The 53,259-nt window shown below is 34.9% G+C and overlaps 8 protein-coding genes and 1 non-coding gene across 9 annotated transcripts in view; 4 read left to right on the forward strand and 5 right to left on the reverse strand.

Annotated features, from left to right (window-relative positions):
- Positions 1 to 6,578: 6,578 nt before the first annotated feature.
- On the reverse strand, positions 6,579 to 8,056 carry LOC125204172 (uncharacterized). Its single transcript, XM_048102745.2, has 3 exons — positions 7,897 to 8,056; positions 6,967 to 7,123; positions 6,579 to 6,767 (listed from the first exon to the last, which is right to left on the reverse strand). Exons 1-3 carry the CDS (start codon positions 7,897 to 7,899, stop codon positions 6,721 to 6,723), a joined length of 207 nt encoding a protein of 68 aa, XP_047958702.1. The 5' UTR covers positions 7,900 to 8,056; the 3' UTR covers positions 6,579 to 6,720.
- Positions 8,057 to 14,678: 6,622 nt separating this feature from the next.
- Positions 14,679 to 20,432, forward strand: HK3 (histidine kinase 3). Its single transcript, XM_048103309.2, has 12 exons — positions 14,679 to 15,150; positions 15,234 to 16,163; positions 16,409 to 16,690; positions 16,841 to 17,010; positions 17,103 to 17,315; positions 17,488 to 17,674; positions 17,769 to 17,820; positions 17,913 to 18,142; positions 18,237 to 18,335; positions 18,415 to 19,496; positions 19,578 to 19,925; positions 20,015 to 20,432. Exons 2-11 carry the CDS (start codon positions 15,678 to 15,680, stop codon positions 19,840 to 19,842), a joined length of 3,066 nt encoding a protein of 1,021 aa, XP_047959266.1. The 5' UTR covers positions 14,679 to 15,150; positions 15,234 to 15,677; the 3' UTR covers positions 19,843 to 19,925; positions 20,015 to 20,432.
- A 142-nt stretch (positions 20,433 to 20,574) lies between these two features.
- Positions 20,575 to 20,656, forward strand: TRNAS-UGA (transfer RNA serine (anticodon UGA)). The gene has a single exon. It is a non-coding gene; the product is annotated as a tRNA-Ser (tRNA).
- A 2,498-nt stretch (positions 20,657 to 23,154) lies between these two features.
- LOC125208097 (nuclear transport factor 2B) lies at positions 23,155 to 24,458 on the forward strand. The gene is made up of 2 exons (XM_048107654.2): positions 23,155 to 23,594; positions 24,192 to 24,458. Exons 1-2 carry the CDS (start codon positions 23,289 to 23,291, stop codon positions 24,264 to 24,266), a joined length of 381 nt encoding a protein of 126 aa, XP_047963611.1. The 5' UTR covers positions 23,155 to 23,288; the 3' UTR covers positions 24,267 to 24,458.
- LOC125208095 (Calmodulin-binding transcription activator protein with CG-1 and Ankyrin domain) lies at positions 24,451 to 31,793 on the reverse strand. Its single transcript, XM_048107652.2, has 15 exons — positions 31,446 to 31,793; positions 30,538 to 30,663; positions 30,332 to 30,447; positions 29,642 to 29,730; positions 29,300 to 29,345; positions 28,482 to 28,899; positions 28,241 to 28,369; positions 27,931 to 28,145; positions 26,882 to 27,525; positions 26,185 to 26,755; positions 25,780 to 26,070; positions 25,636 to 25,703; positions 25,328 to 25,347; positions 24,987 to 25,192; positions 24,451 to 24,927 (listed from the first exon to the last, which is right to left on the reverse strand). The coding sequence occupies exons 1-15, from the start codon at positions 31,453 to 31,455 to the stop codon at positions 24,541 to 24,543; spliced, it is 3,336 nt and encodes a 1,111-aa protein (XP_047963609.2). The 5' UTR covers positions 31,456 to 31,793; the 3' UTR covers positions 24,451 to 24,540.
- A 5,251-nt stretch (positions 31,794 to 37,044) lies between these two features.
- LOC125204504 (uncharacterized) lies at positions 37,045 to 37,624 on the forward strand. Its single transcript, XM_048103180.2, has one exon. The coding sequence runs from the start codon at positions 37,214 to 37,216 to the stop codon at positions 37,421 to 37,423; it is 210 nt and encodes a 69-aa protein (XP_047959137.1). The 5' UTR covers positions 37,045 to 37,213; the 3' UTR covers positions 37,424 to 37,624.
- Positions 37,625 to 38,515: 891 nt separating this feature from the next.
- On the reverse strand, positions 38,516 to 39,912 carry LOC125203605 (uncharacterized). Its single transcript, XM_048101993.2, has 2 exons — positions 39,382 to 39,912; positions 38,516 to 38,871 (listed from the first exon to the last, which is right to left on the reverse strand). Exons 1-2 carry the CDS (start codon positions 39,764 to 39,766, stop codon positions 38,855 to 38,857), a joined length of 402 nt encoding a protein of 133 aa, XP_047957950.1. The 5' UTR covers positions 39,767 to 39,912; the 3' UTR covers positions 38,516 to 38,854.
- Positions 39,913 to 43,415: 3,503 nt separating this feature from the next.
- LOC148923763 (agamous-like MADS-box protein AP1) lies at positions 43,416 to 49,870 on the reverse strand. Its single transcript, XM_089061891.1, has 7 exons — positions 49,519 to 49,870; positions 44,874 to 44,943; positions 44,479 to 44,531; positions 44,280 to 44,379; positions 43,986 to 44,027; positions 43,773 to 43,814; positions 43,416 to 43,682 (listed from the first exon to the last, which is right to left on the reverse strand). The coding sequence occupies exons 1-7, from the start codon at positions 49,701 to 49,703 to the stop codon at positions 43,599 to 43,601; spliced, it is 576 nt and encodes a 191-aa protein (XP_088918017.1). The 5' UTR covers positions 49,704 to 49,870; the 3' UTR covers positions 43,416 to 43,598.
- A 2,949-nt stretch (positions 49,871 to 52,819) lies between these two features.
- LOC148923764 (MADS-box protein FLOWERING LOCUS C-like) overlaps positions 52,820 to 53,259 on the reverse strand; it is a 6,261-nt gene continuing 5,821 nt past the window's right edge. Inside the window, exons 6-7 of the mRNA XM_089061889.1 lie at positions 53,178 to 53,219; positions 52,820 to 53,074 (exon numbers count right to left, since the gene is read on the reverse strand). Coding sequence (XP_088918015.1) covers positions 53,000 to 53,074; positions 53,178 to 53,219 — 117 coding nt within the window. The 3' untranslated portion in view covers positions 52,820 to 52,999. The remainder of the gene's footprint in view (positions 53,075 to 53,177; positions 53,220 to 53,259) is intronic.

A 53,259-nucleotide genomic window follows, 5' to 3' on the forward strand; every position in this document is an offset into this window, starting at 1 on the left:
TCCAAAAGTCAATAGCACTACAAAAGTGGACGGAGGGAGTAAAAAAACCAGAAAAATATGGGCCATAAAACATAATTGGAATATTTTTAATAATTGACATATATAGTTATTTTCAATTCCTAATAAGAATAATGATATATTAGAAATTCTTGTAATATTTATACATGACAAATATCAAAATTAAATCATGAAAGATAATCACAAAATAGTAGCATTATTTTAACCGAATCAACATGGTAAACAAAATATACCTTTTCCATCCCATTAAAGATAACAACTTTCTTTAATGATATTAGGATTTTAGGTGGTATTGTTGAGTGTAGTAAAATGTTAAGTAATTGTAATAAGAAGGGAGAAGAGAGAAATTGAATTTCAAAAATAAAAAATAATCATTTTAAATGAGACAAATGAAAAAAGGGTGGTTATATTGAATAATACTACACCATAACTGAAATTTTGCTTTAATTAGTACATATTTACCCTTATGCATAAGTTTCATACTCATAACCGAAAGATATTCAATCAAACTATTCACGTATAGATTAATACTAGTCCATTTATTCTAACTATGTTGAATTGAAAATTTTGAACATGGGAATTAAAAAGTTGTATTGAAAAGTATGATAGAAGAATAAAGTATGAAAGATAAAAAGAGAGTAAACTAGACGATGAAATTAAGTAAGATTGATTAAATATTTTATTTTTTAACAAAAAAGTGGCTAAATTTAATTGAGATTTTTCAAAAAAGAAATACGATTCAACTTAGTTGACAAGTGGTGAGTACTCCATGATACATGAGCATTATCCATGTTCTCTATTCACATTTATATTTACTATATATATTTTGTTTGGTTTCAATACAATGAAAATTACATTTGACATTTTTTAAAATTTTACAATTCACATAAAAATTAATGCATAATATATTATTTTATTTGAAGTTTTAAATAAAAAGAGCAAATCAAGCATTATTAATTAATTTTATAGAATTGATGGTGTTAATAATAAATTTTTAAGTAGTACTATAATAAAAATAAATATAAATATACAATAGTAACAATAACATAAACAAGAATGATGCATAACTAACACAAAATGTATATCTTTGGTCTCTATATTACTTGCTGCGTGGAGCTTTTGAATTTCGCTCATTTGTTTTAAGATTTTCGAGATACGAATAAAATGGGCTATATATATATAGGATCTTGTTAGGTTGAGATTTATCAACCTAATTGAGAATTGAGATGCAATCTCAGCCACTCATTCAAAATATTTGTGAAATGTCAACAACACGTAGTTTATGTCAACAGAGGGGCATAATTGTAATATTTTTAAAAAAAAATTAATTTTTTTTATTTTTTTTTAATTTTTTTAATTTTTTTTCGTTTTTTTATTATTTTTTATTTTTTAAATTTTTTTTTTCAACTACATATACAATTCATGTCAACTACACATCAAATGTCAACAACTTTATTCAATAAATACTATTTGACATGAATTGTACATGTAGTTGACATTATATTGTGTAGTTAACATGAATTGTACATGTAGTTGACATGGATTGTACACATAGTTGACATTATATGTGTGTAGTTGACATGAATGGTATATGTAGTTGAAAAATAAAATTTAAAAAATTAAAAAATAATAAAAAATAATAAAATAAAATTTAAAAAAATTAATAAAATTAATAAAAAATTTAAATTAAAAATAAAAAAAATGTTTATTGAATAAAATTTACCATGATATTACCATTCTGCCTTTTCATAATTAATTAATCAAAAGATATTTTCCATGTGGAAAAATCTTGACCACTCATTTAATAAAAATGAGTGGCTGATATTGCATCTCATTTCTCAATTAGCATAAAAATCTCAATTGATCACAATCATATATATATATATATAGGTTTGTGTTAAAATGACAACCACCCTTAAAATGACAACGTGACAACGCTTATACAACAATATTATAAACGCTACACAGCAATATCCAACACGTTAGACAGCAATCTATAGATTGCTGTCTAACATGTTGGATATTGCTGTTCAAGAAAAATTGTTGTTTAAAGACTACAACATTGCTGCCCGTCTTTTTTGGGATTTTTTTTTTGCCACGTGTCAGCTTATTATTCGTCCACGTGTACAAATGATTGGCTAGAAATAGTGGTATGGTGTTATTTTAAGGGGTGGTGGCACCCTAACATGCCCCTATATATATGTCACGTGGCCAAAAAAAAAAAAAAAAAAAAAAAAACCCAAAAAAGACGGGCAGCAATATGCTGGCCTTTAAACAGCAATTTTTCTTGAACAGCAATATCCAACACGTTAGACAGCAATCTATAAATTGCTGTCTAACGTGTTGGATATTGCTGTGTAACGTTTATAATATTGTTGTATAAGCGTTGTCACGTTGTCATTTTAAGAGGGGTTGTCATTTTAACACAAACCTATATATATATATATATATATTCATAAATGATACAGTTGTAACAAAGAATGAATGTCTATTTTATACAGTAAAAGAATTTGAACATCTCAAATTTATCTGATACTCTAATTTGCCCACATAGGGGAAAACAAAAGGAATGAAGCTAATTAAAGTACTCCTACTACTTTTTGTTTTTGCATCTACTATAACAAGTACGGATAGACGTTTTTTTCCTTCAAACTACTCCATATAGTATGTTGGACAAATATATACTACTCCCTCCGTCCCAGAGAAGTTGGCAGTTTTTTTCAAACAACAGAGCAGTTTTTTTCTACCTAAAAATGTAAAAAAAATAAAATAAAAATCAATTGGTGAAATTTATTATTTTAATAATTATTACTGTTATTCTTAATAAAAACTAGTAGGAGTATAATTTAATACATAGAAGTTACTATTTAAAAAGGCAAATTGCTAAATAAATTACGAAAGATAGTCAAATTTGATTCGTCCCACTCTTTTTAAAATCTGAAAAATAAATCACGAAAGATACAATTTTGGAACTATCTCATGCTTCCCCTTTTCGGCAAATTACATGCTTATGTGGCAGCCGGTTTCAAATAAGTGGACAAAACGTTGTTTTGAACTTAACTAGACGATGTCATTTTGCCCAATGTCATTTTATCCACGTGTTTCTAAAAGGTTGTCACATCATTGCATAATTTGCCAAAAAAAGAATGATTTAGATAAATTATAATTGCAAAAATTTCATTTTTATCAATTAATTTTTCAAGTTTTGAAAGTGTAGAATGAACCGGGATTTGTTATTTTTCAATTTGCACTTCAATGAAACTGGCTCAAGGGTCCTATAATCCTATTGAAGAAAAGGCAAATAATAATTGAGGGACCATGTTCATGCTAAATTACCAAAGCTCACTTCGATCTTATAGCTTAAATTATTTAATTTAAAAACATAAACCATGCTTCACTAGTATATTCCGTGTTACAGATCTACATGCAGTCATAATTTATACATATTAAATACAAATATATAAGTGTAGCTAGCTAGATCGTGACATGCATATTTATTTCGTTTAGATCCTATAGCTGCCCTCTATACACATAGTATTATATATTTGTGTGTGCTAGTGATGTAAATAAACAAAATCAAAATTTTTGGATGCATGATTTAAATGAGTTCATCCATAATACTTGGTGGATCTACTAAATAGTGCCATGTCTACACATTAATCGCCTATTACTTATAATTAAGACACTGGACTGCTCTATTTTAAAGTTTCTCTCTATTGTTAAGGAAGATTCGAATAACCCAAATTACTCAGCTATTGCCTATTATACTCATATAAATACTCCTTCCGTCCCGCTTTAGGAGTTCCGACTGAATCGGGCACATATTCTAAGAAAGTGCTTGAATGTGTAATAAATAAATATTGTAGTGGATGTTGGTACGCACTTTTATTTGAGTGTGTAATAAATAAATGTTGTAGTGGATGTTGATACGCATTTTTATTTGAGTGTGTAATAAATAAATGTTGTAGTGGATGTTGGTACCCACTTTTATTTGAGTGTGTAATAAATTAATGTTGTAGTGGATGTTGGGACTCACTTTAAACACTTTTTTACTTATTTTGTAGGCATTTTTTTTTATCCCAACCGGGACTCCGAAAGCGGAACGCTCGAAATTGATCAACCGAAACTCCGAAAGCGGGACGGAGAGAGTATATATTTAATTCCGAATAAAGTGATATAGTATTATATTTAGTTGTGTTTTGAGAGAATATATATGCGTATATATTAAGCACAAAATCACCCATTCCTAAAACAACGCAATATATAGTTTAATTTGAACTTTTGAGTGGAATGGTATAATTGTTTTGACCGTAAAGCGAATCTGAAGAGCACATCTTAATAAGTAATTAAGGGACTAAATAATTAAGTGGACCACTTGATAGTTTAACTACATAATTAATTGAGCAACTGCTGTCATTGTTTTTATTTCTGACACTCAACTATAAACTGTTGAAGTAATAAAGTATCTATATTAATCAGTACTATACATTATATCTGGTTGCATTAATTTTGGTGTATTTTGATGCTTAGCTCAACAAGTTGCGAGATCTGATCATTCTCTTTATTTTAACGCCTGCTTTACTGGTCTCTGGTTGTACTTTACCACAACTTATGTTTATATGATCATATTAGTAGTATTTATTTAATCAATATGGATATATCAGATTATTAATTTATCTATTTTAAGATGGCACCAAGGATGTCAATCTACATGGATATATGATATATCACATTATTTATTTATCTATTTTCACCATAGTAGTACTACTACTACTTAAGATGAGAGATGAAAGTGTAATTTTATTTTTTTTTATAAAGTAAAGGCTCAAACAACATTTAAAAAGGGTGAGCAAATCAAACAAATAAAAAAGTAAGACAAAAAAGCTATGAAAGCCAAACCACTTAGATTAACAAGAACGGATAAAAGGAGCCAACAAAAGCAACACTTAAGACTCAACCGCTTAGAGCTCACACAGAAAATAAAAGGGAGGAGTACAAAGAGAGATCACCTTAGCAACAACCATTTCTAAATAACTCAAATCTCGTTATCTAACCCGAATAAATCGGTAAATTTAAGAGGTTAGAATTAAAATTTGAAATCTAAAAAACTTTTATAGCACTTAGCCTGCAAGTGCAACCTAACTAATCTAAAACTTGTTGGGTCACCTTAAATGCACATTGTCTATCCTTTTTGTCTTATTTGACAACTAATTTAAAAATAAAAATAAAAATTCCTCTAATATATATGTGCAGAATTTTAAATTCACCACAAGAAAATATTCTAAATTCTAAAATATCTTTTAAAAATCATCGAAAGGTGTTTATATTTCATTTTAGTTTTAAGAATTTTAAATCAGATTTTAAAATATCAACATTCACAATAACCTTTTTTTATACTATGTTAAACTAATTAGCAACTCAAGATTTATCAAACGCCATTTTTATCCTATGTCATATTTTTAAATACTTTTATACTAGTAGTACTTAAAGTGCATTCTTGTAATATATTTAATATATTTAATTCTTTTAAATGTTTGACGTGTATATATGTAAGAAACTTAGTGGAGTAAAAAAAGTGCACAAGGGAGTAATATTTTGGTTTTAGCACGATAAACCGGTGGACTAGTTTGAAACTCAAATGTTTAGTGTTACAGTCAACAATTTCTAACATGAAAAGAATAACTCAATTAGCCCGCATTCGATTAGCCAACAATTGGAATAAGGCTCACCCGATTCCCTTATGGAGAATGATATGTGGATTGGGTCGGCACCAAGAAAAAACTCTCATATTCTTTTTTTCTTTTGTTCATAAACGGATGCAGGCAACTGATATTGAACATAGAATTTTTATTTTTCTTACTACAATATGATTTTTCTCTGCCTTCTTCGACTCAGATGCAAATTGTCTTCTCAAACTACGAAGCAGATTTTGTTCCAGAATCTGACGACATTTACTTTCATTTGAAGATAAGAGCTGTTTAACTTTTACAACATAGGATTAACGAGGATGGTGCATAATGCAATTTGTACTGTATGATATTTAAACAATAATTGCAGAATTAACCAAAAAAAATGGTGTGATCTGATGCTTGGCCCAAAATAGAGAGTGAATTTGATTGATGCACACAGACAGCCCACAGGCAAATTAACCTCATTAGTGTATCAGCTAATCATTTAGTCTCTTCTATTTTTTTTTTCACTTCAAACCTTAGCATAACCAATTAATTCCAATCTTTTTCTCCATATATATAACGTGATTTTGCAGCTTCTGCGTTTATATGAAGTAAAATGGTCAATTCTTATTTTACGTGAGTGTTCATGCTTGGGTTCTTCAATTATTGCTTAAAGAGGCTCATAACTAAATCTTCAATAAGGGACATGACATTTGATATATGTGTAATCAGGAAAAAGTTGGCTGCTTTGGAAGTTAGATCGCGCAAGTAAAAACTCGAAGAATCTGGTTCTCTGTTCTAGCTTACAGAAAACCTAACATGTGTGCCATATCAAACAAACAGGTAAAGATATAGGAGTATATCACACTGCCAAAAAGAGTAAAAAAAGATTAGAAAAAAAAACTTTATTCGAATGTTTTAGAAGAGGCTTGGGGAGTCTTAAAACTACATAACTGCAAGGTTATGTTGCTTCACAACTAAACTAGTACATAACCACAAAATCACCTCTGCCTTCCCTCGACCATCAGGTTTAAGCAACACCTCCGCTCGTCGCCGTCCTGATTATCTGGAAGAGTGCTGCCCATAACAAAAGATAATGTCATTCACTATCAAGATATAACAAACTACTTCAGTTCAAAATAGGCATGCACTTTAGCCAAGAATCTTTTTAAATAAGCACAGAGTAACATACACCATAAATCTAATGTCACATGTGGGAGAATAAGATACTCTGTTACGAACATAAAGAAAATTCATAATTTGATTAAACACTTACATGATCCTATGACAACGAAAACGAAAAACCCAAGCAAGATAGGGCCAACAGGGTAGTCGCTGCCCTTCTTTGCAGTGGTCTCAGGGACAGAACCTCGCTTTGTTATGTTCTTCTCAAACCTCTCCACTTTCCTGTCAGCAAGCCTCCGTGAAGTTGTCTGTATCAATAAAATTACAATAAATTCTCCAAAAAGTGATGAATACCACAATGTGAGTTATTTACTTCAATTTTCTATACTGCAATCCAACTCTTCAAGCAATATACTTTCCCAGAAACTGATGAATACTCAGACAGATTAGCGAATGCGAATAAAAAGCCTTTATAACCACATTAATTAATTATCTTAGCCACTCTTGTTCTTTTAGCTGTGCTCAATTTTTATTTACTACTTATTTTTCAATCACAATTGACAAACTCTCGTTCATTGGTAACACAAAACATGAAGATGATAATCTGCTTAATTTGAGTAAAGTGCATGAATCTTGGTTCTACATAACTAGCACACAAATTTGGGGGTAATACCAAAAAACTCGAGGGTAATATAATGCTTTGTTTTCATACATTAAACCTAATTATCAAACTTGCTCAAAATCCTATTTAGCAAGAAGACATTGCGAGTAATCAAGGACAGGATTAATGAGAGGATACACATGATTATTCTGCTATTCCACCACATTGAATTTCACATATAATTCTCGTTTCAGATTTCAAATAATTAAGTATACCAATATTAATTGGCAGAAACCGCCTCAAATTTAACGAATAATTAACTAGCTACAGTCTACATAATCGATAAAGAACACTACACGATCAACACCGATAGGCGATAGTTCGATGAAAAGATGACCGAAGCATCTAGAATTCACAACAACAAGCACGGCTATAAAAAGCGGAAATCATAGCAAAATTAACAAATAAAAGAAATTGTACCATTGTTAAAGTGAGATCGGCTATCCGTTAAAGCTTCAAACAAAAAACTCAGCAAATAATCAGCAACCGATCTCTTTATTTATCGACGTTTTCCCTTTTCCTCTTGGGAAAATTTAAAGCAATTGGCAGAATTACGATATAAATCCTGCCGCTTTCTACAGTAATTATAGATGCCAAGTAAAACCGAGTGCGTTTCGGTTTCGTGATGGCCGCGTCAATCACTGGCTTCTGATTGGGTCAAACGCGTATGTGATATACGTGGCCTAATATCATTGGTTGATCATACGTAGGCACGTAAATGTTTCAGTCACCGGTCATCAAAATATCGTAGTTGGGCTTTGATATTTAGGCCCATTTTGGTATGTTCATATAAATATGGCCTTATTAACGGATATATATTACAGCCCATTCAGATTTACTTCATGCTATAATTCATGATTGTATCAGACATTTTATAAAATATAATTATGAAAAATAGAGTTTTTTTTGGGTTAATATTAATTTGCTTTTAATACTATAATTTGGCTATCAGCTTTTTGTTTACAAACATAGCATTTTTTATAAAATAAAGCTCTAGATATTGTATATTTTGAAAATCAAAGTCTCTCCCAGTCTAGATATAAGTAAATTAATAAATATATCGTCATGCAATATTATATCATCATTATAGTAAATATCCCTTTCTAATACTCCCCCCGGTCCATCATAAGCGATTCACATTTCTTTTCAGGATATCCACCTAAAATAGGTCATTTTTCTATGTACCAAAAATAACACATTTCTTTTCTATTACTTTATATTTTCTACATATATATATGGATGCCAATTCAACCCGAAACCCATGGGCCGGCCCGAACAACCCAGTAATATGAGCCGTGAGCGGGTTAGGGTTGTAATTTTATTACCCGAATACAAATCGGGCAAAACGGGTTGGCCCGAATGGGTTGACGGGTTAAACGGGTTGGCCCGATGGGTTGTGAGTTTTAATTATAAAATATTAAGTTTTAGGGTTTTTTTTTTTTTTATTTTTGAATCTTCAATCTTCATTCTACACAATCATCAGTCTTATCTAATCTTCATTCTACACTTTTCCACTCGATCCCATAATATCAGCTTTTAAGTTCCATCTCAACTCATTATTGCACTGTCCTATCATCTGGCACTAGTGTCTTACCACCACCAAAGTCAATCAAGACAAAATTAAGAACTAACCCATCAAAATCTTAATATATTTATCATTTTAATAAGCTTTAATTCATGTTGTAGTTGATCGAGATGAAAGGCTTCTTTTCAAGTATTATTGAAGAAAACTATGAAAATTTGAAGATTTTATATGATTCTAAACTAAAAAAAAAGTATCTAAAATTTAAAATCATTTTATAGAAGAAAAATTTGACACAAGAGATTATTTTCGAAAGCTTTTAGGTCCGAATAGCCCGATGGGTTAGCCCAAAACCCGACGGGTTAGGGTTAGGGTTGAAAATTTATGACCCGAAAAATTCATAACTCGAATGGCCCGCACCCAAATAGCCCGGCGACCCGAATGGGCTGGTCCGAACCCGAACGGGCCCAATTGACATCCCTGTATATATATTCTATTTCATACTTTACATTCTCTAACTCCACTTAACTCTTTAAATATTATTTTCATAAAATTCGTGCTAAAAAGACACGTCTCACTTATAGGGGGAGTGCGTGATCAGGGAATAGTGCTAATTATAAATTCATATCAATTAATGATATATTAGCCACACAAAAGTTATATAAAGTTATATGAATCGAAATATAATCTGGATTCTCTATTTCCACATTAATGATTTTAAAGCTAAAATATTATTGATGAATACTAATACTCACTCCGCTTCATCATAATTGTGGCATTCTTTTTCCAAAAAAAGAATTAAGAAAAAGATGTTTATTGTGTTAATACGAGAGAAAAGAAAGTAAAAAAAATTACAAAAAATAAAATGTGTAACCATATACTATATAGGAGTAGAATTATAATCAATTATAGTACTAGTACTTAACCATTTTTCTAAATGCTTACCTGAGAGCTATATACATACCTAATTCATCTTTTTCGATTTTTAAATGTAAATAACAGTTTGACATTGCATACATGTAAAACAGTAAAAGGGCGTTTCTTTATTTTCACATTATGAATGGTTTTACAGATTTTTAACAGTAATGGTGATTAACTGGCCACGTTAATTCTGAACTAATTAGATCATTGATTGCGTGACGATGAGAATAATTTGTACAATTGTAAAGTGTAAACTAAGATATTTCATTGGTCAAATAGATGTAGGTTAATTTAATACTACGAATTATTAAATACTTGATTGTCCTTTCAAACTACAATTACATCATTTGTGAGCCGCGACAAAATTAGGCCTGCTGAACTAATTTGGACTTTCTATCATTTTCCCTTTTAAATTAAAAAGATGTTAAGTACTCCCTCTATTTATCGATTAAGAGTCAAACTTTTCTATTTCGGTCCGTCCCTAATTAAGAGTCGCACTTCATTTTTATCATAAAATAGTAACTAGGTCTCACATTCCACTAATTCAATTCAATCACATTTTATTATAAAAAAATGGGTCTCACATTAAACTAACTTTTTCAACTAATTTTTTTTTACATTTCTTAAAACTTGTGTCCGATCAAAGTATGATTCTTAATCGGGGACGGGGGAGTACTATTTAATTACGTTCCAAAATCATTCTCATTGTGTATCTTATTAAATTTGGTAAATAACTTTCCTTACATATTTTCTAACATCCATAATAAAATTGCAAGATTGTCACATGGTTTACTCATATATTTTTGTATTCAAAATATATTGTACTCCAGTGAATAAAGTGGTAGGTCACGTGATAGAAAATGTAAATAAGTTGATATATAATTAAGTATTAAAAGTAATTATTTTTTGTAAAATTGTTAAAATTAAAATGAACTTAATGAAATAAGGGTGACGACAGAAAAACGTAATCTCACATAAATTCATCCACTAATATAAAAATATCTATTGCGGCTATTGGTTAAGTACTTAAGTATTAAAGTCATCTGAAATCAAATTAAATATACTAATAAAAAATAAAAATAGTCAGCATCGACCAAATATTGCAAACTAAATGTCATATGCAGGCTGCATTCGTAGTGCATCGCAACCAATATTCGACAATAAAATTAAATTAAATAATGAAGATAAAATAAAATAAGGTTTGGCAAGTTCCCACCTTCAATCACGTGGATGAATCGCTTTCATACAACTTTAAGTAAACCCTACCGATTACAATATACTAATCAAATTAATTATGCAAAGTGATTAAGTTAATCATTTGTTTATGATCCAACGCACACATTTTCTTGTTTATTAGTAAGAGATTTTCCCACATATTACTTCATCTAACGGCCCAAATGTAGGCTCTGACTGTTAAAACATGTTGCCGGCTATATTTCCAACATTATTAAAATTAATTATGCTAGTTTAAGTAAAAATGTGGTAATTAAGAGCTGTAGATATTTGTAGTAAAATATTGGTGTTGATCATGTCTTTTACGATGGGATTTGGAAGAGTTAGGTGGAATGTCATAATCTTTGTTTAATTTTCTAAAACATTATCCTGCAAAGTATTAATAGAAGATGACATAGGAATGTTTCATGTGATTTGTTTGAGTTTATTATGTGGGGGAGGTGTAATACTTAATGGAAAAGACATTTATGGCCTAATAGCTTTTTAGTTGTTTAAAGAAAACAATTTACTACCGTACATCTTCTCTCCTTTTGTAACTATTGAAATCGAATTGATGGATAAATTATGACTAGCAAATAAGGGCGCAAGTTCTCACGATATAAATGAAAATAAAAAAATTATCTAGGATTATGACTTGTGACTCTGTGAACAATATCTTTATCACGACATAAAATAATTATGTAGCGGTTTTTGATTCGCAATATCTATATATCGGAATTAAATATGTACTATTATATTTGGTTTATAAGATTTGAATATCTTAATTTAATTCTAGATGAATAATCATGTGATATCAGTTATACTCATCCATTCCAATTAAAATAATTTCACAACTTAATTCTGAATGGAACATTCCATAATAGTTGATCATGATGATCGAATAATACCATATTTAATAGTAAATGGAATAATGCATGAATTGTTAATCACGGACTTTATGTTTCCTGATATAATTACTTTAGATAGGTTAACACGTAGTAGATCAAATATAATTCGTTGGATGAACTATCTATTGCCAAGTATTCTTGAATCAATAATAATACTATTGATCTGTTGTAGTAATGGGTGTTAGCTGAATTGTCTTGGAGTTCTTATTTTCATTGAGACCTAATAGACACAATATAGTGATCTGAGTATTAGCTGAATTATTTTGGAGTTCTTATTCCCATAGAGACCTAATAGACGTAATAAAATAGAAAAGTACATCAATTTAAAATTTTTAATTTTTTTTTTCTCGAGCTTCTTATCATCATGCGGAAGCTCAATCTCAGACACATGGAAAGTATCCATAATAACCGGCTTCGTCGAGTCATTCTTTGACATAATCTAAATTACCAGATTGTACGGATCCCACACTATTGTGTATACATATTGCACGGATGCTGCTTGAGATCTTCTGATATTTTTGACAAATAAAAAATTGGAAGTATGAAAAGAGAGAGTAAAAGGTGTGAAAAATGAGAATTAAGTAAATGTGGGTATTTATAGAAATAAAATTTATTAAAATAATTAAAAAACAAAAATAAAATAAAATGAGATTAGTGACTGTGTTATTTTCAATCTATAATTTTTTTTATCGTAGTATTTTAGATATGTTAGTAGCTTTTGTAGATTTAATGTTATTGTTAATATTCTTATAAATTATTCTATATTCAATTTTTGTTGCAAGTGTAGCTGACCTGCCGATCATGATAATGATCATCTCACACTTCAAAATTAGATGTCTCAGTTTGATAGTGAACCCAAAAAATCTGAGCCTTACAATTATAAAAAGAAGAACTACTACCACTTGTTAATATAATAAATGTTTATAAGTACATTTATCCAAAAAGTATTTACTGATTACAACTCTAGAAGTGTAAATATGCATATCTCAAATTGTGGTCGCTATGTACGGGCAACGGCTCCACAGACCGAGCCGCGGCCTCCGCAGCAACTCATGGCGTCTCGCCCGCATAAGCACCCGATGCCAGAATGTGAATACGGATAAATTCGACATTGTATTAATTATTAAATGTGAGCTAACTTGAAATTATTAAAGTGCGCGTCAATAAATGCAGAACTCTCGTGTTCTAAAAAATAATTGCATAAAATATTTATTGGTGGGGAGATTTATGAATTATCTGTAAAAAAGACGAAGACGCAGAAAAAACAAAAAAGGGTAGACGAATATGTGGATAAGCGATAAGAACAAGAAATATAGGAGGAACCACCCCATTATGCCACGTGGCGCTAAAAAACTGAACACGCACCACCCAAAAAATTAAAAGCCCATAATGGGCTATTATATAGGGCGGTCAACGTCATCGGTCTGGCCGAATTACTGGTGGGCTGACGTGGGCCGTCGCTTTCAAAGCCCAGAACACAACACCAACACTATTTTATTTTTTATTTTTTATCAAATTGAAAAAAGAAGAAGGTGGGTGTAGACTGTATGATGGCCTAATCACTTCATGACCCCCCCAAAAACCCCTCTTATCCTTTCACCCCCGTTCATTAGCCATATTACGATTTTGCCACTCACTTTTTTGTTGCCCGTTTTGCCCTTCTACGGTCCCTTTTGGGAATATTAATTCTTTTATTCCGTTTCTCTTAGTTCAAATAATAGGGTGATGAGGAAGACAAGGCCTATCCAATCATAGACTAGGTTTGTTGGTTACAACCTTGCTGTGCACCATAAAAGTCAATTTGTCAGTGCCAAAAAGCCAAAACCCTTCAATTTTTTTTTGCATTGAACAAAAATTTAACATTCCAATAGTGAAAGGTACTTACTTACTAGTTTAATTAAAGAGGGTGTGCTGTGTTTGTTTGCAAGTATTTGAAATTCGATTTCTATTCAGCATTTATGTTCAAACACAGTATGCATTTTTAGCATGATCTACATATAAGGTAAGCAAGCAATAGGGATTTGTCTGTTGTATAAAAGAATCCAAGTGTAATTCTCAATTATGAGAGCTATATTCCATCTAGAAGAAGAGCTAGTGGTGCAAAGCCCTCTTAGCTAAACAGCACTTTAATTAGATTCAATAACAAGGGGGAGCAAAAGCAAAACATAATAACACCTTGAGGGCTCATCATGGGCCTCAGCTTCAATCAATTCTTGAAAAAATTTCCCCCTTCCAACATGGCTGTCACTTCCATTTGAGAGGGGAAAGGGTATTTAATTCGTTGATTAATTGTCAAGAACGAATTTTTATTTGATAGTTACCTCAGCAGCATCATCATAGTTGAGCTGGTGTCAGTTCCAATTATTTAATCGAGTGAGGGTTCTTGAAACACACAATGTCAAAAAGGGGGGAAGAGGTTATGATTTGGGATATTTTTGAATGATTGAAAGGGTAGTTAGGACTTTCAATGTGAGGATGCATCCAAAAAAGAACAATAGAGTTAACTTGTTGGCGTGTAAGACTTGGCCAGTGGATGTGAACATCAAAGGAGTTGGCAAAAGCAGTCATTTTTTATTTTTCTTTATCATGGTGAGTGGGAGTATGCCTTTTCTGCCCTCTCTCTTTAATAAATTATTGTTCCCATTCTCTCTGCTAGTTTATTCCTGCAATTATTAATCTTCAAAATTTAATCTTTTCTTTTGCTTGGATTATTATTGTTTTTTTTAATTTTTGTTGCTTTTCTTGTGCGGATGGAGATAGATGGATGGATGAATTGGGATAGAGATAATGGTCCTTTACTAGCAGACATTTCTACCACCATATTCCCCTCATCTAGCTTTCACAGATTCTTGTGCATAGTGTCCATATTAATCTAAGCTTTTTTCTTTTCTTTTTTCTTCCCCTCTTTCTTCTATAGATGCTTTTTCTCGCTTTCTTTTTTTTTTCAATTTATTTTTCTCGTAGTGGGAACATTATTTACTGCAGCAATCATTAATCTTTCAAACATATTATTACCCCAGTTGCTGTCCAGAGCTCCAAATAGTTGGCTCATTTGAGAGTCAAACTCAAAAACGCACAATTCGATTACTGTGTTTTTTCAGGAATTTTGAGGTAAAACTTATTCAGAAGGAGATTTATCTTTTTGTGTGCAGATTCTTGGCTTTGCTTATAGGGTATGAATGATTTGATTGCAGTGTTGTGAAGGGAATCTTTGCTTGGTTAGTAGCTTCGGAGCATTTCTACGTCTGAGCTTTTGGTTGGTAGCTAACAAGATAGAAACCAAAGTTCTCGTTTTGTCAAGGAAAAAAGGTGGAATCTTGAAGATTCCTTGATTCTTTCTCTGGTTGGGGTGTTGGAGAATTTTATCATCTCACTCAATTCTTGGTGTTTGAGGTTAAAGTTTGTGGCAATTAAGGTGGATAAGGTAGCATCATCACATAGCCCTGCACTAATTTGTTGTCTTCCTGATCTGATTTTTCTTGAGGCGGTTGGCTGATTTGATTCAAGTTTCTTAGATGGGATCCTGTGATTATCTCTTCTCTACGGCTGTGCTGGTGTGAACACTCGATAGAAATGGGGAAAATTCAGTAGGATTGCTGAGTTTGTTACTGTTTGAAAGTTTCTTGTTTTGGAGTTAGATGAACTTACTTCACATAGTTGGATTTGGGTTGAAGGTGGGCCATCTTCTTTTGATGCTTTGCTGCTGGTTTCTGTCTTTGATCTCTTTGAATTGGCTGAGTAATGGAAAAATCATGACCACCAAGAATAGTTTGCTTGGCGATGGATGGAAGATATGGGTGAAACTGTGGGATCAGCTACCGGGGCGTGGTTCCAAGATCCATCACCAGCATTCGCAGCATACACCCTCGGGGGAAGAGAAGAAGAATTGGTGGACCAAGCTTTTGATAGCATGGATAGTGTTTGGGTTCATAATCTCACTGTCTGTGTTATGGTACATGAGCTCACAAGCCGTGGAGAAGAGGAAAGAAATGCTCACTAGCATGTGTGACGAGAGGGCGAGGATGTTGCAGGATCAGTTTAATGTGAGCATGAATCACATCCAGGCAATGTCTGTTATAATCTCAATCTTCCACCATGCCAAGAATCCCTCAGCAATTGATCAGGTAAAGCTGTTATTAGGTAACTTTAGTTGGAGTTGAAGCTGTTTTCAGTTTCTTAATTGTCCGTTGATGGATGGATACACTCGTTTTCAGTTGAATCCTTATTCGTTGTAAGCTATGGAAATCATGTCCTTATCGATTTTGCTGTGAAAACATGCATATTTGTACTGGAATTATAACGTTCGATGTGTTTGAATGGAGTATATAGTAAAGTGCCTTCCTTAACTTGTTGCCCGGCTTACTTGCAGAGAACTTTCGCAAGGTATACGGACAAAACATCGTTTGAGAGACCTCTTACTAGTGGAGTTGCATATGCAGTGAGAGTGCTTCATGATGAAAGGGAGCAATTTGAGATCCAACAAGGGTGGACTATAAAGAGAATGGACAAGGATGAACAAAACCCAGTTCATGAAGACGAATATCATCCAGAAGACCTTGAACCATCGCCTGTGCAGAAGGAATATGCTCCCGTCATCTTTGCTCAAGAAACTGTTGCTCATGTAATCTCTCTTGATATGCTGTCAGGAAAGGTAATTTTTTCGTATGAAGATTTCTGTCTCCTAGATCTCTGTGTACTTCACTTTATGAGTGTATAGAAGTTCTTTCCACAAGCAATCATACAATGTGGGAGAAGAAATTAGCGTAAGAATACCTTGTGACAGAATTCCTTGTGCTAACAGGAAGATCGTGACAATATATTGCGTGCAAGAGAATCAGGAAAAGGCGTCCTAACTGCCCCGTTTAGGTTGCTCAAAACGAATCGCCTAGGAGTAATACTGACTTTTGCCGTCTATAAGAGGGATCTCCCTCCCAATGCAACACCAGCTGAAAGGACCCAAGCAAGTGCAGGGTATGCCATCTAACGCAATTGTGTCGTCTAAAGTGGCCTTTCATGTGAATGTTACCTTTAGTCTTATTTCAGTATATTCTTTCTTCGAATAGGTATCTTGGAGGTATCTTCGACATTGAATCACTTGTAGAGAAACTACTTCAACAGCTTGCTAGCAAACATACTATCCTCGTGAACGTGTATGATACTACCAATTCCTCCCTTCCTATCAGTATGTACGGCTCAAATGCTTCGTTCGATGGGCTATTCCATGTCAGTGCTCTTAACTTTGGAGATCCTTTCAGGAAGCATGAGATGCATTGCAGGTAATGTGTGCTCTTCTTCTTGCCTCGATGCTTTTCTTATAGGCTATGAATATACGCGATTTTGTATAAGGTTCTCTGTATGTGTAGTTGGATCAATTTTCGTCATCTTTGGCAAGATGAATCTATAAATGATTTCATAGTGGTGACTTTCGATAGAAATTTATTGATGCAGATTCAAGCAGAAGCCTCCGTGGCCATGGGTTGCAATAACTACATCTGTCTTTATCCTTATAATTACATTGCTTGCGGCACAAATATTCCATGCTACACTGAGTCGAATAGCCAAAGTTACTGAGGATTGCGTAAAAATGGCGGGTCTTAAGAAAGCAGCAGAGGATGCTGATACTGCAAAGTCTCAGGTAATTTATTCAGTATCTTTTAATATTATTAAGCTAAGACCCTATTTTTTTTAAAGTACTCTGAAGTCAGCATACAATATTTCTTTCGTTGCAGTTTCTTGCTACTGTTTCTCATGAAATCAGAACCCCTATGAATGGTGTTCTTGGTAAGTGAATAAATACATCTTATTTATGTTTCAAAATCTAATAACTTTTCAGCTTCTGAAGCAAACCGAGCTTCTGTTGTTTGTTCGATCAGGGATGCTTCAAATGCTTATGGATACACATCTTGATGACACTCAACAAGACTATGTTAGAGTTGCAGGAGAGAGTGGTAAAACTTTGGTTTCAATTATTAACGCGGTGTTGGATCAAGCGAAAATTGAATCTGGTAAACTCGAGCTTGAAGCAGTGAACTTCAATTTGCGGGGGATTGTGGATGACGTTTTATCACTATTTTCGGGAAAATCACAAGATAAAAAAGTTGAGGTAAATTAAATTATTGGACTTGGTGGATTCTTCCTTCCTGTTTTGACAGTTATCTAACTTGACTCGTGTTTATGTTCGACAAATGCACGTGTAGTTGGCAGCTTACGTCTCTAGTAAAATCCCTGATATGCTGGTTGGCGATCCTGGAAGATTTAAACAGATAATCACGAATCTAGTGGGGAACTCAATGAAAGTGAGTTCGACTTAAAAAGTGTTATCCGTTTGTTTCCTTGCTGTTCCAATACTGACTGACTATGTATATTCCTTTACAGTTCACTGATAAAGGACACATATTTGTGACCGTTCATCTCGTTGAAGAAGTTGCAGAAATGGAAGCGGACAGAGACCCGACTAGCTCCTTGAGCGGCTTGAGTGTAGTTGACAGACGGCAAAGCTGGGCCGACTTCACGATTTTCGGAGAAACATCCGCGATGGTGTCCTTAGCAGATCAAGTAAATATTATCGTGTCAGTCGAGGACACAGGTCAAGGGATCCCGCATGAAGCTCAAGAACGGGTGTTTAAACCATTTATGCAAGTTGGCCCTTCCATCACTAGAACACACGGCGGCACTGGTATTGGCTTGAGCATCAGTAAGTGCTTGGTCCACCTCATGAGAGGTGAAATTGGGTTGTCCAGCACCCCCGATGTGGGATCAACCTTCACGTTTACAGCTGTTTTCACCAACGGCAGCTCTGAATCGAATGGGGAGATACCTGACCATCCGTCTACTACTATTTCTTCAGAATTCCAGGGGATGAAAGCTCTAGTCGTGGACCCTAACCCTGTCCGTGCCAAGGTCTCCAGATATCACATCGAGCGACTTGGGATTCACGTCGAGGTAGTCTCTCATCTCAGCCGAGTGTTTTCTGGCTCAACGCCTATAAACATGGTTTTCGTTGAAGAAGATGTATGGGAGAAGCAATTAGATATGTTGGTGGTTTTGTATAATGAGTTAAAGAAAGATTGTGGAGTCAGCCCTAAGACCTTACTTCTATCCAATTCGTCGAGCTATAACCGGCCTGGAGTTTCGGCTTCAGATGACCTGACTCCGTTTGTTGTCACGAAACCCCTGAGAGCAAATATGCTTGCTGCCTCCCTGCGCCGAGTTATGGGTGTTAGGAGCCGTCGCAATGGAGAGCTTCACTCATCGACCCTCAGCAGTCTCCTCCATGGCCGGAGAGTTTTAGTTGTGGATGACAATCCGGTAAACCTCAGGGTGGCCGCTGGCGCTCTGAAGAAGTATGGCGCTGACGTGGTAAACGCAGAACGAGGGAAATACGCAATCTCTTTGTTAACTCCACCCCATACCTTCGATGCCTGCTTCATGGACATTCAAATGCCAGAAATGGACGGGTAAGCTTTGTTAAAATCGAGTTAACTTCACACGTTGAATCAGTGCTTGTTCGGCTTAGCTAACCGTAGGAAAACGTGCAGGTTCGAGGCTACAAGGATAATCCGGAAAACTGAGGCTGCCATCAACAAAGGTCTCCGAAGTGGAGACCTCTCCATGGAAGACTACAACAACGTCTCAAACTGGCACGTACCGATCCTGGCCATGACTGCAGACGTCATCCAGGCAACGAACGAGAAATGCTTGAAGTCCGACATGGATGGCTACGTCTCAAAACCATTCGAGGCAGAGCAGCTTTACCGCGAGATTTCACGCTTCTTTCAAACAGCACCGGACGAGCATCCCTAGTAGAAATCCGGCCGTGATGGCTCGGGATCTCAGGTGCTGCCGAGACTCACTCCACAGTAGCTAGGTTGTGCATATTCCCAATTGTGAGTATTAGTACCATTTTTCAACCTATCTTACTCGGTCTTAAAACGTGGAGTAACGTTGTATAATCGATATCCTATTCCCCGTGCAGGTGAAGGTTTTTCAATGTATATAGAAAGGTGAAGATTCTTTGTGGAGGCTCCGTTCTGGATATGGCGAAACGGAGCCTCCTTTTCGTCGGTGTGCTCGTGGCCGGAAGGTTTTTTACTCGGAAGTCGAAGACTATTCTTTTGCCGGAGAATCGCTATAGATGGTGGAGCATCATTTGTATGATAAAGAAGAATTTAGGTTAGGGTTACACGATGTTAGTCTGTAGAAAGTGTATAGTAGGCATATTTTGGTGGTGGTTGAATAATAATAGAGCCAAATTTATATTTGGAGCAGGGGATTTTGTGATCTGCCCAATGTTAATGTTTCTGTTTAGTGAGAGGTTTTGAGATCGATTATGTTATGTATGTGTATATAATTAAAGTCTTAAACTTAAACACAGCAGTCTTGGATATACTTTATTTCATGGTGTAATTGTAGAAATAACATTTCCAATTTTTAGTAACGAAATACACGTGTAGATCCCATGCACAATCTCCCTCTTGAGATAAAATAGCCACGCTCTTATTATCTGTTAAATACAGTTTAGAAAAATAGCAAGAAGTCGATATGTCCGAGTGGTTAAGGAGACAGACTTGAAATCTGTTGGGCTTCGCCCGCGCAGGTTCGAACCCTGCTGTCGACGCTATCTTTTTCTTTTTTGTATGTCGAAAAATCTCCAATGTTTTTTTAATTTCCGTGATTTTTTCTTGTATTTTGATGTGAATTTGAAGCCATTAATTCGATAAACATACCAAATATTGAAATTACGGAAATGTTTTTTAAATTTTGGTAACATTTTTCTTGTATTTTGCCATAAATTTCAATCTTTAAATCCAATACACATAACATATATTGAAATAATTAAGGTTTTCTAATTTCCGTGACTTTTTCCTTATATTTTGAGGTAAATTTCAAGCTATTAATCCGATACACATAACAAATGGAGTGTTGCAATTACATAATTACTACTACTAAATTTTTGAATTTCCGTCACTTTTTCTTGTATTTTGACGTAAATGTCAAGCTAGCTGATGCAAATCAAATATTCAATATTTATACCCTCAAACTTTGTGTGATTTTACTTAATTCACCATAAGAAAACCTCTTTGATCCATTTTATCAAACACTTTAGGAGCAAAAGCATATTCTTTCAATGTTTGCAATTTCCAAAGCTTCACTTCATTTACGAGTATTGTGAATGAATTTCTCAATTTGTAAACATTCATAGAGGAGAATAGACCATTGGGCAAGTCTTGGAACGTGAGGATTAATGGAGCAGAGGAGAGAGGTTTTGAAAGCTAGGGATGATTGATGATGTGAATCAAATGATGCTCATTATAGTCCAAGTTTTCTCCTATTTTGTATGTTTAAATCATCTATCAATTGATCATTAAGGTTTGATCATTATATATTAGTTGATAGATGTATATGTGGAGTGACTACAATGAGCCAAAGCGGTGGGGTCTGATTCAATCAAAGTATTCTTTTCCTATCAATATGACATCCAAATTCTTTTATGTTACCACCGTTATCTTCGTCTTTGAAATAGCTTCGCGTGGGTACCTTGTACGCCTCAATCGGAGCTCGAATGAAGAAGTTATGGTCATTTGATGAAGGCTGCGCGGAGGAGTGCAAAAACGTCCGGGTCGAGCGTTTTCAGCATAAAAAATGCCCGGGGACAGTGGAAACGCCCGGGTTGGCCCCATTTTGCCCGGGTCGGGCATTTTTCTCCGAAACTGCTCAATTTTAGGTTGCAAATTGGTGTTGGAGCGGTTTTGAGAGATATTCAGACATATTCAGTGTATATGATTAGGTTGATGTTTTAATCCCTTCATATGTTTCGTTGTATAGGTGTAGACTAATACAAGCCTAGTGAGCAACTTGGAGTGACGTATTTTCTCATTTGAATAGTCTTTCTAGTGACGTATTTTCTCATTTGAATAGTCTTTCTTTAGTTAACTTGTAGCTTTATTTTGTAACATCTTTCAAAACCAAAAATCAAATCTTTATGCTACATTTTTTTAAGTTTTTAAGTTTTAAACAATCTTCTAACTCCATGTGGATCGACACTTGAAATACGACGCTGTAATCTTGCAGTATCGTAGTATTATTAGAGTTAATTAATTAAACAATTCATCATCCTCGACTTCTCCAGATTTGAACCATGGTTTCATTCAGTATTATTGTTCTTAGTTTAATCATGATAGGCTAAGAATTCCATTGTTGCTCCAAACATGTAGAAAGATAAATTGTTCGTGTGATTTATTCAATGTTCTTCTTTAACTTATGATCGTCTTTACCACAATTTAATTGCTTGAATTCTTATTTAAATTGTTCGTGTGATTTATTACTCTAGATGCATCTTTTGTAGTAGATCTTAATTCTTATTTAAATGTCTCTTTAACTTTGAATATGATAGATCTTTGTGGTAATGAATTGTCAATTAGAATTGTTTAGACGATAATTTGATAATGAATTTCATGTGCTTTTAATAGTTGATCTTTGAGTCTCGCGCATCCGTAGGATTCTAAGATAAATGAAAGTTAGTTTATATAATATGTGTTCAGCTATTCTTAAACTATTGTTTGACAAGCATGTTTAGTGCTAGCATCGAGAATTGATTTTATAGTCCCGTAATTCATAAGATAGAGTTGGATATTAGAATAAATCACCGTATTATCCGTGTATGTTTGGAGTAACAATTTCTTCTCTTAAGTCGTCTTGCTCATATTATTTCTCTTAATTGTTTTTGCATGATTTTGAAATCAAAATCTTCAAACCAAAGTACTTTTTATTATGTGTTTTGTTTGCTTTAGAGTTAAATAATCTTTACATTCCCATGTGTATCGACACTCGAAATACTAAATTCGACGTTGTATTCTTGCAGTATCGTTGTAATATTAGAATTATTTTTATTAAACTTGTGTGATCTTACGCTTAATTTTTGAACTCGAAAATTACACATCACTACTAGACAAATAAAATTACATAGATTGAATGAGTACACTATTTCGGTAAAAAAAAATGCGGATATTATAAAAGTGAAATCTTTTCCCTTTAAATGCAGCAGAATTCAAAATAGATCCACAAAATTAAATTAAAAGCAAACCCTAGTTCGAAAATAAGAATAGAAATGAAAGATTAAGCGTTGAAAAGACGCGAGCACTGGATCTGACAAAAATACCCTCATACCGCATCTTAAATACCCCCTTCGCCCACGGCCAACAAAGCAACAACTCCTCCGCCGCAAGGGTAAAGTATTGGAAAATTTTGCGATGGCAGCGATGGATCCAGATGCGGTGGCCAAGGCCTTCGTCGAGCACTACTACTCCACGTTCGACACCAATCGGGCGGGGCTCGCGAGCCTCTACCAGGACGCGTCGATGCTCTCCTTTGAGGGGCAGAAATTCCAAGGCACCCAAAGCATCACCGCCAAGCTCACCAGCTTGCCTTTCCAGCAGTGCCAGCACCATATCACCACCGTCGATTGCCAGCCGTCCGGCCCCGCCGGTGGAATGCTTGTTTTTGTTTCCGGTAATCTCCAGCTCGCCGGAGAGCAGCACGCTCTCAAGTTTAGTCAGGTGAGGTTTTTTATCTTCATTTTGAATTCAAGCCGTGGAAGTTTAGGGTTTATTTTATTGGATTAATGTTTTAGTTGCTGAAGTCGAGACGTTTGAGCTGAATTAAGATATTTGAATCTAATGGATTTGTTTATTAAACTTCAATTGAAGTTCTAGGTTAGTTTTTTGCGGTAGCTGAACAATACTGTATTGGATTAAGTTGAAACGATTTTCGTTCAAGTAGATAATTGATGCAGCTGAGGAATGAATTGCTGTGTACTCTCAATTCAGAATCAGAATTTGATGAGCTAAAGAAATGTAGGATTAAGTATTTGAAGGGTGAGATTGTAAGATCAAAATCAAATAACAGTAGATTACAAATTAGCTTGGAATAGTGTAAGAGGTTGTATGTATGATTACTTGAGAAGTAGTGTTCTTTTAAGAGAGTATACAAATAGTTATGTGAAAAAGGGATGAAACTGTATTGTTTTTTTGATGCATCAGAATATTTCATAAGTATGTTTCACTAAGTCAGGTTCATGATTTGATCATGGTTCTCATTGTTCTTTTTATGTATGAATGAGTATTGAATAGAAATGTTTATTTTATTTGTGGCAGATGTTCCATCTGATGCCAACACCTCAGGGCAGCTTCTATGTATTCAACGACATCTTTCGGCTCAACTATGCATAAGGAGTCTCTTGAATACCATTTACTTTGTTTTGGTGATTGATGGATCTTTATTTTTTATTCCAAATATTGGACAAAATTGCTTGCTCTTGTTGTGCTTTTGATGCTTTGTTACAATGACCAAGAGTTTTTTGCTTGTATGGTTATACCAATCACATTTTCCTTTCATATATTTGAGCCAATGGTGTCTGACAATCTTGATACTTTTGCATATATAAACCTTGTTGGAACCTCCATACATTTACAGTTGTTTTTGTGTTGAGAAATTGATCTCTGTCTAGTCATTATCATCTTCATCTTCCTCGTTGCTGGTGTCGAAACCGGGCCAGTCCGGGATCTTGAGTCCTGGCAGATAGGTTGGCGGGATAACCTGCGTTTGCTTCTGCTCACTGGCACTAAGCACGCCTTTGATTGCTCCTCCGATGGATCTGAGAGGATTGCTGAAGCCTTGTTTGATTTTGAAAATGAGAGAAAACTCAGAGAGCTGCCATGCCAGAGTGACTAGAATTGAAGCTGTGAGAAGATAATGAGTGATTGTGTTCTGCCTTTGTATATTCTTCAGCTCTTTGATTATCTCTTTACTGCTGCTGCTGTCCCTCTCCTTCTCCAACTTTTCTTCTTCATCTGTAGCATTTTCATCTTCTTCTTCCAATGATGATTCACGCTGCAGATATTAGAGCTTGAATCAGGAATTGGTAAATAGCAATTCATCAATAGTTTTACCTTAGATAACAGCGGCTGTTGGTTGATGGAGGAGAGTTGGGTGGTGTTGGTTTCTTCATCCTCCATTACATTCCTTGTGGGTTTCTCTCTCATCTCCTCTTTTTTGTTTGTCAGATCCCATCTCTCACTTTCTAGATGATTCCATCGTTGGGTGTGAGATGGCCAAGAGAGATGGGGCTGCTGACACGTCACACACATAATTCCACCTCAATTTGTAGTTATCCATGTATTCTTCTTATATCTCCCTAAATTACTAGATAATTAGCGGTGGACGCTACTAAAGCATGTCTCCTCATTCATTTAACTACCAAAATTCTTGAATAATGATAGTTACAACTTACAAGCTACACAATATTTAACGCTGAAATGAAGAGAAGGTTTGTTTCATACCGAATCGAAACGATTGATATTTGATGAAAAGTTGTCTAAAGACCTATATCCCATGGAAGAGTAATCAATGGTTGGCAATTCGAGCACCTAGAAGAAAATCACAACCATTTACAGACAGTAATTTTACCTAGAAGAAAATCACAACCATTTACAGAAGAGCAAACTTAAGAGCTAAAATTTGATTAGCACAAGTAGTAGTATAATTAACGTTTCCTATACACCAATTATGTTAGTTGGTGAAAATCTTCATTTTCCATGCTAGGGATATTGGGGTGTATCACCACCATAAGAAGAAGCTGTGTCTGAGTCTGCACTTTGGAGTTTAGCCTGCGAATAACAAGAGAGTAAATCAGATTTATGGCTTATGATATTTGGATGGTGAAAACAAGCAAGCCATTATTACCTTAGCCTGACGATATTTGCTAAGAAGGCGATGATATTGCTGACGCGCCTCCGAAGATTCGACCATAGACAGCACTCTTGACACGGCTTCATCAATGGCTTCATCCACTTTCTGCTTGCGGAACACCTTCAGGATGTCTTCATCCTCGCTCTCGTCGATGGACTCTTGCTCCGGCCTGTATCCCCGCAGACCAACTCCTCTCCGCCGCCACCTTAGCACAACCTTCTCCAGCACACCAACTGCCCAGCAAACCTTGTAGTTCTTTCTAACTTGGTAGCCCCTCACATGAGCCTGAACTCACAACCAACAACATAATCAATACTGGGACGACCCAAAAAGAAATACGAGCCAATTAGAACGGGAGAGGGAGGGAGTATATGTTTATTATGTATATGACGGACGCACCTGTATCGTGACAACTTTCTGGCGCAGTGAGAGGAAGTCCTTCCTGCCTTTCCACCCTCGGTATTTCTTCTGTATGGACACGGCAGCCAAGTTGTAGTCGCGTGTAGAGCGGAATGCCAACTTTGATGCAGCTGAAAGCCCCTGAGCGTCCTTCTCTAGGAAGGAGAATTCATCTCCACCAATGGGTATTGCAGATTCCCACTGCTGCCTCTTCCTGAATGAATGGGCACGGAATGCTGATTGAATGCGTGCAGCAGCCTGAGTTGCATTGCGAACTGCAGCTAGAGTCTGCCTGAGGGAGTCCTCATCCTCATACTCAGCGGATGATATACTATTTACAGTTCTTTCAGCTTCCAACGCGGCAGAGCCTTTAGAAAGCTCACTTTCCGCCAGCGTGAGGGATGTTAGGTGAGTGGTTAACGCAACTTCTGAAAGATAACCTGCGAGTCCTCTGTGGCCGTAGGAAGCAGCAACTGATGCAGGTGTTTTCCCAGTATGGTCCTGTGAATTAGGATCAGTAACTGCACCAGCTGACGCACCAGATGCAATCAGTGCAGCTACCATCTTTTCCCTGTTGCAAATTAATCGGAAAATGGGTGTTACCAACTAAGCTGTGGTTCACCATCCAATCAATGTTGTAGGATGCAAGTATTGAATGTTACATTTGAAAGTAAAGTTTGGAGGAAAAAAAGTATACCTCCCATATCGTGCGGCCCAATGGAGAGCAGTCCATCCATTATTGTCGCGGAAGTTAACGCTCACTCCAGAGTTCAAAATTGGTTGCAACGCCCATTCAAATCCCAATATGGCAACCATGTGTATGATCCCTTGTTCTTTCTTGGATAAAGAGCAGCCTTTCCCCTCATTATTTTGTAATTTAGACGAAAGCCATAGTTGCAACTTTTCCTTTAGAAGTTCTTGGAGAAGCCATTCAAGAGTGCTTGATGATGTAGAAGCACCAACCAAAAGTGCATCAATGACTTGGCTCCATGAGTCTTCATCATTTCTTGATTCAGAGGCTCGCTGAGCATCAGATAGCAGCATTTGAACAAATCTGACAAGCGACACGAGTTCATCTGGATTCTTATAAGCCTCTGTTCCAGTTAGATTACTAGGTGCGGGAACGTCAGATTTGGCTCGATATTCAAACTCCCTGACTTCGCTGCAAGCCTCTCGATTCCCAGAAGTGATACAAATACTAACTTCCCCTGGCAAGTGAGCTGGGGCATAGCAGCAGAGGACACCTTCTTGAATGATCTGGACAGGAACTTCAGTGTCACCAATCATACAAGCCCATTCACATTCCGATGGATCACAGAAGAAAGACCCAATAATGATGATCTGCAAGTAGAATTTGAACCTTGGATCAGAAACTTGAGTATCATATGAATACTGATAAAACTCAAAATGAACTCAAGTGATAAAATCGAATACATATATGCATGTTGCGTACATCTATATATAACTATAAGTCTGTGCATGTGTTATTTGTGGCTAGAATGAGCAAGGTAATATCATATTGTATCTAACAAATCACTAAAGTGCCATCAAACTAGGCTGATAAATTTTCTGTAATAACTTATAAATAAAAATGAAGCATACAAATCACTAAAGTGCCATCAAACTCAGGCATGCACATGCTGAGTAGGAACAAGTAACTGCAATACACATGCGATTATGCGAGCGTGCACACACACAGAAACAACTATATTAGTAGTTGCTGAATCTAATTTTCATGATACATACCTTTGTACCCTCAGAGGTATAACACCACTCTGGAGATATCTCACGGATAGTGAACCTTTGTTTTTGGGCAACGGTCAAACTTATGTTGTTGTCAAGAGACATTCCCAAACCATCTTGGTAAAATAATGGCGAATTGCAAGCCGGAGGGTAAGCATGAGGTGTAGGAGTATATGTACGATATTTCTGTGAATCTACTTCTTCGAGGATTAAAGAAGCTGGCATGGTAACTGGGGTGTGAGAGTTCTTATAAAACAAAAAAATTCCAAAATAATAGTAAAATTAATAAAGATTGTCATGTAAGAAACCATACAAGTTGCGTGCCCTCCAAACTGTTGTGGTGATTCTGCACATGGAAAATCCTTGGAGCCATCCAGCATCATCTCTTTCCAAATGTCAACTTCAGTTCCTGGTGGTTTTTGGTGTTGTTGAACTCCTTCACCTACAAAGTTATGTCCTATTAGCAACCTAGCAGACTTTCTGGCTTAATTGATCATATTAAAAGAGAGAATTGTTCAATTTGAACTTGAAGAAGCAGACAAAATAGTGAAAACCTTGAAGAATGTCGCCTGAACTATTTGGCGTCAGACCAGAAAATTCATATTCCCGCAGCACATCTAGGTCATTTGAATCCTCAGCCTCAAAGTTGTACTTATAACATTCTGTCACCTCATCATCATTTAAACTCAGTTGGTGCTTAATTCTTTCTAATGCTTGATCCATATCCCGCCCTGGAGAACTGTATACTTCATTTGCTCTTACTTTTGACTGATTCATTATATGATTGCTTACAATTTGAGTAGAACTTATCTCCACCGAGCTGGGACTTGATTCATTATGATACGACTCATAAGATTCACCTACGACAAAGGATGAGTCTGGCAACTCCGATGCAAAAGATGTAGGACTAGGACTGAAGGTGGAAGGAGATGATGATAGAAGCTGAGATGTTGATCCAGACTGCTCATTTCCCTGCAATCCAGCTCTGAATTGGGTAAATCATGCTAAGGTTTAAGCAGAAGAAACCCTTAAAGTCGTGGAAAACATTCAAACAGGTAAAGCCTGTGTAGATAACGTGGTTTTTATTAGCACATATTTACTGAATGAATGTTAAACTCAGTCTTGATGAACAAAAAAAAACTCTACTTGTCATGCAAAGTCCGAGTTTTTCAATCACGAAATGACAAGATCTTAAGCAATCAGGAAGTCAATACAACCTCAACATATGCAAAACTGATTGTTAAAGTCAATCTCCTTTTAAATTATTTCAAATGACAGCAGCAACATAAAAAATACAGTGGTAAAAAAATAAATAACATTAGTTAAGATCTTAGCTATGCATATGGTTGAACTCCAGAACAAGACCACTTACCACACGAATATCTCTGTAGTGCACAAGAACAATGTGCTCGTACGCCCTGGTACATCAAAATACTTATTAGTTAACAAGAAGACTGTGCTTATATACCCTGGTACAAAAGAAAACTTACTGCAATAACACACACAAGCATGCTAACATGTGCCACACACAGAGAGGGATAACTGACTGATGCTTATCTATCTACAAGTTATCTATTTTCTACTCGTAAGAACTAAACACCTGAGCATACAATCAAAATGAAACATTCAATATTGCAACTGAATCATTAGCCTCAGTCACTTCCCTGACAATAAATGGGGCAAAATTTGATGTAGTAAAATGTGAAAAACTTACGGTTCTAACATCCAGTAGCTTCGTCTTTGAAAGTTAGGGTTCCCCTCTCCATGAGCATAATAACAGTTCAGGGCTTCAGCATTTCCAACCTGGAAATATCAAAATCTTCAAGCAACAACTCACGGTAACCAACCATACATTGCAAACTCAATCTATGTAATTAGATCCCTAGTGTTGGGCATACTGGAAGGGCGCATGTTAAGGTAAACTTCACATGATGCTATCACAGCTATACTTTAATTGCAGTTTGATTGTTCTATAATTTATGTCCCAAATGCACATTAGTAACTAAAATTTGATGCATATTTCACGATTTTCAACATATCTCTACGCATTACTGTTGACAGAAATTATGCGCGGAACACAGGCCAGTATGAAAGAGCTGAATATCTTCTTATGTTCATTGCTCAAATATCCTAGCAGGATCCTAAAAATATTAGGTTATATATAGGTTTTACCTCAACGGTTAGCGATTTAATAGAAAATGCCTGACCTTAATGAAATAACAACTGAGTGACCAGTCTTTACAGATATTTCTAAATCTATCATTGGAGCTGATTTCTGGCTCAAAATTCATGGCATTAAAATCAAAAGAACAATTCAAAGTTCAAAGAAAAAGTATTAAGTAAAAGAGAAACAAGAAAAAAAGAGGAATAACATAAGCAGACACCAAAATGAGAGCCCAGAAACCTTAAGCCGTTCGTGTGCTTCAGCAATGGTTTTCTGATCCTTCCTTTTACGCCAACTATGACCATCTTTCCGGAAAAACTTTAGCACTCGTTTGTTGAACAGATACAGAGATCCACCTATTAAGATACACCAGTGGAATAACAAATGTTTTTCATCCAGGGTTTAAAAAACTGAGCAGATAAAAAAGCAGTAGATGCGAATATTACTAGTTGGTTTTTGAGGAACTTGGTGGGTGAGCTGGTGCTCCTCATAATTCCTCAATATGCAATAAACTTCGGCAGGCTTTAACCACCGACTTTGAGCTTCTCGAGCCAGATGAATAATATCATATTCTGAAATATTTTTGCACTTGTGTTAAGGCCAAAGCAGTTGCATCTGAGCTTACAAGGATCACAGTCCTCTGCTTGGATCCAATTAAATAAACAGCAATATCCAGAATCCCGGGTAAATTTAATTCCAAAAAAAAAAACAGTTCAAAATGCAAGCTATAGTATTAATTTCGGGAACCCTATAGTACTAAAAAATTATCCTGGAATGCTTCTTGTGCTAAAAAGAGTTCAATTGTCAGTAATATGAATTTTCTTTGCATTTTCTCCATGTTTGGATATAGACAAAAAACCAAAGCAGCCAAAACATCCAGATTCCAGCTCCAAAATTAAAGTCCTTCTACAGGAGATCTTGCATCTAGTACCACAGAAAAGTGAACAGAAGCAGAATAAAAGATTCTTTGAATATTCAAAAGTAACAAAATCTAACTTATCTAGACATGGATATACACACAATATACAAGTAAATGTTCCATTTTTCAATTTTTTTCTCAACTCTCACTGCCATGGTATGCATTTATGCCATGAATCAAGCCTCCTGATACTACACAGTAGAATCATACATTAATAAAAAAGAAAACCAGCCAAAACTGGTCAAGTGTAAACCTCTCTATAATTGAGCTACAGCTACAGCGTAGATGCTTAGTTAGCCTGGGTAAATAGGCTGAATTCATGAAATTCGACACAAACAGGGGTATAAACTCGAGGCAATTAGCAAAAACGAAATTTAATCACAACTGTCGAGAATAAAACAGAGAAAAGGAGATGGAACAATTAAATCAAGTCACCTGATTGCATCGCGCCGACGAAGAAACTGTTAAACGCAGGAATTGTAGTTGAACACTTCAGCAGAGCGAATTGAGGCACATTTCACTGACTACGCAATACCTTGATTTTGAAATCACAGAGCGATATTTTACTACTTCAGCTGATCGAGAAACAAAGAGGAGGAGAGAGATGTGAGAGAGTCAGCAAAAAATCAACTGTCAAATGCAGTAAATAAACACAAATATTCCTCAATTTTGACAATTTCGCGGAAATTTCACTGTTTATAATTTTATATGATATGTACACCCAAAAAATAGTGGTTACAAAATTGTAGAGGTCTTGACTTTCAATACAGTATAATTTTATATAATGAACTTGGATGGTTATAAACTTTGGAAAATGAACTTGTACTTTTAAAGTATTGATTTATACGAATAATCAAAGTAGTAGTAGAAAAGAGAAGGGAGTTGATTAAGACAATTGGATAATGAATAATTGAGTGTACCATAACAACTGGTGATGAGATTGAACCTAATGAGCTGGATCAAATATGGTTATATAATTATATTACATGTTTTTTTGTTTGCAGTCACAAAATAGATTGTCATTCAATTTTCTATTAGTGCGTTTCCTGCGTGTAATTCCATGACAATAGCATGTTCTAAATGAAAATAAACACATATAGTTCAGTCTAAAATTGCACCAACAAAAAATTTGAAATTAATCATTTTTGTGTAACAATTGTAATAGTTAACCGCAGGTAAATGCATGAATTTTTAATATTTATTACTACTTTTTTCATTGAACGTTATTTTTTAATTTACTACACATGTCATGTTACTATTTACCTGACAAACGTGGCAATACGATATTACTATGTGTTATTCGTATACTGACACAAATATGGTCGAAATTGAAACTAATATAGCAAAATTAAATAAAATGAGGACGAATTTGATTATTTTAATTAACGTTCGAAATAGAATGACATTGTTTTAACTGTTGCGGTATAATTTCAAAATTTGAAAAGGGTAGTTGTTTTTAATTTTCAGTTTCAAAAGTTAGTCAATAAAAAGTTATGAATTAATCTCCCTAAAATAAAATAATTAACATGAGTCTTATCTCTATATCAATTATCAGCTCAATCTCCAAGCTTATCTCGTTGCTGAGATACATATGATGGTTATACTCATGATGAAAACATATATGATACTCACACCCTGATTTCAAATAAAGTTGTTGAAACATTAAATGATTTTAAAGAATATGATTGGTGAAAACTAGAAAAATTAAACTTGAGAGGATATTCTGGAAAATTTATAAAAAAAATAAAAAAATCTCAAAAGTTCATATGTTTACTCATATTATCATTTTAATTAAAAATGACTCATTTAAATGATCGTTGTTTTTATTTTTAATTACGCTGACACTTCCAATGCACACATAAAATTCAATTCATTTCAGGGGAAAATCAAAAGACCAAAGTTAGATTTAAAGAAAATTCTTTGAAATTATTTCGGAGCACTTTCATATGTGAAACGTTTATTTAGTGTATTTTGTCAATTGAACTTAATTTAATTACTTGTTCTGGTTCATGCATAATTCGAAAAGTAGGCTATCCGATAAGAAATTAATCTTGGAAATTGCAAAAACAACATATGCGATGTTGTGCCTATTTCTCGAAATATCATATCATCTCATTATCATGGTTTTGGGGCACTTTCCTTGCTACTTGATTAGTGCTTTAAGTAACGTAACCTATTGTTACAGGAAGCAATACTTGCTTGCTATTGGATTTCAATTTGTATAATAAATTAACAATAAGTGTCCACCATAAAACAAAGTACTCCTACTATTTGAGTGCAACTTATCACGTGTTACTTAGATCCAACATAAAATTGCACTACACAAAAAAGTGTAAAGATTCTTTTATTCTTAATAGATTCAAATCAACAGAGAGGAAACGACAAAAGAAAATGGAGAGGTGGAAAACACGAGGAAGATGACCCAATGACGAAGATGAATCAATTAATTAAAGTCAGTTATTAAATAGTCGAAATTTCGTGACTTTGAACTATTCTAGTATCTTGTGAATAAAATTATGAGTTTTTCTCCCTCTTTCTAACGTGACAATTGGGATAAATTAATTGTGAATCAAACCTAGTAGATCTACGACAATAATCAAACCTAGTAAAATGAGCTCAATTTTCACGTTTCTATTTTATAACGATGGTGGGACCACGTAATAAAATATGGGTCGTGGTCCAGCCCATTAGTTTTTTTTTGGTTGATTAATGTATCATCAGTGAGGCCCACATCACTCAATTTTACAATATCAATCAACCATGAACCAACTAGTTACTATTTCCCATCATTTGGAATATTCCCCTGGTTTTGGAAGGATCTAGTTTATTCATGCTCAACATCCCTACATACATCAATTTCTGATGTAATTATGAATGTATATGATATTTAAAACTAGATTATCTTATCTAAGGGTTTAAGGTTGAAGATAACTTTACCATTTCTGTATAGCATGTAGTATGATCAAGATGTAATAATAGAGTTTATAATTCGCAACTCCATTATGGAGTACAACAACAAGAAAATGTAGATTTTCTACAACAGTGTTGGATTGAATCCCAAATTAGTGTTGCATATCCCATGCTCAAATTACTTAGCTAAGGCATCCGCAATGGGACGGACGATGCGACGGACGATGGGTTAACCATCGTCCGCGGACGATGCGCGGAGGATACCCATCGTCCGTCGCATCGTCCGCCACTGTGGACGACGCGGACGATGGGCACGCGTTTCTTTTTTTTTTGAATTTTTTCAAATTTTTTTTTCTTATTTAAATACTACTATTCACTACCATTTCACACACTCCAATTTCACATCTCTTCAATTATTCTCTCTCATCGTCTCAAAAATGAATCCCGACGATTACGATTTGAGTACATCGGATGGCTGCAGACGGGCCTTGACTCAAGCCTTGTTCGATGTCGTTAATGAAGCCAAGGCGGAATGCTTGGCACAAATGCAGCGGGAGCAGGCGGCGGCGGAGGAGGCGGCGACGGCGAAGGCGGAGGCGCGGGTCCCTCGCCCGATACGACGTCAGACGTATGTCCCCCGCGAGCATGACGTAGCGCACGAACGTCTGTTCGCAGATTATTTTGCCGAGAATCCAAGGTGGGGCGCGAATGTTTTTCACCGCCGTTTTATAATGAGCCGAGATCTTTTTCTCCGCATTGTGCACATGTTGGAGGGACGTGATGAGTACTTCCAGTATCGGGAAGACGGGATCGGCAGACCCGGACTTACGCCGTTGCAGAAGTGCACGGTTGCGATCCGCCAGTTGGCCTACGACACAACAGCGGATATGTTCGACGAGTACCTTCACGTCGGGGATACAACTGGCCGCGAATGTCTGAAGAAATTTTGTAAGTTAGTTGTGGAGGCTTTTGGCGACACATATTTGCGACGCCCGACTGCTAATGATTGTCAGAGCCTGATGCGGATGCACGAGACGGTGCACGGCTTCCCTGGGATGCTAGGGAGCATCGACTGTATGCACTGGCAGTGGAAGAACTGCCCGACGGCCTGGAGAGGCCAATTTACTAGCGGCTACAAGGGCAGCCACCCGACGATGATCCTAGAAGCCGTCGCTGACCACCGCCTCTGGATCTGGCATGCCTACTTTGGTGTAGCCGGGTCGAACAACGACATCAACATCCTCAACTCGTCCACCCTATTCGCCGATCAGTGTAGGGGTCGCGGTCCGGCCATTCAGTTCACTGCCAACGGCCGCACACATCATATGGGGTACTACTTGGCCGATGGCATATACCCTAGGTGGCCTGTTTTTTTGAAGACGATCAGCTGCCCAATTGGTGAGAGGAGAGTCTTGTTTGCGGCAAAACAGGAGTCCGCGCGGAAGGATGTGGAGCGGGCTTTTGGGGTGCTCCAATCGCGGTGGGCAATCGTGAAAGGTCCGGCGCGTTTCTGGTACAAGGAAGTCATCGCCGACGTCATGTATGCGTGCATCATCATGCATAACATGATAGTCGAACAAGAACGTGGCCATGTCACCAATTGGGTGGATGATGAAGTCGGATCTAGCTCCAGCACGGCGACCTCGCCGGTCACTCGAGGATTACCGACTGGCTTCGGTGCGGTTCTAGAGCGACAAGCCTCAATGCGCAACCAACAAGACCATACTCAACTCATGACCGACATGATTGAAGAAGTTTAGAACCGCAACCGCCGCCGTTGAGAAATTGTAGTTTTTTTTTTTCGTATTGTAATTTTTGAATTTTAATGAAATGAAGTTAGTTTTCCAAATTTTGAAGTATTTAAATGTTCAAATAATAGAAAAATGCTTAGGGCGTCGCTTAGGGCGGGCTATAGTCCGCCCCACTGCAGGTGGAATAGGAGGATGATAAAATGCTGATGTGGCGGTGCATAGGGTGTCGCTTAAGGCGTCCCATTGTGGATGCCCTTATAGGCATTAAAATCAAATAGTTTTTAATGGGCCAAGTTCTGCTGTTTGGCCCACTAATTCTGAAACCAAAAAAAGGCCATTTCTTAACAAAGCTGCCCATGATTGGCCCAGACCCCATCACTCAAGAGATGAGTTACTAGTACTATATTATAAAAGAAAATAAAACTAATATCAACTGCTAAAAAGTTTGGAATCATATGATATATGTGGTATTGGTTCCCTAATCAAAAGGCAAACAAACCGAATGAAACAGCTGGAAATTAAACCTTTGTACTAATAATCTTTTGACATTTAATAATATTTGCGATTTCGCTTTAAAATTTGTGAAACATTTGAATACCTTATTGGCAATATTTTATGAGAGCTCCTTTTCAACGAATATTTACAATATAGGAGTATTATTTATTGATATTTGGGTTCCTAACCTCCTCTTTACTTGGTAGTAGTTGTAGAATGATTCTTACATGTTGAAACAGTACTGGTGGTAGAGCTAAAAAGAAAGGTGACCCGTTTGTTCTCAATCTAAACTGTATCATATTGTCCTCTGTTAAAACAGTCTCAGTTTTCTAATTTCATAAAAATCTATAAATACTATAAATGGAATATTAAATTAATTTATTATTTAATATTTTTTTCTCTTTTAGTTTTATTTTTATTGTTCATACTCTACTCATTTTATTTATGTTTCTTCATATTTATCAATTTACATTTAAATTTGCGCCATTCATCAATGAAATTATTTTTAGTGATGAAAGAAAGAGAGTAGTACTAATGTGTTTATTGGAATTTATGAAATGCACGCAACCCAAAATCGAAATCACAAAGAAAGAAATAGTCGGTGGAATATAATAATATAATATTACATAGAGAAATGAGGAATTGATAAGTCAGAGAGTATATGATTCTGCCACGCAAATTAAGTTAGTGGGCACATGTCCAAAGCTTCTTGGTAACGGGTCCATTTCTATCCTCAAATTACGAGTAGTACTACTACTTACTTCAAAATAATCCAAACAAATATTTTCATTGTGTATAAATAATTAAATAAGTAAGTGTCCGGATTAAGATAGAGTTTTACTTACTAGTATTTATTAAAAGAAAAGAGGTTATATTTTGATAATGGTGAGACAGAAATATATGCTTTGCTTTAGTGAGGTGGTTTGGAATAAATTGAGACGTGTACATAAATAAGTAAGTGTAGTGTGTGTCCTCACAAAATCACAATTCACAACCAATCCAATTAATTAGAGAGAGAGAGAGAGAGAGGAAGAAGAAGAAGCAGTTATGGCAGATTGGGGGCCGGTGGTGATAGCGGTGGTGCTGTTCGTGTTGCTGAGTCCGGGGCTCCTTTTCCAGTTGCCGGGTCGGAATCGGGTTGTGGATTTCGGGAACATGCAAACAAGTGGGCTATCCATTTTGGTTCACACCATTATCTTCTTTGGCCTTATTACTATTTTCCTCATCGCCATTGGCATCCACATCCACACTGGCTAGCCTCAAACCTATCCCATCCTTTATTGTTTTTGTTTAGATTATTTGGTTGTTGCTTTTGTTTCATGTTTTATAATTAAGGTATGTGCTTCTTGTTGTATTTAGCTACTATTTCTTGGTTGCTTTTGTAATTTTGTTTATCAAATTGGATGTAATTCAATGATTTTTGGGGGCAATGTTACCATTTCCTTTTCACTTTTGAAAGACGCTCCATTCCTACAGTTCGGAAATTTGGGATTTTTTTTTCGGTGAAATGGAATTCTTTTTAAAAACGCTGAAACTAAGAATGCGACTATTTACAAATGCATTTTTAGATGGTTGAGGCTTGAGCATTACATTTGATTTGAGTTAATTCTAGAAACTGGTTAGTAGATCGGAATTCCGACCACAAATTGCGATATACGGTATGTGTTGGAAAGAAGAGAAGGTGAAAGCAAGAATCAAGAATCAAAAGATAAGAATGAAATTAATCTACTTGTCTTCGCTCCTCATTCTACATGAAGGTATTACAATAAAACTATCCAAGTTAAGACAATATAGTCCCAAATTGAGTTCAATATACTCATGCTTCTTTCGTCCAATAACAAAAAAAATAGAGACATTTGAAAAGCCACAAGAATTAATGTATAATCCTTTAAACAATAAGAGGGAGAGAAAAGAGTAGTTAAAATAATATTTAATGAATAATGAGATCTATGTTTTAACTTTTAACTATTTAATGATAGTGATATAAGTTGTAAATAAATTGATGAGGATGGATAATGAATCAAAGATAATTTTCTACAAATGTATAATCCTTTAAACAATAAGAAGGAGAGAAAAGAATAGTTAAAATAATATTTAATGAATAATGAGATCTATGTTTTAACTTTTAAATAGTGATATAAGTTGTAAATAAATTTTCTACAATTGGAAATAAATTATTTTTATGAGATACACTGAAAAAAAATTGTCCACATGGGAGTATTAATTTTCAAATTTCAGTATTTCAATTATATTCTATTTTTGTATTACTAATATTAACACGAGAAGAAAGAAGACTGTAGCACAAAATCATTTGTATTCCAAGAAGAAGAAAAAAAAAGAGACTTGAGAGGCATCCACAATGAATTACTCCATATATGAGTAGAAGAAGGTAGCAACATCCATAGTGTCATTATATGATCATTAATACATAATGTACACTATGCTAATAGCAATTAATAATACTACTCGACACAGTAGTAGTGTACAAAGAGGCTCAACAAAAGCAATGCCTTCAACATCCAAACAGACCTCTGCTCTTGTCTTCTTCTCTGGTCTTGTGGCAATTGGCAACTCATCCTTTCTCCACATTATATACTGCCTGCTTCTGAGCTGCATTTTCTCTTCCTTTACTATCAACACACTCCTATTCAAGAAGCACCACTTCACCCCACCACATCCCTAATTGCTTCACATCACCTTCCACGCTGCAAACATCAATTCAACAATCTCATCAACACTTTGATCCTCACCCTTTTTAAACTAACTAAAATGCTAATTATGACTCTGAAAATACTTCAATCATCATCACACCTCAAACAACCAATACACCATGCTTTTCTACTCAAGAATCTAGTAACACAATCCCATTATAACATATCACAACCCTAATAATTTCCCCCAAAATACTGCATCTTTAAAGAGTCGACCTAAAAGATGAACCAAATTGCCCAACTTAGAAAGCCAACAATCAAATAAATCCAAATAAAAATTCAATCTTTATGACCCTAAAGCTTCTTCAACTATCATCATCAATTCATCATTACACCTCAAACAGCCATTTCAATCTACTCAAGAATCCTATTAAATATTAATAGCAGTATTCATTTATCCACATATATCAACCCTAATAATTACCCCCCCAAAAAACAGCATCTTTTAAGAGCCAACAGAAGAAAACAAAATAAAAATTCAATCTTTAAGGGAGAAATTCTCACGAGCAGCATCAGCATCTTTCCTGGGCGAAGAATTGCAGCAAAAAATACTCCTCCCAATCATTGAAATGCTCGAAACAACCCCCACAAAGTAGAGAGAAACCACCAAACCTAAAACCCAAGGCATCAACACCAATCCAATAAAAAAGGTCATCGATCCACACAGCATCAGAGACAGAGAAATCCCCAAAAGCAGAGAGGCGAATCCCGCGGGAGTCATCTGCTGGAACGAAGGCCCCTGCCTCCTGCGGCGGTGCGCGGCCGCAGATTGATCGGAGAAGTCGAGGGGCGGCGGCGGAGATCTGATGATATTCAGAACTAGGGCTGAGAGCTCGTGCAAGGCCTTGGAGCGATGATCCTGCTGATTCTGCGGCTGTCTTGTCATCATGTTGTTAATCGGAGGTGAAAATAGATGAGAGGAGAAGAAACGTGGTGTTGAATTGAATTGAGGGGATTTGGGGAAGAAGGGAAGATATATCAACAGAAAAAGCGTGTGTTTACTGCCAATGAGAAGGAGAGATGTGGGGACTATCTGTAAGTTGAGTTGCGCCTTTTTCTACTCATCCGTGGATAATTGCTTCAAGTTTGGTTTGACAGACGGATAGGATCCTCTGCTTTGCACCTCATTGCCTATACGCTTCACCATGTTGTACTCTATTAAACAAATCGGAAAGTTGAAAACTCAGCCACCAAGCTATCAATTTATTGTTCTGTCTAACTAATATGACCATCGTCGGAATGGAATTCTAGCATTAACATATGATTATGTCTGTCTCAAGATATTCATATTTTCTCTTTTTACTGTCATCATTTAAAATGTGACAGATAGAACCGTACTCTCTCCGCTTTAAGGAAGATGATCATTTTTTTGGGCGGCACGGAATTTTATGCAAATTTATTTTGTGTGTTGAGAGGAGAGAGTAAAGTAAGAGATAGGAAATAAAGTAGAGATAAAGGTTCCATTTTAAGTAATGGGTTATCTTAGTTGGGACAAACTAAAAAGGAAAGTGAGTCATCTTTAATGGGACGGAGGAAGTATATTATACTCCCCTGATCCACTTTAAGAGTCCCGGTTGAGTTCGGCACAGATATTAAAAAATGTAAAGGAAAGTTGGTGAAAAAAATAGTGGAATGTGGATCCTACTTTTTTATATTAGTTTTATAATAAAATGTGAGTGGAAAAAGGTTAGTGGAATATGAGGTCTAATACCATTTATGAAATATTTCAACTGAGACTCCTAAAGTGAGACACCCAAAAATGGTAAACTGGGACTTTTAAAGTGGGACGGAAGGGATAGAAAATTAGTCAACTTTATATTTTTAGCATGTTTATCTTTTTAAAGAAATGGTCCATATTTTTTACTGACAATATTCCAATAATTTTTACTCCATCTCTATCATATTTTATCAATTTTATATTGAAATTCGTAGTCCACTACTAAGATTATTGATAATGGATAGATAAAATTCGTCAGAAGGCTTCTATGCCACAAGGGTATCGATGAGAAGCTGATTTGACATCGAAGAATTATCATAATATTTTCAGATCAACTTCTCTAATGATAAAGTTGTCATGAAATTAAAATACAACCTAAATTTTAAGGATCGGTATTTTTAACGGACGACTAACAACAAAATTTCTAAACTTCATTGAATAACTTAAGAAATATTTTCACATTAATATCAAACCCTAAATTATTTTATAAAAAGACTTCGTTGCACATTGCGGACGTGTGCGCACAATAATCACATTGGTAGCATTAATTGGGATGATTAAATTAATGAAGACAATAGGGTCTAAATTACTACAATAGTATTAAAATTGTACGATACACGTAGTTTTATGTAATAAATTTCACAATTAATAGAAAAGAGGATTGCGATGCATGAAAAAGTGTTGGTGCAAGGTACAACACCTGAAAGCACGTGGGCGAAGAGGCAGACTGATTTTGGATAGAATTAGAGCCAATTGGATTATGACGTAGTTGTGATTGTGTAAGAAGAATCGCGCTTATCTAAACAGACGTAGATTGTAGTAAAATCGGTTGGCTGCTAGCCTGACACGTCTACGTCGCCGGTGAGCTGCACGCGCTATGTTAAATAATTCTGGTGTGGGCCCATCTTACTTGGGCCTCATCTACTTCGCCCACTAATTACTATATTACTCCCTCCGTTCCATAGTAACGGAAGCGTCTTTTTTCGGCACGGAGATTAAGGAAAATTGTGTTTGGTGAGTTAAATAAAGTGAATAAAGTGGAAAATGAAAAAAAGATAGAGAGATGAAGAGAGAAAAAAGTAAGAAAGAGTAAAATTGATGTAAAAAAATGTGTTGACTTTTACTAAAAAAGTAAATGATTTTATTACTATGGAACGTACCAAAATGGCAAAATGATTCTATTATTCTGGAACGGAGAGAGTAATTAATAATTTAATATAGTTAGTGATGATCACCCATTAATTAATAAGCGAATATAATTAACATAATAACAAAAATAATAGTACTCTTATTTGTAGGGTATACACCTTCACACAAGTGGGTTTTAATTACTCCCCCCGTCCCCGAATAAGAGTAGCACTTTTTCATTTGGATACGTTCCCAATTAAGAATAGCACTTCATTTTTATCATAAATGGTAAGTAGGTCTCACATTCCATTAACTCACCCCACTCACATTTTATTATAAAACTAATATAAAAAAATGAATCTCACATTCCACTAACTTTTTCAACCAACTTTTCTTTATATTTCTTAAAACTCGTGCCCGGTCAAAGTGCTACTCCTAATCGGGGACGGATGGAGTATTTATTTTCTATGAATATTAAGATTTTGGAGTAGTATATAGTAGATGATCAAATACGACTTCTAACTTTAATTATGGGAGTGAAATAATTCATCGATTGTTAATGACTCCATACGCGTGTGCGATGTGCAAGTGATAAGACATATTTGTATGTTTTTGAATTTGGATGAAAATTGAAAAAGGGCAAGAAAAAGTAGTTGGTGGGGTATAAGGTGTTTTGTTTTTGTATTTTCGCGATGTTGAAATCATGTAAGTAGCATGGAAAAAGTAACTATCACTGTGGGGACGTATACAAATTTGACTAATAAAGATTGACGCCTCATAATTCAAAGAGATAGCAAAAGAGAGGATATAAATTGATTAGAGTCATGGTTTACAATATAATTGAGTGTGGGGCATATATAATTGCATTCATAATTAGCACTGATACAGACATACTGCCAGCTGAAGTAAACTTTGAAATGCATTTTGTTTTCAATATTGACTAACATTGGGTAAAATTTGAATTTATATGCAGCACAGTTTGTGCTTGTGGAGTGATTGATTAAAATCTTAAACCAAGCACTAGAAAGTAGGATTCATTTTATAATCTTATTCTAGAAAAAAAATATGATCTTCTAGGAAACTATTTTATGTGTGATCTTGGTTGTGTGTAGAGTAGATGGATATGCTATATACGGTGATAAAAAACATGTGGATGCAATAAGCAGAAGACATTGTTAATTATTAAATACTATAGCATTAGGTTTGGGTAACAAATTCTCTCAGAATATAATATTAAGCTAGATAAGGTAAGGTAAGATGTCCAGTCATAACCTGAGCAAGAGGAAGCGGATAAATGGGCTTTATTTTATGGGCCTTAATTATTTGGGCCAAAATCCATTATGCTTTTAAATGGGCATTATTTTGTGAGCATAATAATTTGGACAAATGGGCGTCAATTTCTCATCCCCAACCAGAAAAAGGGCTTGATTTTATGGATGATTCCCACTGGACCCAAAATAGTTAAGCTGTACGATAATCTATCTCTAATCCTAATTTGACAAATTAGTCAAGGAAACAAAAGGACATAAGACACGTGTTTAGTAGTAATTGGAGGAGCAAGATGATATTGATAGATAATGTCAGTTATTACGTGCCAGATGTAGTTACTACGACTATAATATCCAAATGCACCCACATGCATTCCACCACGTGCACACAACCTTTCTTTTTCCGTGCGTTATGTACTAGGATGTTACTATAACATAAAGTCTATTTATATTAACTAATCACTTCATCATTCAAACACAACTACAAGCTTACATAACACAGATATTCTGTTTATTGGTTATTGCATGATGATTGATGAACACAACACAACACAACACAACACAACACTTGCTATAACCTTGCATTTCTCAGAGGCAGAAATGATCACTTATTCAGCTATTGTTGGCATTACGTTCAGATCAACAGCAAATCTCTTCCTCTTTCCCTTCCCCTTCCTCTTGCTCTCTTCCACCTGTTGTTAATATATGAGTGACGTCATCATGATTCTAGTTTCCAACGTTATCACTTCCAATTTTATTTATATATGTATGTATATATATACCTTTTCCTGCAGCATCATCTTCTCTTCCTCCAGCTGCTTTTCCTGTTCAAAAACCAGCACTTGATAAATGAGGTGCATCTTCTCCCCTCTAACTTTACATAATTATGCATCTCTTCAATTCCTTTATAATTATTGAACGATTTCAATAAAAAGGAACTAGTTAACTCATTTCCTTATATGTTTAATGGCTTCATAGGAGATGGAAACCTCTACCTGTTCCTTGAGGCTTGATATAGACTTGAGTAGCAAACGAGTCTGCACAAGCAACAATTATTCAAAACAGAACCAATAGCAACTGAAATTCAGCATAAGAAAGTTGTATAGTTAATATCTGGCATTTATAATAGTATTGTAACAAACTTTCCTCATCTTGTATCATACATCTTGTCTGAGATCTGTCTAACAAGTCTGAGAATCCAACAATTACATTCCATTTATAGCTTTTAACAGCAATTGGCAAAAAGTAAAATATGGGTTATAACAGTTGGAAGTCTCAAGTTAGGTTACCTTAGTTTCTCTGGTTTGTATTAGTGCATTCTCAAATTGTTTCTGGAGATGCATAATGTCGGTGACCGTGAGGTCGTCGGACAATGGCTCGCCGAGCTTCCTACAAAAATATATGGGACAGCCTAGCTGTTCATATCACTTAACAAAGTTATAAATATATTAAATTAAGTAGAGGGAGCTAGGGATATGAAGTGGCTGCCTATCCACAGTTTGAAGGAGCTCCTCACATGTGAGGAAACTTGAATAATCATCCTGACATGGAAAACACAAAATAACAACCTTCACAATATGGAACATATATTTTTTCCATACAACTATGATCCTAGTGCTAAATTTTACGGAAATTAACCAAAACCGAGCACCACCACTACTTGCTAAACAAATCACACCCAACTAGGCTAATCCGTAAAACATGTTTCTCACACCTTAGCTTCTTTGTTTCGATATTTCAAAGAGTTGATGTCGTAATTACGTAATATAAAGTTATAAACCTTATGCTATTCACATGTTGCACAAAGTAAAAAAGTACATGTTTTTCCTTTCCCTAAAAACAAACCCTAAACCCACTTTAATTTCATAAACAGATAAGCTTACCTGTTGTGTGGAGGGACTTGCAGCTTTTGCCGCTGGATGATTATAATATCGTTGCAGGATCTTACTCATTCTGGATAGCAATTCAAGTTCAGCTAAGTGAGAATGTAAAAGAAAATACCAAAAAAACAAACGATACCAACTGCAAATGGGTAAAGAATTGACTTCTTGGTCAATAGTATAGTCACTAGGTATATATTTCATCACACAAAGAAATAAGTATTTAGTGAACATTCCAAATATTTTGAGCTGAATCATAAAATATAAGATAATGCAGGCACAAGGTAGCATAAATCTCATTACTCTAGGTTTGAATATTCTAGGCCCGGGAGTCAAGTATGTTGTTACAACTTGTTCTCACCAAGTCCAGTCTATAGCAAGAAAATCCACTTAGAATTCCTCGTACATCACAATAATTACAACTTAACAGATTTAAGATTTATAACCAAGAGGAGAGATAGAAAACAAATAAGAGCTACCACAAGTGGGTGACTACCTCACCAACTTGAGGTGAAGAACTTAATTCTTCATAAGGATTCGTTGAATTTTCTTTACAAGGAGATACTGTAAGGCTTTAACACATTTTAAACATTGAGCGATATGTAGGCTAAGAAATCCATATGGAAACAATGTGCATGAGCTTGTTGTCAGATGTTCACGACAATTATGGTTGGTATGGGCTATCAATAGATCAATGCCAATGACATGTTCATTTGACAATATGGATATGATATTTTGTCAATATATCTTGATGATATGGTTGCCAGGGAAAGATTGCCTAACTGAAATGAGATAGTTAAGGAAATCCATGTAAAGGACATAGAAACATGATATTTTTTTTTGCGATGAAGTATGAATTGGACTTTTTATATTTTTCCTTTGTAATTTTTTTTATTTATACCAATATTATGTAAGTTCTTATACAAAAGCCCCTATCCATGAGCTAAATTATACATGAATATAGTTTAAATGATTTTTTATTATAAAATGGCCCCTATAAGTGATGATTTTTGTGTCCGCCCCTGGAGATTGGGGAACCACTACATGCATAATTCAAGGAAAGGCATCATGGTTGACCATTACATCTATTCTTCATAGATATCTAAGTATACCATATCAAAATATGTGTTTACGTGAAAAAGAAATACACCGAATTGAAAAAATAGGCATGTCTAGTTGGATATGTTATAAAAAATAGTCATGTCTAGTTTGATATATAGTTGGATATGTATGGGTGTAGATTAGGATTCTAATGGTACTGATGAAGACAAATTAGACAACTATGATGTTTTATTATGATTAGGTCAACTAAACAACATTATGAACACTTAATGTGTTGAATATTACTTGAGACTTCTTTGTATCTATCTATCTATGTTTCATAATTGTCTTATAAGTAGTTTTTATGAAATTATCAACTTCACTCATAGTTCCTCAAGGTTATCGGGGTTTTTAACCTTGTAACCTAGTTATGCTTCACCTATATAAAGTGAGGTTCCACTTTCTTGTCGCCTAACTAAGATATTTATTCAAGATTGTTGATGTAATTATATTAGCTCTTTGATTGCTTATCCAAAACCAATGACCATAGGAAATCAGTTAAGATATGTGTTACTTATTGTTAACATAGTATATTTGACCGATGTTGCATTCCAGCAACCATACGAATGGAGAACAAAAAATAAAGGACCTATGCAAAGCTAGCCATTTTCGCGAGATCGCGACTGAAAAAGACCTTCATGTGGAGTGTAAGGACTAAATGAATCAATGGAGCTTAGCACATAAGAATACAAGACCTTAGATGTGTGTTGAAATGAACATAAGACTTCCACATATAACACATATAGATCCATCATGACCTGGGCATGCTCTAATATTATTTGAAAATGGGTCACTCACTCCTTGCAAAGGCCTTATAAGAAGGGGGACGGGGGCGTGTTTATCCAAGAATATATAGAAGAAACGTGATCACTACCAAGTTGATATAGGGCAAGAATGAGGGTTTCACTAGTAGTGATTAATGCTTGTCTATTTTGGACTACAGTTCGGAATAAAGTACTATATCTAGAAGATGTATTGTACTGATACACGTTGCTTAAAATGTCTTTGGCAAAAACCTTTGACCAAATACCATTCTTCGCATCCTAAATATTGCATTGTCTTCAAATTGGAATATCATTTACTTAGATCCCAACAATCCCTTTCTTCATTGGGGTTTAGAGAAAGAAATCTCCACGAAGCAAGCAACCACCGAACTTTGAGCAAGGTCCTCCTAACATTGGGGACTACCTATGCCCATTTATACCCTTATGCTCATTGGCCCATTTAATTCCTTTCAATTCTCATCTCCTTCATTTGTACCTCTCTACTACAATTGTTAACTAAATGAAGAAAAAGCCTACATTCATTAGGACATCAAATCATTTCTCATTTTCATGCATCACTTTGCCTTGCACATCAATAAATGCCTACGCCGATACATCTATTCGAAATTCAACCACAACAATGCTACCAAAATATGGGCCACACTTTCATTATTTCATTCCAAACATATGAAGTACTCACCCCGTCCCACTCAAGATGTTAACCCTTCCTTCTTAGGTTGTCCCACTTAAGATGTTCACTTTCCATATTTGGAAACAAATTCATCTCTCCTTATTAAACCACCCAACTACCTTTCCTTTCTCTACTATATTACACTAATAATTTTTCCTAAAACTCCGTGCCACTCCAGATTGTAGTTGGGTGGGACATCTTGAGTGGGATAGGGGTAAAATTTGTTTCCTTGTTTTAATATTGAATTTACACTATCAATATTATAAATTTAAACACTATAGGGACCACTCTCCCGTTACTTGGGTTTGGTGATCGCAACTGGAAAGATGTCCTTACATACGAAAAATACCAGGTTTCGATTACACACTAGTTGCCCGGCTGGACACAACTAGAGGACCGATAACTCATTGTTGTTAGCTTATCAAGAACTCATTATAACACTGCCTCTATTAAGTTGTGTTGTGTTATGTCATTTTTTAAACACCTGCTTAGTAATTTCATGCAAAAAAGCCCTAGATTCTTTATATTTTTTAATCAAAGCGAGCTATATGTATTTTATGGATTCAAAGGAGAAAACTTTTGAGAGTATAGTTAGAGATAAGCAAATAAAGTCTATACTTCAATCATTATTTATCTTTTATGAACAACATGACATCATTTATCATTAAGTGGAAATATTTTCCACATCCTCAGAAATGGTAATGTTTGTGCCACAACTATCTTTTGTCTTTAGGAAAATTAGGTCAGGGGATTGCTACAGTTAGAAATCTTAGGTGTTCTTCATTGAAATATCTCAAACATCTTTTACAAATTGCAAACAAAAATTGTTGAAGACCATGTGTTATTTGTAAATTTTAAGTATAGATACATTAGGTATTGTGCCAATATGATATAAACAAAGATATTTCAAAATAAAATCATGACTTGTTGAGCATAAAATTTGAAGGAAAAAAAAAAGCTTTTATAAGATGCATGTAATACCAAACACAGAGATGGACATAAAACAAGTACAAAGATGCATGTGATGCCAAACACCAAGATGTATTCAGAAACTACATCCAAGATAATCAAAGAGACATGCTTTAACAATGTTTTAAATTAAAATAGTAAGACATGTGTATTTATTAGAACAAAGAGCTAGTCATTGCCAATAATACAAATATCTGTAATAATATTAATAATAACCAATCAAGGAGATTCATTCAACAATGGCAAGGGTTGTGCTTGCTGGGAACATGATCCAACATGAACATGAATCCATGTTGTACATTTAGGTGATACAATGTAAATGAGAATAAACTATCTAACACTTATCACATTATATATCAAGTTAGCTAGTGATCTCTTATATGTACATATTGCTATGTTTCTTCAATCTAGGAAAGGGTAAAATATCTTCTAAGCCTTGAAAGGAAATATAGATTTTACCAAAAGTCAGCTTATTGCACAAGGATATGCCACTTTGATAAGTGCCATCATATTCCCATAAAAATACAAAATCATATAAACAAACATGTAGAGAATATCAAGGGCAGCTGGTATATTCACCTTATTCTCTCTTCAATTTCTTAAGAATATTGTATGTCACCTCAATCTAAAATTTTTAAAAATTGGTTAACTATTGTTGGCTGCTTATCTTGCTCTACATTTTCATATGTAGGTCCCTCCAATCTAATTAAGCAATCTAAAAGGTATATTTTGATTGATTAAGTTACAAACATTAGACTAGGGTTAAGCCACTATCCACATCCACATGCAGACATACACATGACACAGAAGGAAGATAACATATGAATGCAAATCTGCAGCTGAAAATGCTTCAATTAATTGCCTCCAATTAAATTACAGCAATCAGCCTTCCCAAAAGGAGGGGTGTTTATCTGAATTTAAGAAATGTCCATTGATTCTGCACTTGAATTGTTTTTTCAGTTCAATTTGAGTTCCAGTGAGTCCGAGCAGGCAAATTACATGGCAAAATTTGTATATAGAAATGTATATTGAGGGAACGAGAAGCTAAATAAAGCCACCATTAATTATGAGTGACATTGATTAAAATATTAGCATTAATTAAAAAATTAAAAAATAGTTAAACCTGGAGTTGCTGCTATACTGGTAGAGCTTGTTAGTAGAGGAAAAAATGATGAGGGCGACGTCCACATCGCAGAGCACCGATATCTCCTTGGCTTTTTTGAAAATTCCATTTCGGCGCTTGGAAAAGGTAGCCTGGCGCGAGCTTTTATCTTCGATTCGCTCAAGCTTGAGTCTCCTTCTTCCCATTGTTACAATTACCCATTGGAATTAGGTCTCAAAATCATTGATTTAAATAGGGAGGAAGAGGAAAGGATAGAGGAGGAGAAGAAGGGTTGAAACTTGAAACGCAGAGGCATGTGTGCAGAGGGTTTGGAAGAGATGACGTTGACGGATATTTCACCACGTCTGCTTTCATACTCATACATTTTATATTCACCTTTAAACTATGACCGACTTTATTATTTTACTATTTATTTATTACTATTAATACTCACTCACTTCTATAATAATAGAGACTTTTCTTTTTAGTACGATATTTAACAAAAATTATATATATTAGGTGAGTTAAGTAAAGAGATAATAAAATAGAAAATGAAAAAAGTAAAGAGACGAAGAGAAAAAAAAAATAAGAGAGAGTAAAGTAGGTATGAAAAAATGTGTTGACTTTTATTTAAAAAAAATGAAATGACTCTATTATTATGGAACGTACCAAAATTGCAAAATGACTTTATTACTATAAAACAAAGGGAGTACTTATTTGTATTATCTACTCCGTATTATCTATTATTATTACTTTTATTATGAATTTGAATTTTGGTTTAAATCTCTAATACTCCCTCCGTTCCTCCGTTCCATAGTTAAAATCATTTTGCTATTTTGGTACGTTCCATAATAATAGAGTTATTTTCCTTTTTAGTAAAAGTCAACACATTTTTCCACACCTACTTTACACTCTCTTACTTTATTTTCTCTTCATCATTCTACATTTTTTATTTTCCAATTTATTTTCCCTTTACTTTACTTACCTAATACAATTTTTCTTAATCTCTGTATCGAAAAGGAACGCCTCTATTACTATGGAATGGAGGGAGGGAGTACAATTTTACTACTAGTAAATAGCAAATGTCAAAGGGCGTAATGGTTAGGTTTGTATCAATAACCAGCATTCAAAAGCACAATGGGACAAAGAGAACCTTCATTTGGTCTGGTGTATAATTATATGAAGCATTTACTTGATTGAATTTCACGTGGCATCAATAGGATGTAGTAGTAATTTACTATATATAGTACATTGTTTAAGATTATCAATCGACTGAATAAAATAAATATTCCATGTTTCAGCCTTCTCTTTGCAATCTAGATAGATGTAAAATATAAACATTCAATTTCACGTGGCATCAATAGGATGTAGTAGTAATTTACTATATATAGTACATTGTTCAATCGACTGAATAAAATAAATATTCCATGTTTCAGCCTTTTTCTTTGCAATCTAGATAGATGTAAAATATAAACATTCAACCCAAGTGACGTAGAGTGACACGAGACTTGTCTATTTTTAATCAAATGATCAAAGAGTCGATACCTGTCTATGGAGTAGCTTTCAATCCTTGAGTCAATTGATTCACTCATTAAGATACCTACAAATCAGTGCGGGAAATAGTTATTGAACCCACCGATAAATATCCTTAGTAATATATCTTCATATTGCCTATCCGTATTCAAAAAATAGAAACATAGAAACATTTGAAACGACACGAGTTTTAATGTGCAATTGGTAAAGTAAGTGTGAAGAATTGGTAAAGTAAGAGAGTAAAAAAAATGAGTAAAGTAAGAGAGAGGAAGAGAAAAAGTAGTTAAAGTAGAGTTAATGGATTGAGAGGTCCATGTCCTAAAATAGTAAGATTCTAAAGTTTTTATTTTTAAGGAACGACCAAAAATGGAAATAGTTGCTATTTTAAAAAAACGGAGGGAGTATTAATATATAGCATTGCATGTATGATTTCTAATAAATAATTAAATAGCCATTAGATTCTTATATAAAAAAGGTGGATATTGGTTCTTGGTGCTTAGTTCTAGTCAAATACTAATAATCACATCTCAAATAATAATTAAGTATAACTATATGTTAGGATAGATAGTGAAAGCATACTACGAACTCTTTATTTGCATACAATGTTATTTTCTTATTTAAAACGAGAATAATCATTTTAACCTCATTGTGTTTTTGTTCTTTAATTTATTTAGAATAAAAGAGTCCAAATATATTTTGAATTGTAGGGTAAAAGATGATCGCGTCATTACTAAGGATCTCTTGTTTGGTTCCTTGCAAATTTGCAATCACGAATTAATACTCATAACCTAGAAATGAAATGAACTACCTATCATGAAATGCATAATTAAACTCTCCTAACCTAGAAAGCACTAAAAAGACCACAATGTTAATAAGTGAAAGATGAAAGCTCATATTTGATTATTTCTAAATTAATGTTTATAACATTGAGCATACATCATTAATTTTCTCACTTTAATTTACAGTAGGTTTTGTAGTTTTGTAACCTTATTCAACCCTGACACCTCATACAATACTAATTACTGACTAAAGGTACTAGCGTTATTTTTGCAATAAATATGTGTCATGATAATGGCACCCTAGACTATTATAGTAATTCGAACATGAGATGTGAGATCAATATTAACTTCGATAGTTACTCAAGTTAATGCTTGTTTGTTCAATTAATTGGAAACTAGCTTGATGAGTAAGCCCGAACTTAGCAAAAAAAAGAAAGAAAAATATAATTTTTGAATGATACTTCCTATCCGCGAACAAGAGTCCCGATTTAATTTTACCATAAATGGTGATAGGATCTCACCTTCCATTAACTCATTCCACTCATATTTTATTTAAAACTAATATATACAAATGAAATATCTATTCTTAGCATTTTTTTAAAACCCGTGCCATCAAGAAATGAGACTTCTAATGAGGACTATAATGTACGTATATTATATATATATATTGCTAGGATTACGCCCCGTTTCATGGGCCTCAATAATTTGGATCCGAACTCATGAAGGAGTGGATAAATGGGCTTTTGGGCCTCAATAATTTAGGCCCAAAATCATGACGCTTTTCACTGTCAGCTCGAAATCGGGCATGTTCATATGAATGAAAGTGTCATAATAAATCTCTAATCGATTTGACAAAATTAGTGAAAAAAAAGGACAAAGACACCGTTTAGTAGGAAATAGAATGTCAGTGATGCAGTTAAACACGCCTATTATGAAAAACCACATGCATTCCACCACGTACACCAATACTTATTTATTTTCCGTACGGACTAATGTACTATACTAGGATATCATTCAACACAAAATCTATTTAGATTATATATAATCACTCCATATTACAAATACAAATAGTAGAAGCTTATTCAATCTTCACTCTTCAGGGTGGACCAAAAAGAGACTGAAGATTGCATGAACACAACACTTATACACATATATATATCCCTTGCGTTCTCAGAGGCAGAGATAATCACTTATTCAGGAACCGAGTTCAGATCAATCGCAACTCTCTTCCTCTTCTTCTTTCTCTCGCTCTTGCTTTCATTCACCTGTATTCAATATTTCGGTGAGCTCATCTTGATTCTACTTTCCAGCATCACCAATTCCAATTTTTTTTTTTTATATAACTAATCTATATATGTGTATATGTACCTTCCCCTGCAGCACCATATTCTCTTCCTCCAGCTGCTTCTCCTGTGAAAAAACCAGCACGAGATCAATGAGGTAACTTCAC

This window comes from Salvia hispanica, chromosome 6, assembly GCF_029641045.1.
Source record: "Salvia hispanica isolate PSC_SH4W2 chromosome 6, Shi_PSC_v1, whole genome shotgun sequence".
Lineage (NCBI taxonomy): Eukaryota > Viridiplantae > Streptophyta > Magnoliopsida > Lamiales > Lamiaceae > Salvia > Salvia hispanica.

What these genes read in the sequence shown, in the direction of transcription:
- LOC125204172 (XM_048102745.2), bottom strand. An exon ending in TTTCGTTGTCATAGGATCAT is followed by an intron (nt 6,768 to 6,966) that starts GTAAGTGTTTAA and finishes TGTTATGGGCAG; the next exon opens with CACTCTTCCAGATAATCAGG.
- HK3 (XM_048103309.2), top strand. Translation starts at nt 15,678, where the DNA reads ATGAACTTACTTCACATAGTTGGATTTGGGTTGAAGGTGGGCCATCTT. An exon ending in TTGATATGCTGTCAGGAAAG is followed by an intron (nt 16,691 to 16,840) that starts GTAATTTTTTCG and finishes TTGTGCTAACAG; the next exon opens with GAAGATCGTGACAATATATT. An exon ending in AGGACCCAAGCAAGTGCAGG is followed by an intron (nt 17,011 to 17,102) that starts GTATGCCATCTA and finishes TTCTTCGAATAG; the next exon opens with GTATCTTGGAGGTATCTTCG.
- LOC125208097 (XM_048107654.2), top strand. Translation starts at nt 23,289, where the DNA reads ATGGCAGCGATGGATCCAGATGCGGTGGCCAAGGCCTTCGTCGAGCAC. An exon ending in ACGCTCTCAAGTTTAGTCAG is followed by an intron (nt 23,595 to 24,191) that starts GTGAGGTTTTTT and finishes TATTTGTGGCAG; the next exon opens with ATGTTCCATCTGATGCCAAC.
- LOC125208095 (XM_048107652.2), bottom strand. An exon ending in AGCTACTGGATGTTAGAACC is followed by an intron (nt 29,346 to 29,641) that starts GTAAGTTTTTCA and finishes TTGATGTACCAG; the next exon opens with GGCGTACGAGCACATTGTTC. An exon ending in GCAAATATCGTCAGGCTAAG is followed by an intron (nt 25,704 to 25,779) that starts GTAATAATGGCT and finishes TGTTATTCGCAG; the next exon opens with GCTAAACTCCAAAGTGCAGA.
- LOC125204504 (XM_048103180.2), top strand. Translation starts at nt 37,214, where the DNA reads ATGGCAGATTGGGGGCCGGTGGTGATAGCGGTGGTGCTGTTCGTGTTG.
- LOC125203605 (XM_048101993.2), bottom strand. Translation starts at nt 39,766, where the DNA reads ATGATGACAAGACAGCCGCAGAATCAGCAGGATCATCGCTCCAAGGCC.
- LOC148923763 (XM_089061891.1), bottom strand. Translation starts at nt 49,703, where the DNA reads ATGGGAAGAAGGAGACTCAAGCTTGAGCGAATCGAAGATAAAAGCTCG. An exon ending in TATCAAGCCTCAAGGAACAG is followed by an intron (nt 43,815 to 43,985) that starts GTAGAGGTTTCC and finishes GTTTTTGAACAG; the next exon opens with GAAAAGCAGCTGGAGGAAGA. An exon ending in AGATGATGCTGCAGGAAAAG is followed by an intron (nt 43,683 to 43,772) that starts GTATATATATAC and finishes TATTAACAACAG; the next exon opens with GTGGAAGAGAGCAAGAGGAA.